Source organism: Amphibalanus amphitrite, unplaced genomic scaffold, assembly GCF_019059575.1.
Source record: "Amphibalanus amphitrite isolate SeventyFive unplaced genomic scaffold, NRLGWU_Aamphi_draft 000682F_arrow, whole genome shotgun sequence".
Taxonomy (NCBI): Eukaryota; Metazoa; Arthropoda; class Thecostraca; order Balanomorpha; family Balanidae; genus Amphibalanus; species Amphibalanus amphitrite.
The window spans coordinates 60,332-130,592 of NW_024882176.1; the positions used below are offsets into that span (position 1 = coordinate 60,332).

Genomic DNA, 70,261 nt, shown 5'->3' on the forward strand with positions numbered 1-70,261 from the left:
TCTATCGGCTGTCCCAATGTCACGTTTAAGTGTGTCGTAATGTGCATGGCAAGTATGATGATAGGCGCTGTCTTGGGGATAGGACATTTTAACAACTGCTTTAGCACAATTGTTAGGTAGAATAATTGGCGCCTTGAGACGCGAAAGTTAACTACACTCGCTCAGCCGCGCGATGGTCCGTGCTCCCACCCCACCTCATTCCCCAGCCCTCGCCAGCCGCCGCGCCGCGCCGACCCGAGCCATGCCTCCGGGCTCGGCCCTCACCGCTGCGCTGACGTCACAGGCGGCCCACATCGCCTTCCAGCCACCGACCCAGACCGGTGGCATACGGTGTGGGTAGGCTGTGCCGCTTGACAAGTAAGTGAAGCGGCACAGTCTACCGGTACCAGGCGGCTGCTGCCAATGCTGAGCCATAGGAACCCGGTGGATAAAGAGTTGTGGAACATCAATCTGCCCCCGAGTGTACACGGCAGTGTTCCGATGAAGATAAAATGACACTTGTCAATTTCTATTTAGCTCCTACTATATAATTGCCTGTTTTCTTACACTTCATAGACATAAAAAAACGTCAAATCGTCCCAGAATTTGCAATCCCATTCTTTCTCTCGCCCCGGCCCCCTATACTCTACTCAGCCCAAGCGGGTCCGCCCGCGCTCCACGTGGTCCGGCCCGGCGGCTGGTGCTGTCCTCCCCTCATCCGTGCCGCTGAGCTCTGAAGCGCGGGTGCCCTAAAACCATGAATCACACCCACCCGGCCCGAGCGCCGGCCCGAGTAGGCCCGCATGGTCCGGCCCGGGCGGGTCTGGCGGCTGTGGATGGCACCGGCCTCGTCCCTATCGCGTTGTTGAGGAGTGTACCTGACAAAGCACAGTGGAACGGGTAGCCTCATTGGTCAACCGCTAGCCAATCAAAACCGTCGCTTTTTTGAACCGCCTAAGGGCCTAATGGCGTCAGGCTCCCTGTAGCACTTAATCGCACTAACGAGCAGTCGCACTTCTGAATCTGTAGCACTCGTGTAGTATTTGCACTAATGAACTGTCGCATATTTGATATACACCCTTTTGGAGGAGGCTCTTGCGTAGACATATTTGGCGCACGTAATACAAATGTGAATTGTTTATAATTGAGATTTGAGGGAAGTGGAAATGATTTTAGTGATTGATGACGATTGGATATCTTTAAATAGTAATGTTTGATATTAATCTAAGGTTATTTTATTAGAAAGCGATTTATTATCACTTGATTTATGTTTGCGCGCCATAAATCGCCGACCGTTACAGCCCGCAAACAGCTGATTTCCTCGCGAAAATGTTCCCGTGGCTCCTCTGAAACGGCTCTCCTCCAAGCTCATCCAACCTCATCCGAGATTTTTTGGGAGGAGCGACGGGAACAGACCCATTATGTGGCCTTGGTCAAAACAGTCGGCATCTTGTCCTATGTCGATGTTTCTTACCTATTTCCCACTCCCAGTTTTATTGAGATCAAGGCCAATCTGAATCGAGATAAAGTATTTGCGTCGGTTAGTCGGTAGTTGTTTCAGGTAAAAGTAGGTACATTGAGTCCGAGTGACTGTTAAAAGATAAAGTTTTCATATTCTTACATTATTTGACATCCTGAATCCAAAAATGATAATTAAATGTTTTCGGGAAATAAAAGAAAAGACATAATCAAACCTGACCTTACCTTACCTATTTACCTACAACCTACCAACCTACAACCTACAAACCTACATCCTAACCTAACCTATGGGCGCAAAATGACCTTGTAGTCGGCGCGCCCTTAAGCCCCAATAAACAACAACAACAACCTAACCTAACCTAACCTACAAACCTACCAACCTAAAACCTACAAACCTACAACCTAACTTAACCTAAAACCTAAATTTTTTGCTGTTACATATATGTATCAACAGCGTCACAATTGTCCACTCGGACCTAATGTATACTAATACCGTTGTTTCACTTCCTACATTACATACCAATACTGATACTATACTAGCCTTGGATATAAATCAATGCTATTTGTTTGGGCCTTGTCTGGGTGCCAATTTTCCACTCTTATCCCCTTTTTGGTGAGTGATATCCCCTCAGACACCCAAGCCAAATCAAATTTTTGGGATGCTGCAGGGGGAGGGCTAATTCAGTCGGTGACACACCAGGGAAATAAGCTAAAATAAGAGCGCTCTATTTATTGCTCCCGCTACTTCACCGTCTCCCATAGGGTCCTGTGTTGAGCTGGTGTCGAGGCTCTAAAAATGACGCCGATTTTTGCACCCTTCTCACGAAAACCGCTCGGACCGCCTGGAAACTAATTGTTCCGCTCTAAAAATTTCATGATCGACGGGAAAATGAATGAGGAAAAGATTGGTCCTGAAATAATTCTGAACTCCCTGTAGAACATATCGAAATATGGCTGCAAACTAGGAGCATGTCAAAATCGACAAAACAATACAAATAAACTTACCGGGATTTTTTTATTTTCCATGCATCTGTGTATGAAATCAGTCGGTTTTTCGGAAAGATCATCTTCTGTTTAATAAATAATTCCACAATTGCAATCGAGAAAAAAAACATTTCCGCTGTGACAGCAGTTTTGGCATTGTGCCAGTAGTGTGGCGTGCGCGGCGCTGCGTGGTCGTCGGGACGGAGTTGTGAGTATTTTCGGTGTTTTAAATGGTTGATGGCCATTTGAACCAGCTTTATATTATTTCCTACAAATTTTTGCATCAAATTATTGCTTTGAAAGACCATTGAAACCCCTTATCTCTTCATGAAACACGATCATATTCATCGTCGACGAAAATGGCGCGGGACTCCATGTGCATTCCGATCGAAATAAATCGTAAATTAAATAATATTCGATGATAAGTATCATATTCTAGTGACACGTTTTCATAAAATAAGGCATAAACTTTGCAAGGAAGTCAACATAGGATAATTGGATTCTTATTTTGCTCACATATCCTTGTAGTAGTCAAATGGCTCAATTGTTAGATAAATGTAAGTATATGTTTTGGCTTGATGTTTGCTGTGAAACCACCCAGCCACTTGCTGGTTGAGTGGTTTTCTGATAATTACCTGATAATCATTTCTCCTTTTCCTGAAAAGAAACTAAAATTCCTTTCAAAGTAATCCCTTTTTAGGAAAGGCGGATTGCTCATTGACATTTCATGTTCTTGTTTTGTTATTGCTGGCAGTATTTTGATACAATAATGCAATATGATTTTTTTTGCAATAAGAAAACCTAAGACAAACTTAGTTAATGCGTCAATCAAACACCCAACAGAAAGATTGTGAGTCCTTGTGACGTGAAGTAGAATATTCCATGAATGTGTTATATAGAATATGCCAAATATTAAATTAATTATTATTTGATACTGATAGCTGAGCATGTGAATTATGCCACAATATAATTACATTTTCTGGTTTTGAAATAGCCAGCAGTATTTTACTTCAACAAATGTAATATACATGGAATACATGTTGTTATGTTATGTTAAAAGTTTAATAACAGCCAATTGAAGGGGCTGTTTCAGCAGATAATGTTTGTACCTTATGCATTACCTTTCTTTTCTGCAGGACCATGCTTCCGCTGGGTGGTCGACATTTGCCTCCTGAAGAAGTTGAGCAACATGAAGACCACCAGATGAGGTGTCTGCAGTTCATGTGGAACTCTGCAGACTACAAGTGTTATGCCAACCACAACCAAAGTGCTGTGATCATGGAGGCATGAACCTCATGACAACACTTCAGATTTGCAGTTGAATCAAAGTGTGATTCAAACCACCTGTGGCATCTCACTCAATGTGTGAACAGTGTGATTATTGTGCAGTGTTCAGCTGCAACTAAGACATTTATTAGTGACTCGTTTTGCAATTAGCCACCAAAAGCATTTTTTGGGCTAGCTGCTGTAATTTGTTGTGCACTGCGCAATAGTGGTAGTGTTTTGTCACTTGTCAAGTTGTCAGTTGTGCATGTTGCATGTTTCTCTTCCCTCGGCCCTCATTATCAGTTAAGTGGTGAATTGGCATCACTCAGTCTCCCCAGATCTCCATTGACTGTCTGTCAACCACCCAACTTGAGATGGTATTTGCTAATAGTGTCAGAAAAGAAGTGATTGTAGACATTTTTAGGGATATGAGCTCCGTTTCATGCGTGTTCCAGTTGTCATTTTGTCACATGTCCCATAGTGTAATAAATGGAAACTGTTGTTCCCTTTTGAAGGTACTCGCGGATGCAGAAAGCGTTGGGCCTAATTATTAAACGCACCCTCCTATCAGCGACGCACGAAATCGACAAATATCATCCTTTCTAGAACAGGAGGAAACGAAAACTTGTGAACATAGCTGTACCTACAACAGTGCATAAGGAATTGAAATTCTGGGAGTTTTTGAAATTCGGAGAAACTCATGTTGTCGACAGGTATGCCCCCTTGCACGTCAAAGACCGCCTAAAAAAACAAACGTCTACAAATGAAGGCAGTATTCGTATGTTCGTTGTAATTGCAGCAGCCTAGCAACATGCATTGCGGCCCGATGGCGAATTACACTCGTGCTCAAAAACTATGCCGGTAACTGCCAATGCACTTAGGTCATAGGTGAGGAGAGGAAGGGTTATGTCATATGTCAACATCATAGAAATGGCTTCATCTGAGCTGTGCCTATTGTACATAATTCAACCAATCTATGCATTTCGTTTCTTGCAATCTACTCATGCCTTCACTCCAGCTTCAGAGTAATCATCCCATATTGTACGTATTGATTTCTATGGCGGTTTGCAATTGCTAGCCGCGTCTCACCTCAGTTTGGTGGCCCCGCATCGGCCCACTCGGCCGCTCTAAAATTGACTTACGGAGGAGGATGGTGGCTTTTATTTTAGCTTCTCCGCTGACTGCGGGGAGCGCCGTCGCCGAGGTAGGAGCAATAATTAGCTTATGTTTGGGACTAATTTCCACGCTTAATTAACATTTTAATGTTATTTTTATTAATTCATGTTAATCTTTGATGCATTCTCTTTCTATTGATACCATCCACCGGTCTGAGAATTACTGCCTTGCTGCGTAAGGGCCGATAAAAGATCACGCTTTTAGGGGTATCTCTTCAACATGGGGCAGGAGCAATAAATAGAGCGCTCTAATTTTAGCTTATTTCCCTGGTATGTCACCAACTGAATTGGTGATGTCCTTCACCTTGGCAGAGGTCAAAGCTATGAGGGCCTTTAGAATACCCGTCTGTTACAATTTGACCACATCATGCATTTATCGTAGGCTCTTTATCTGAATTGGTTATGTACCTACAAAGAGTATATTAAATAAATCCACTGTGGGCTGTGGCCGTATTCACAATCACGGGTTCAGGGTAGGGGTAAGAGCAATGGGTAACGCATTATTTTTGTGGCCGTAATCACAATTGAAGTTTACCCCTGATGGTTTCCCGGCGCCACGCAGGCAGCACCACGCAGGCCAGGTGCCGTCTGCGTGGCGCCTGGCGACCGTCAGTGGTAAACTTATGTTGTGAATAGGGCCACAAACCCGTTACCCGTTACTTCTACCCCTACCCTTGACCCTTGATTGTGAATAAGGGCACTGGTTCAAACGGAACTATTTTGTTTCACATTTTTACAAGATAAATTGCTACTGAGAAGCTGATTCACTGCCAGGAATGTGTTGTCTGATGTAGGGTTGGGGTATGGATGAAAGGTTGGGGCATGGTTGGGGTATAGATCATGGATGATGGGAAGTTTGTATGTTTAGCTTGCATTACTGACAGCTGCCCAGTAAACTCACCATGTATCTCTTATTACCTACTTTTTCAGTACTTTAATAGCTATGATGATTTCATAGAGGATGACCACCTGCAAGTCAGTGTATTGAGAAGTGCACACCTATTATCATATTGCTGTTAAGACTATTGGTATGGACAGAGATGGAATGGCTAGTCAGGTAAGAATTTACACCTGCTCAACCAAATAGAATAATATGCATGGTACTGGTAGTTCATTGCTCATCACATATTGATCTTGAAATATTATTTGTCTTGCTATTGACTTCCATGCAGGGCTGCGGAGTCGATGGATTTTCGGCGACTCCGACTCCGACTCCGACTCCGGCTTTCAAAAACCAGCTCCGACTCCGATTCCGGGCAGAATTGTCGACTCCGACCGACTCCAACTCCCGACTCCTACTCCGCAGACCTAGCAGGGCTGCGGAGTCGATAGATTTTGGGTGACTCCGACTCTGACTCCGGCTCGGGTTTCTAAAATCGACTCTGACTCCGACTCCGACTCCGGTCACAACTGTCGACTCCGACCGACTCCGACTCCGATTCCGCAGCCCTGCTTCCATGCTGCATCAATTTGAATTTTAATCTGCATACTTCTGTTGATTAGTAAAGTAATCTTGCCTGTATTCGCCGTTAGTGATAAGTCATTACATATGGATCATCACATGAATCATCGTGCCATTACAGGGTGCGTCATAAGTTCTGGTACACTTTTTCTTTTATTAATAAAAAGAGTTACAACAGGTTTACAGAGTTGAGTATTTCAGTAGAGGATCTCTATGAAGTTAAGTCAAAACACGTGTAATATCATGAAAAAATATTTACTAGCTGAGCCTTAATGAAACAAATGGTAACTGACCGTCCGACAGCTAAGTGCACACCATGGCGCCTTTCTCCCCAACAAAGGAAGTTCGCGGGGCCATCGTCTGCATGAAGATGGCGGATGTCTCGGTAGCAAAGATATGTCGCGCGCTTCGCTGCACGCGGAATCTTGTGTATCGGACGTGGACCCGGTACCAGGAGACCCAGAGTACCGGAGACCGATTCCGTTCCGGCCGCCCCCGGTCCGGAGGAGCTTGAGAGCGCTTTCCTTCCGTATGTGGCGCTGTGCAGCGTTGAGGGAGTGAACGTGCTTCTTGCGGAGGCTTTTCACGCGGATATCCTTAGAAATGAGTCTGCGCATGGAACGCTCGGACACATTAAGGTCCCGGGCCATTTGGCGCATGGAACACTCGGGGTTGCGGACAATCCGGCTGCGAACCGCGGCTTTCAGCTGAGGCGTGTGGGCGAACCGGGGGCAGCCGGAACGGAATCGGTCTCCGGTACTCTGGGTCTCCTGGTACCGGGTCCACGTCCGATACACACGATTCCGCGTGCAGCGAAGCGTGCGACATATCTTTGCTACCGAGATATCCGCCATCATCATGCAGACGATGGCCCCGCGAACTTTCTTTGTTAGGGAGAAAGGCGGCATGGTGTGCACTTAGCTGTCGGGCGGTCAGTTACCATTTGTTTAATTAAGGCTCATCTAGTTAATATTTTTTCATGATATCACACGTGCTTTGACTTAACTTCATAAAGATCCTCTACTGAAATACTCAACTCTGTAAACCTGTTGTAACTCTTTTTATTACTAAAATAAAAAGTGTACCAGAACTTATGACGCACTGTAGGTATGACTGCTACACTATACCAGCGCCGGCAGCTGACGGCGGCTGATGGCGGACCTGGGCGTATGCCGCTGCGTGGACGGCGGCCGCACCTCGTTCGACTTTGCCTCTGCTTACCGGGCGGGGTGCGGCCGGCGGCTGCGCGGCGGTGGGTGCCCGGTTTGCCTATACGGACGGGCTGTGTGGGTGGCGGGAGGGGTGCTGGTCGGTGTCCGGAGGCGGTCGTTTTATCTTTGATTTATTTTCGGTATTCTGTTGGAGAGGTACCTTGAGTTAAGCAGTTTTGCTTTTGTGCCAATCCATCTGTATCATCATCTCACAATGCATGTCCATGATCGAAAATAAATAAACAAACAAACAAACAAACCAGTGCATAACATTGCTAGCTAAAAATTCATTTTACGACTATGATTACCAGAATGTTTTCCCTCACACCGGGCACCCACGCTCCACCGTCAGCCTCTGCTGGGGTCAGACGATGACGAGCCGCGGCCGGCGGCGCCCGGTCGCCACGCGGCGCTACAGCAGCAGCGTCTGATGGCCGGCCGCCAGCAGCAGCAGCTGGACCGCATCGGCAGCTCGGTCGGCACGCTGCGCAACATGTCCCGACAAATCGGCGACGAGGTCGATCAGCAGAACGTGTGAGTGTACCCGCTGCACTGACCCTGCAGGACATCGTGCATCGTACACAGGGGTCAGCAAAACAGTGCGGCTCAGTCTGAATCAAGGGCTTGAGGGCTTTGAAAGCTCCCTGTGGTGCGCTAGCCGAGCATTAGCACCTCTGAAAAACTAAGCACTTGTGGTTTGCTGTTCTTTTTATCTCGTGAAAAGAGATTTGATGATGTATTCATTAGCAAGTAACAGCCCACTGAAACGGACGCATCACAGGAGGATCAATTGTTCTATTCATTTGTTGATGATTTAATTTGTACGAGCTAAGTTCTTTACAAACTTGAAAAATGGACAGGATTGATCTTCAGCGAAATGACCTATTTATTTCGTATGCATCGACCTCTACGGGTGAATCCCTGATAGAGGGGAGGAGCTGGAGTCCCGGAGCTTTGGCGTATCCAAATATCCAGACTGCGGATCTTACCGGACCTACTCTTGACTGCGGCTGCTGTCAGGTACAGACCTGTCTGCCTGGAGGTTCGTGAATCGAGCGCCGGAGCAATTTGAACCGGGTATTACACCGGTCATTTAACTCTCCTCCAACTGAATTACGGGGTGAATGTTAGTGCATCGAATGGTATTGCTTTGCTTCGCAGACTAGTCGAGGACATAACTCACGACGTGGATTCTGCGCAAGGCAAAATGGATGCTACGATGCACAAAATGGCCAAAGTTCTAAGAATCACAAATGGTGAGCAGTAACAAATGCTCGGTTAAAGTGAGCTGGTGTAGAAATCATGTCAAACATTTCTGCCTTACTCTGATCCGTGATGTTAACATGCACCTCCAATAATATAAGCGAAGTATTTTCTTGCCTTGCCCGTTCAGCAGCGTACTTTGTAATTGGAATGTTAATTGTCAATACTTTTGCCGCTAAGTGACAACTGCAGTCTTCATACACTTGCCTCATATGTTTCGAATGACGATGTTGCTCTGTTTCAGATCGTCGTCAGTGGACAGCGATTGCCGTGTTATCACTTATACTCTTCATTATCATACTGTTGTTCTTCATTCTTTGACGGCACCAGTCATCCGACGAGCTTCGCTACTGTTGTTGCAGTCAGGCCGGCTTTTGCCATTGCACCTATCTGTGATAACCGAGATAGATGAACGGGCTAGCCACGCGAGCAGTTATAACCGAACCTTATCCAGAAATAGTAACCGATTCATTGTGGAATGAGCTGGGAGGGAGCAAAGTAGCATTAGTTTATAGTGGCGTCATCGTAATTTTTATTATCTTTGTCTACAAAGAACTGCAATTTGCCGCATTTCCTTTAGTTCATTGAGGTACGTTCGCTCTTCGCGTTGAGCCTCATTCACGAGAATGAAACGATGGTCACAGTATATTACACCGTGATAATGCAGGCATCGTGTATTCAGCAGCCCTTAATAGTCAATACCCAACCTTATCTGTAAGAATCTTGTTTGATACCACCGATTGACCTATAGCAGATCGTGATCCAGAAACATTTCCTCTGTGAGACGTAGTGCTCTTACGCTAAGGTCAGGTTTTGGAATCAGTGGTGAGCGGGAGCATCAACCTGGCACTGAGACTGATGGCTTGACTTTCTGGTTTGCCCTGTCCGATCCCGGTCTCGACCCCCTCTGTCATCGGTACGGGCGCCGTTCCGTTCACCGGCTCATTGCTGAGGTGGTCCAAACTGTCGCAGTGGTTTGTGCGTTGTATTTCGCCAAAGACGAGATCGCTAAATACTGACTGAGATGCAGATATTCGTGTCATCTTCTACTCAGAAAGTGTTAGGTACGAAGGTAGTGGCGTGCTACCGACCCGTACGTTGCTAACGTGCCATTTCAGATGGGTTGAAACTGTATGGATGTTAGACCACCACAAGGGCGTGCTTTGGAGATTGGCCGATGGCCATACCGCTGCGTTCACGGTTACCTATATTTAGGTATATACGGTATATACATCTTTACTTATGTTGTTGCATTACATATTTATGATATGGGCATTTACTCCATACCAGTCATTGCTTCGGTCTCGTGATGTTTTGAATCTCGTCCTGCCTTTCAGTTAGCTTTGAAAAGCAATGGTCGAGCCGTCGTGTCCGTTTGGCACTAGACTTTCGACGGCTGTCGTCAAGTGTTCACATCGCCTAGTGTAAAACTCGTCTGCGATTTGATGTACGGTAACTTTGAAATGTGTTTGGTTGTTTTCGTTGCAAAAGTTACAATAAAAATACATAATGAGCGATTTATTGTTGTTACCCAAGGCGCATATCGTGGCGCTAATGGAATGGTCCTTTACATCGTCTGTCGTTCTCAAGGTCTTTTTTCACGCTTCTTTCTCCGGATTCACCACATCCTACTCACCTCAAACACCAGTACCGAGTTGGTTGACCGGATGACCACTGCCATCGGATGTTTGTAGCGAGAGCAGGGTCTCTAACGATGGGGTGACCCGTGACCGTAGTTCTTCGTAGCGTGCCAGGTTTGAAAAATAAGTGTAGGAGAAAACCACGGGCAGTAGCGGCGGAACACCTTCAATTAAGGGGGGGGGGGGGGCACCGGCGACTTTGGTCCCATTCTTTCCATGCAACGCCCATAGGGCTAATGTTAAAATGCCAAAATCAAAGGGGGGCACGGTGCCCCGGTGCCCTCCCCGTTCCGCCACCTATGACCACGAGCAAACCACGTTTGCACAGTCCATTGCATATGCAGACTGCAGTCTGTCTATGCAGTACTGTGCAGTGTGCAGCGCGCGGTGACTGCACCCATATGCACGTACCTACAACACGCTGAGCTGAGTCATATTCTACACAGCTTCATTTTACCCCGCCTACTACAGAACTTCAATAGCCAGGCAGAACTCGTTCGCGGCTTTGCCGCTGGCTTTGCCATTTCCTTGGAGAGATCAAATATCATAATATACCCCCTTTATTCGTGCACCAAATAATTTATCAAATTAGTTATATCGCCATTTAAAATATGCTTCTGCATAGTCCAATGTTTCGACAGAGGGAACAGATTTCTCGAGGGAATCTTGCGCCGCCAACTGACGTCATAAAAGGCACCAGCTCAAGCAAGGCCGGCACCAGTTAAAAGCTGCATTTGTCCTAGCAAAAACGCCAACCTTGACAGGTAATTGGTGTGTTGTGTTGTTTTCGGTGTAAGAATCGTTTTCGGTTTTCGGATTGTTGTGTGTTTTATTGTTTTGGTCGTATGTTCCAAGGCCCTATGTTCGTTCTTATTGATAGGTTCTGTAACTGAGAATGATAGAAGCTGCACATTTATAACTTACTCACTATTGCTGCTTCAGTACCTACTACCTATCTAGATAGGGCTGCATTGTGATTGGTGGAAGTGTTTCAGGCTTTAATTCATTTAAATCTGAATCATTTGAAATAACAAAATTGATACCTATTGCTTTACTGGTAAATGTCAAGATTACGTCCTAAGCAGATTTCATGGATAATTTGGTATTAGTATATATTAGGTCCGAGTGGACAGTTGTGACGCTGTTGATACAAATATGTAACAGCAAAAAATCAGGTTTTAGGTTAGGTCAGGTTGTAGGTTTGTAGGTTTTAGGTTTTAGGTTGGTAGGTTTGTAGGTTAGGTTAGGTTAGGTTGTAGGTTTGTAGGCTGTAGGTTGGTAGGTTGTAGGTAAATAGGTAAGGTTAGGTCAGGTTTGATTGTTTTTCTTTTATTTCCAGGACATATAAGTATCATTTTTGGATTCAGGATGTCAAATTATGTAAGAATATGAAAACTTTATCTTTTAACAGGCACTCAGACGTAATGTATACTTTTACCGATATTTTTTTCATATTCTTCATAGGCGGTGGAACGGGGAGGGCACCAGGGCACTGCCACTGTGCCCCCCTTTGATTTTGGCATTTTAACATAAGCCCTATGGGCGTTGCATGGAAAGAATGGGACCAATAGTCGGCAGTGCCCCCTTAATTTAAGGTGTTCAGCCGCTACTGATATTCATACATTATTTGACATCCTGAATCCAAAAATGAAACTTATATGTCTCGCAAATAAAAGAAAAAACAATCAAACCTGACCTAACCTTACCTATTTACCTCTAACCTACCAACCTACTACCTAAACCTACAACCTAACAACTTAAAACCTATGAACCTACCTAACTACAACCTAAAACCTACAAACCAACCTACAACCTAACCTAACCTAAAACATAAAATTTTTGCTGTTACATATTTGTATCAACAGCGTCACAATTGTAGTTAAGACCTAAACTTGACATATACCACTATACTTTCTTGCCTGGGGATTGAAAAATTAGGCGACTTTTCGATAATAACAAGTGAAATTTGTGATTGCTTTGCCAATGGCTGCATGGGCTAGGCTCAGGCTGCAATGCATTGCAAAACGATTGATGAGCTGTCACAGAGCTCACAGCCTATCACCAGCATGTTCTTTAGTTTTGCATATTCTTTACTTCTTACCATTCTTTTTGTGTAAAGTGAAATTTATTTTAAAAAATCAACATTTTATAAGTTTCAAATGCTGTGGTTGTGGTGATTCAGAGACAATGCCTGATGCTAGGCTTTTATTAGCAACATCTGAAACACAAGGCACGGAGTGTAAGACACACATACGACATTCACCCCCTGTCAAAAAGAACATAACTTCTCCCTAGCAAATGCATAAAATGCAAATGAACCAAAGCGAAATGATCCTAAAGCAACGCAACGCGCAGCATCGTATACCTCACACATCACGCATCATAGTCGTCCATCCACCGTGGCTTCCTTTTAACTCGCGTCGACCTACGCAGATCAGTATTCTCAGTTTGAACACTGGTTGCCTCTTGCCTCATAGCCCCATTGCGATCACAGTGCGGGCTCGGGCCCACCACAGCCTGCTCAGCCTCAGCAGGGCCCATCTCTGTCTCGACGCAACCACTCCCGTCATCGGACGAACCCAGTCCAACTCCAACATCGACCTCAGATCCAGCCTCACACGTCGGTTCCGCACCATCAGAACGCGCAACTGGAGCCAGATGCCGAAGAGAGACAGTAGGCACTCTACCGCTAGGTAGTCGAACTTTAGCGTATGTTGGAGTCACATGTACAAGCTCAACCTCATCCACCAGCGGCTCGTACTTGCTGGCTCGATTGGTGTGATTCAGCAGAACACGATCAGCACCGAGTAGCCACGTAGGGAGCGCCTGGCACGATGCCGACCTGCGAGGGTGTGAGAAGAAGCGCTCGTGAGGAGTCTGATTCGTGGCGGTGCAGAGCAGCGAACGCACACTATGAAGCGCCAATGGAAGCACAGTCTCCCACTCTCGGAGGCTGATGCCTTTGTCATGACATGCCAGGGTTACAGCCTTCCAAATCGTACCATTGTATCGCTCAGTCTGCCCATTACCTGGAGCGTTGTACGCTGAACAGAAGCTTTGGGCAATCCGGTTCATCGCGAGAAACTCCTTGTACCGCACTGATGTGAAAGCGGCTCCACGATGGGAGTGCACGAACTCGGGAGTGCCGAACACTGTGAAAAGTGATGTCAGGCACTGAATGGCGGTCTCGGCAGACGTGTCCTTCACAGCAAACGCAAAGGGAAACGCGAGAACTCGTCCACCACCACGAACAAATAAGCTCTCTCAGTACAAGACGGTAGTGGTCCTTTAAAATCTACACTTAGACGTTCAAACACACGCGTGGCCTTGATCAGGGTACCCGACAACCGAACGAAAGAGGGTTTGCATATACTGCAAGTTCGACATTGCGATATAACAGTTCTGTTATCGTCCACTGAGAAAGGAATATTCTGACAGCGCAGGTAATGGCTCAAGCGAGTGACACCAGGATGGCACATCTGATCGTGTAGGTGACGAATAACCTCTCGGGACCCGCCCGAAACAGCTCCACATACCTGTCCGGCCCTGGACAGCATGTCTGGCACGGTGTTGTAGATTCCCGGTCGGTAGACGATGTCGAAACTCATGCAGGCCAGTTCTAGACGCCACCGAAGGATCTTGTCGTTTTTGACTCGACCTTTGCATGTTTTGTCAAACATGAACGAGACTGAACGCTGGTCAGTTAACAGCTTGAAGTGTTTTCCGATCAGCAGATGGCGCCACTTGCGGATCGCCTCGACGATTGCTGCAGCTTCTTTCTCGATGGATGGTTGCCTTTTTTCAGAGGGGTTCAAGGTTCTAGAAAAGAACGCCACTGGCTTATCGTTCTGAGTCAGTGTTGCGGCGATTGCGCTGTCTGAAGCGTCAGTTTCGACGACGAACGTGGCGTAGTCGTCGACGGCCGACATGGTGGCCGAACCGATGTCCCTCTTCAGCGTCTCGTACGCGTGGATGGCTCCCGGAGACAGCGGGAAGCTGCAGGTAGCAGAGAGCGGTTGCGACTTCTCCGAGAACCCCGGAACCCACTTCGAGTAGTGCGACAGCATACCCATTGCGCGCTTCAGAGACTTTGCATCTTGCGGTACAGGCAGCTCCATCATCCATCAGTGCCTGTAGCCTGTCTGGATCTGGTCGGATGGTCCTGTTCTCGATCACGTGCCCCAGTATCTTGACAGATGTGCTCCCGAAGGTGCACTTCGCCTGATTGATTGTGAGCGAGTACTTCGCAGCAGCATCCAGAAACCGCTTCAGATTGGCATCGTGCTGTTCTTTGTCGCGACCACAGATGGTGACGTCATCCACGTAGGCGAATGTGTCCTTCAGACCCTCTGATTGAATGATGTCATCGAGAATCTGCTGAAAACATGCCACGCCGTTCGTGACACCAAACGGGATACGGAGAAACTCGTACAGCTTGCCTCCAGCTTCAAATGCTGTGTATTTGCGATCCTCTGACGAAATCGGGATTTGGTGATAGGCGCTGGCCAGGTCGACAGTACTGAAGTGTGAGTACTGCGCGATCTTGTCAACTATCTCGTTGATTCTCGGTAGTGGGTACGCGTTCAACTCGGTAAATCTGTTCACGGTCTGTGAGTAGTCAACCACCATCCGGCGCTTGCCGCTGGTGGATGGCACAATCAGGACCTGAGCTCGCCAGGGGCTAGTACTGGGAGTGATGATGCCTTCTTTGAGCAGTCTAGCCGTCTCGTCCTCGATGAACTTCAACTCTGACGATGAGTAGCGCCGAGATTTGGCCTGGATGGGATGACAGTCAGGAGTCAGATTTGAAAACAGTGAGGGCGGCCTCACCACAGCCGGCACCAGACCGCACAGGGACAGGGATGGTCGGGAACCTCCAAAGGTGACCCAGGAGTATAGGAGCACAAAGTCCATCCATGACTGAGAGCTTGTAATCAGTATACCCTTCCTCTCCCACTCGTAGCTTCACCGTGCACTGCCCAACAACATCCACGTGGTGCTGAGTTGAGGCCATACATACTACTCCCTGTGCTGGAGTAATGTGTAGACCGATGCTCCTCGCAACTTCAGTGCTGATGAAACTCTGTGAGCTTCCAGTGTCAACGAGAGCTTCCAGGTCACGTCCATCAACAGACACAGACATCATAGCCGATTTCAAACTTGGAAGAGAGCAGTTCTGGATGGCTGATATGATTGGCATCGCAGCAGAGGTTTGAGCCCTGGCTGAAGCAGCCCCTCGCCCACGACCTGCCCCCGGCACACGTGGTGGCTGGCGGGGAACTTGAGGACGAGGTGCGTACAACGACGGTTCAACTGATTCGGACTGACACACTTTTGCGAAGTGTCCCTGCTTTCCACAGTTCGAACAGAAGACATTTCTGGCCCTGCACTTATTGCGTGGATGACCCGGTCCACCACAAAAGTAGCAGGGGCGAAGGAGAGCAGCAGATACCTCATCAGTGGCTTCAGATGACACCTGCTGAGTTGGAGTAGCCTGCTGCTCTTGATGCACATGCGCAGTGACAGAGCTGTAGTCACCATAACTGTTGTACGCTTCTGACTGTCTCTGAGCCATCTCCAGCGAACGAGCTTGAGATACTGTCTTTTCCAGGCTCAGTGTGAGGTTCTCAAGAAGACGCTGTCGTATCTGGTTCGAGGATAGACCACTGATGAAGGCGTCACGGATAGCGTCTTCCTTAGCCTGTTCAGCTGTTACAGCCTTAAACATACATTGGGAGGCCAATGACTCAAGTTCTTCCAGATATGAATCAAGTGACTCACCAGGTTGCTGTTTCCTGGATGCCAATCGATGTCTCGCATAGATCTCACTGCGCGGCTTCACAAACCTGGCTTTGAGCAGATCCACAGCTTCCACATACGTAGTGGCTGATTTGATGAGCTTGTAGCATGGACAAGACATGAACGCACGCAGGAGGGTCAGCTTGTCTGCATTGAGAGAGGAATCCAGGGAATCAAAGAAGTCGTTGAACTTGGCAATCCACATGTCCCATTCGTCTTCAGCTGATGGAGACTTTGGGTCGATATTGAGCTCCGGAGGCTTCAAGTACTTGTCCATGATGATCCGTCCGTAGTTACCACATTCGCCGCAAGGTGGCCGACCCGCGACCCGGTGCTGGGTCGCGGGCCGGGGCAGTCTGCGTTGGTGCTCCGCACGGTCCGGGTGCTTCCGACCGACCCGCCGGTATTCGAGGCGGTGTCTCTCCTCATGGAGACGGAAGTCAAGGAAGTCAAGGAAGTGGTCAGCAGCCTCTCGGCAAGGTTTGCTAAGCTGGAAGAGGCAGTGGCAGCTATTAGCCAGCAGCTATCATACGACAGCGCCGGTCGTCGGCTAGTCGTAGAAGACGGCCATTCACAGGCTCAAGACGCAACTCCCGGTGAGTTCGAACTGGGGTCTTCAAGGGACCTGCAAGCGGATTTTAAATCAATCCGAGATAAAGTGGCCAAAATCAAGCTGCCTGCCGACCTAGTCGTAGGAGATTCGAGAACTGGGGTAGGACGGAACGACTGGCCGAAGTTCCAAACTATTCAGCGTTGTGCCAGATTTCAGGAGACAACTTTAAAGATACTGTCTCAGTGTTCAAGCGCCAATTCAGAGTCGGTCATCGCTGACGTCACGACAATTGCGCTTGCGCAGCTCAGATTCTTGCAAGAAGAGTATACCAACCTTCTCGTGGCGAATCAGTTTGACGACGGAACGACGAAGTTGTTCCAGACGCTCCAGAACAACCCAGTGTCGTTCTCGCCTGGAGCGCTGGAAAATCTCCAACGGGCTGTCTCTATCTCCGGAGCGCGCCGCCAGGTCAGTGCCGCTGACAGATTCCGCGGCCGAGGTGGCTCGTGGCCGAGAGCTCCAATGTGGGGCCGTGGGAGCTGGCGCCAGAAGTTCCCGAGTCCGGCCGGCCGGTACGGTCCGGCTGGAGGTTTTAAGAAACTCTCGATATGTTGACTCTTGACTCTTGAAGTATGTTGCTAATAAAATTGTGGTCGTGTGTTGCGCTAGCGTGGAGTGCGGTAGCGGTTTGCGGTAATTATGTTGCTAATAAAATTGTGGTGATTCAGAGACAATGCCTGATGCTAGGCTTTTATTAGCAACATCTGAAACACAAGGCACGGAGTGTAAGACCTGAGCTCGCCAAGTCACACATACGACAGTGGTGATCATAGCCCATTAGTCAATGAGATAATGATTTCTAAGCACTTATCTTAGTGCTAACTTTTTCACTTATTTGTTATTCGGATAAATCTTTATTCATTTTTTCCTGGAAACTGAATGGGATTTCAAAACTGGTTGCTTAGGCTTGTATCAGTGTCTTACCATATGATCTCTTTTCAGACCATAATCTTACAATTATGTCCAGCAAGAAGGAAGAAGCATTGTCACACATTAAAGAGGCAGAGAAACAGTAAGTGGTGAACATTGAAAATCCATTGCAAGATATCACTGTTAATTTAAAGCCGCTGAAATTTCCTTCATTTGTTAGCTAGCAACAACAATAAAAAGTTACTGCACTTAATTTTTTTCAAATCAATGTTGTGTAGAAAGATGATGTGTTCCATCTTCAATGACAAATGAACCAAAATTTATTGTGATCTGATTTATATGCATTTAGGCACCTTATCACATCTTGCATAGATAAATGTGTGGTGTTAGTGTGTGGGATGTTGTGATATTTTTTTATAGGTAAATCTAGAATGTTGAGTGGATTGATTGACAGAGCCAGAGCCCATGATAAGCAGAGCTTGTTGTGTAGACCCTGACTCCTACCATCTGATTGCACAGTTTCGGTAACCTAACAGGATAATTTGGATGCCAAAGTTTAGCGTGCCCGCCCATTAAAGCAAGACATAGCCTGTCTCACTCAATAGACTTCAACTTGATATGGCTGCTTCCACCAACCGCGGAACATCCCTGTCTCAAATATCAAGTCCCCGAGCAACTCAAACCCGGGTAGTCACTACATGGAGTTCAGTGCTCTATCAACTGAGCTACAAGATGGGATGTTTCACATTTTTGGGAAGGTCCGATGGGAGATGTCTCCACTGCAGAGCTGGAAGCACAGTGCTGTCCAAGTGCTCACTCTGCGGAATCAATTGAGCCCTAAGGCGTCACGGAGGCACAGGAACGCCGCGATTGTGTCACTGCAGATTACGATGGAATCCTCCACGTCTGTGGATTTTCTGACTAGGTGTACGGCGGTCGATAGGAGAGCAAGCGTCTCCGCTCTCTAGCTCGAACAGAGGTGGTGATCGGGCCGGATAGCGGAGCTGTACCACCCGGCTGTCTAGCCACTTGTTGAGTCCGACAGTTTGTCGGCAATGCGCTCGAAGGTTGAGCCGTCTGTCCAGCAGTATGTGGCCGGGAACGTACCGGGATGAGGCTAGTTGGTGTGTCACGATAGAGAGCAGCACTTTGTGACAAGCTTGGGAGGTGAGGCCACTTTCACGATAGAGAGCAGCGCTATACTCTGTGACGAACTTGGGAGGCTAGACCACTTGGTGTGTAACGATATAGAGTTTCTGCTGGTCTGCTAGAGGCAGTGTTGTACAGGTGGGCAGTTGGAAGGTAACAGGTCCCGCTGATGTGGCTCCCGCGGAGAAGAGCGGCTCTGGGGAGCGGTGCCCCGGTCAGACCTCCCCCCCCCCCCCCCACCCGGCGCCAGCTGGAGGTGGGGAGCTGAATCGCTGAGATCGCCACCGTCTAAAGAAGTTCGTCCCTCGGCAGGGCGTCGGTCGTCGCCAGGAGTCGTGCCGTCAGGACTCTGCAGCGCTCCTCCACCAGCGCCAGACCGCCTTTCATCATTAGATGGCGGTCAGCCCGTGGTCGCTCGCGTCGCTGCACGCATTCCCCTCTCCATAAGTAGTCACGCATGACGCAAGAGCAAGCGGTAGCGTGGTTTATAGCTCTACGCACTTGCGGAGGAACGTTGGCTTTCGTGTGGAGCTCCCAGTCTGAGTCTTGCAAGCCCCTAGCTCACGGTGACGGACTCACGTCTGGGGAGCTGGGCAGTCTCTGGTGTAACCGCTGGCGTAGACGGTAGCAGTGAGGCGCGATGTAAACGAGCATAGCTATGCGCCTTGATCAGAGCTGTGGCCACAGTCAACTGGTGTATAGCGCCGCAAGTGTCAGACGCCAGACTCGTCACCGTCGCTCCCGACGGGAGGTAGGCATATGCGACATGGTGTTAAAATCGAATGATACAGTCTAATCGCCGTTAGTAGTTTGTTGATGTCAGATTGGGTGGACGGTGACCCTGGTGTTTTTCTGTCGACAGCTTGAAAACGTCATTTTTGAAATGGAAACCAGATCTCGACTCTGCTGCCGATGAATATAACAAGGCAGGTAAGGCACTATCATGGTATGGTATAGGTACTTTTTGTGCTCTGTTTACTTTTTCTGTTTGTTGTGAGCCCTTCAAGCGTGCAGGTCAAACTACGTAGTACATTCAAAATGAATGATGGGTAAGATGCTTTCAAGATGCAGGAATGGTGAAAGCGACTTTCAACGTTATCAGCTTGATTTTCTTCAACTTCCGTTTGCGTAGTTTGAAAAGAAAGAATGAGACGTGTGTTCAACAGACCTAGCTGCTATGACTTCAACCGTCTGATTGCGAACGTCCTTTTGGTCTAGCGAATGTAGAGGTCAAGTGTAGCCTGCTCATATGCCTATTGCCTACCAACTGCCTTCAACCACTTTTGCGTGCTTACACCGACCACCAACCGCCCGCAGACCGTCCCCATCAGGCATCAGGAGTCAGTTACATGGGGCTCCCGAACAGCTACAAGGTACTAGGAATCCGATGCTCTCCCAAACTAGCTACGAGTCGGGTGCACAGTCCCACGTGTACGTTATATGCATTTATTGCACCGTGTAATCTGTCGCACTGCACATTGTGTACAATGTCGGTGCATGATACAATGCTAACCGTTGTCGACCGGGCAGCGACGTGCTACAAGACGGTGCGGGCGTACGCCGAGTGTCGGGACGCCCTCTCCAAGGCGGCCAACTGTTACCAGCAGAACCGCTCCCTGTTCGCCGCTGCCAAGTGCTACGAACAGGGTATCCTGATGAGCAAGGAGCTCGGCGATCTGGCCACGGTGGTGACGCTCTGCGAGCGGGCAGCTCAGCTCTACCAGGTACGTGCTCCCAACAGCCGGAGATAGGTGACTCGCCCAAATGTAACGCCCGACCGGTCCAGGAATGTTCTGTCATGGTTCGGGCTGCACCTGATTATTTGATTCATGGTTACTTGGGACGGTGCTCCTGTGTTGAACGAGCTTCACATGCACTGCTGCAAAGTTCCATTTAGAGTTGGAGGGTCTTAGGGCCGAGTATTTAACGTTATGCTTAAGCCATCAAAATATAACTGTTACACATGCACAGTCTAGTAAATATAAGGGTCAGGTTTTGCTTCCGCTTGTGTTCACAAACATCTTCCCTCTCTGAAGCTTAATGAGTTGGAAACTTTGGACTCTCAACGTATAACGTGGGTGTTTGTTGTCGGTACTTGTATTTGTCGTTGGTCTTGGCTCTCAAGTCACCGCAAAACATTTATTTGACGTCTGTTTGTACTATTTATCAACGTGTGACGTTGTTTTTGGCCTGTTATTCAGCAACACGGCAGTCCCGAGTCTGCGGCCCAGTGTCTGGAGAAGGCGGCCAAGATTGTGGAGACGCCCCGGCCGGCGGACGCGGTGCCGCTCTACCAGCGTGCCGCCGATGTCGTGATGCTCGAGGACAGACAGCGGACAGCCGGTGAGACCGACTGACGCGCCGGCCTCCCCTCGCCCGGCGGGTGAAGTTATGGGATCTTGGACTGGTCTAACATAGGCGTATGACGACATTTTGGGACTATAGTTAATTTGGGACCGTAGACTGGCTGTTAATTAAATAGCTGTTTGCCTTTCGGTTTCCGATGAGTCAAGGCCCTTTACTCCCCACCCTGTCCTTACCTGTCCCTCTGTACTCTCTCAGCCCTCTGTCGTCTCCGGCTGACCGTCGGTGTCTGTGCCCGCTCCGGCAGCCAACTACGTGTCCAAGGTGTGTCGGCTGCTGGTGCGGCTGGGACGCTACGACGAGGCCGTGTCGGCGGCGCTGCGAGAGATGGGCTACCAGCAGGAGATGGAGGACGCGGCCCAGTGCGGACGGCTCACCGTCGTCCTCGTGCTGCTTCACCTGGCGCGCGACGACGTGGTGGCCGCGCGCAAGGCCTTCGACGAGTGGGGCACCTACTGCGAGCGGGAGGAGGTCAGTGACGCGCCGACCCGCAGGCCCCGTCAGCGCCGCGTGGACGGATAGATGATTGAAGGGTTGGGTGTCGTATTATTTTCAAAAAATTGTCAGCATGCGGAATGGCGTTGAGTTGCCCTCGTGACGTGTAAATTTGCCGCGTGCCTGCATCGTTTTAACGTTGCATAGTTTTTGGTTTTGTTAACTTTTTTGCGTTGGTTTTGTTTAATTATTACATCGTTTCAACGTTTGACCTCTCTATAATAGACATGTGGTTATTGAGTAGAAATTGAGTAATTTCGATGAATCATCGTACGTCGCTCTCCTTCTTTGTGGTATCATCTGCGGTGACCGCCGGCTCGCGTTACCCCTCAAGTGGCGACCGTTACCTTTCATCCGCGGTGACCGCCGGCCCTCGTACTCTATCCTCAGGTGGCGACCCTGACCACGCTACTGGAGGGCTACGAGGACGAGGACCCGGAGCTGGCCCGCCGAGCACTCAACTCGTCATTCATCAAACACATGGACATCGACTACGCCAAACTGGCCAAAAGTCTCAAGCTGCCTGAGCAAACGGTATGACTTAATTCACTCTGCTATTTAAGTACTTATCATAGTACAGATAGAAAACATAAAATGGTGGATGTTTTATCATTAGAATGGCAGTGGCTTCAAGTCTCCAGCAGTGGAAAAATAAACATATTTTAACAGTGTCTCACCGGAAGGGGATGACGCTTTGCTCGTGCGCACAGTCATGCACGTGCGCAGCTGGTTGCTGTTGTAACTGCTGTGCTAGCTACTGTGCTAGCCGCTGCGCTGTTTGTTGACGTTTCGCCACGTTCGATTGCAGGTGAACCCGGTGAAGGAGGCCCCGGCGGCGAGCGCGGAGCCGGCCGCCGCCGCTTTGCCCGCCCAGTTTGGCAGCGTCTCAGTGTCAGAGGTGAGTGGACAGTGTGCTCTTGGCCGTGTGGCAGTTAGATAAGTTAGTGGGCCGTGGGGATACCCTTACCAATTGGGCAGCGTCACCTTATAGGAGGTAGGTGAGCAGTATTTAGTGGGGATATCCACCTTGGTCGGAATTCCTACCCCAACCATGAGCAGCATTGGATGAGCGTTATATAAGCGGTCATATCGGATATGGCTTCGTGGCGTGAGTGCCGTTGAGTGCTATTTTTTCTCCAGAAGCAAAGTTGATAGGTATCTGTAACAACCTTCAACAAATGCATTTACATTGCTTTTAGAAGGTAATTTTTATCCCACCATTGCCTAGCTACTCGGTAACTACGGTTACACTCATTGCAGCGCTTAATTCATTTCCTAAGAGGTACATGACTATCGAATTATACCAATTGTTCGCGTATCGCTGTATGCTGGGACCCGGGTTGTGTATCCAGACATTGTTCCTGTTCCCACTCGCCTCGTTTTCGTGTGATCCGCAGCCCGCCGCCGCCGGGCAGGGCGACCCTGGCGACACGGATGCACCGGCGCCGGCGCCGGCCCCGGCCCCGGCGGAACCCGCGGAGCCGGCCGCGGCCCCGGCGGAGCCTGCGGGGCCGGCCGATGACGACGACGACGAGTATTCCGGCGGACTGTGCTAGGCGGCGAGTGGCAAACACCGCTGTTAACATCAAACACCACAGCAGACACCACCGCGAACTCCGCCGTCAGGCTGCCAGAGCGTGGTTCGGGTCTAATTGGATGGCACTCGGGGGAGTAAGTTATTGGGAGCTCCTCTGGTGGCGTGACCGTTCCACCCGCGTCAGGGTGACGCTGTTGAACTGCTGCTGCATATAGGGAGACGAGCTCCCCACCCGCCGCCGTCGTAGAGGACAAGTCCAGTAGTAGCACACGGATGGCACGTTAAATGTGCTTGCTTCCGAGTCCACTGTTCGAGCCGACGTTCAATATGTCGCCACTTTTTTGATGAACCACATCGCTAATTTTGGATATGCGTCACATTCCCAAAGAATAGGAGGTTAAGTCGCTGAATGTTAAAGTGACTATACTGTGCAACATACAGCTATAACTTCTTGTTATTTGCCCTTGGACTTCCGAAAAGTCTAGAAACCGACCCTGCTAGGCTAGGATGTACGTTAAAAACGACCCTGCATAGTTTATGCACTTAGTACATTCTAGGTCTAAGTGGCCGACAGATTGTATGGACGTAGGTGACGCATGGTCCCATTTATTTATGGTTGTCAGCGTTGTTATTGTGATATCAGTTCCTGCAATGGTGGACGTTAGTCGTTAATTTTCTCATTGCAAGTTCTGTCCTTGTACGGTACCTACTGTTGTTGATAGTGGGTCATTGGTTTCTGAGCGTTGGAGATATTTTGGGCTACACATGCCGATTTTGCAATTGAGCTGGGGCCGTATTCACGTCGATCATTTTCGTAAGAATTTTCTTAAGTTTGACCTACTTCTTGAGTAAATTTTTTTAATCACGTGAACTCCGTTGATAAAAACTTAAGAAGTGTCGACGTGAATACCAAATTATACTTACGAAAGAAAATCGACTTACGAAGTCGACGTGAATACGGCCCCTGGTCTTTATTTGAGGGGTTGAAGCGTCGATCGTGCGACATTTATTTCAGGTGTGCTAGCTTATCAATTCATATGACAGTGCAATGCATCAATACAGTGAAATAATCAGCGAACACATTTTATCGGGGATGATACGGAAGACTTATTCAAATACTTGTAGAATTCATCAATCATTTATTACATCTTCGAATTTCGGCCAAATAATTCCGATGAATCGTTGAAATATGCGGGGTGGTTATGCATTACATTCTGCTCTTCTTAGGTAGTAGGTCGTCTCCGCTTCCATGACTTCTGACATTGCATATGTAAAATATTTGTAGCTCGTTGTCGGAGAGACGTGGGGAGGGGTGCTTCGCGTCCAAATTTACTCGTAGTCGCAGTCGCCATGAGCGTTACGGACGTTTACTCGACGGCACGTGCGTTGGTGATCAGCGTCTGTGCATGCCACCCATTCGCTGTTTGTTCCACCAATATTCGTGTTTGCATTATGCATCGACGATGGTTACAGTGAAGTAAAGTTAGGATGGCGCTGCTGTTAGCATGTACTGCGAAATTTTCTTCGTGAGCTTTACGTCTCTTGATTATCCGTTCGTGTGAAAGCGGTGGCATGCTTTTGGTGTTGGGATACGTTCCTACATATTATATTGCATATATAATGTGTCGAGCTGTATGCTGTTTTAGGATTGTCAGATTGTGTCATACGGGCTTCAATTGGCGGTCGCCAACAACTTCTGAGCAGCAATATCAATGTTCCCTGTTCCATCAGAAAATATGGCGTTTTACTTGATCCGCCGCGGTCACGGACTGCTGCGTAGATACTCGTCACTCGTATGCCATGACTGATAACAGGCAGCGGTTGCTTGTAGGGATCGCGCTGAATGATAAGGATGGGCTGTGCACAGTCACCGTGGGCTGTGCTTTCTCATCGAATAACAACAATTTCTAGCCTGGCTGGGGCAACATTAATGCGCCTGTGCCTCGGTGATCTTAGACAGTGGTAATTGCCAATTGGTAGAACAATAGGTACTCATTTGAATATCATCAGCTTGCAGTCATTGCTCCCGAGTCCAGATGCTTACATCGAATCTGCTTAGAGGTTATTTTAATTTGTAATGGTCTTTGCTGACGCTGAGCACGGGTTTGGACAAATGCATTTTTGGGTGAGCAGTCAGCATCAGCGTTACCGCTGGCGTCTCGCTGGTTTCCCCAGATTCTCACGAAAATTTCCCTATTTTAAAAATCATTTCCCTAGATACGGTTATTTTCATGGGATTTGACGTACTTTCCTCATTCAAACCATTCGTGTTATAGTCGCTGCGTCCCAAAACAGCAATTTACTACATTCTATGACGTTAACGTAAGAGATTCTAATGAAATTGCTGGCATATAGCAAATTACTGTACTTGGTATAATATGACTGAGTGGTATATTGCAAATTGTGGTGTTGCGAGACGCGGGAAACTGCCGTATTGGTAGCGGTAGTGCTGGCGTAAGAGACACGAGTCGATGCATTATTTTGCACCGTCAATTTAACCGTAAGGAAGTGATATGCGCTAGACATTGTAAAAATCACGCCAAAACAAAAACTTTGATGTAAAAAATTAGCCGCACCCGAAATGGTACAAAGCAGAAGCAGTTCGTTTTGAAATAATAGCAAGAATTATTTATAACTACATGCATACATATGTAATTCCCTTTATATATTTAAAACGAGAGCATCAAACCTTAATTTTGTGAAAAAATGTTCTCATATTTATTTGATATAGCATGCGGAAGAATAATTGATGACAATAATGATTTCGATTGTTGAAAAAACAACAATTTTTCGGGTTTGTGGCATTTCCCTAGATTTCGTGTGAAATCCATATATCCCTAGATCTTCGCTGATTTCCATAGAAAAGGGAAATTTCCCTAGCAGCGGTAACCCTGGTCAGCATTGAAATGGGAAAGGGAGGAGTGATGATGACATCGTTCACGTTGTCGCTACTCGGGAAGGAATTTCAGACCAGTAGCGGCGGAACACCTTCAATTAAAGGGACCCTCCCACCTTCAAAAAAGTTAATGAATTGGCATGAAAGTGATGTCGCTCGGTTCAGGAAGAGCGAAAACGAATATCTACCAAATTTCATCGAAAAATATTCACCGGTTTTCAAGATATTAGACTTTTACTATTGTTTACTTTCTGGGATCTCCGCTGTTCCTAGCGACTTTATTTGAAAGTGCGGCATTTGTTGCGCGCAAAGCAGCATATACCACCGCGTGCTACCAAACGTTTTAGTAAAAGATTTAAAAATCGTTAGACCTCCGCTGACGTCACAAATTCTAAGGGGGCATACCAATGCATTAGCCCCTTAGAATCCGAAAACTGCAAGTTTGAAATTCCATATCTCCGAATTAAAGCATTTTTCGATGTTGTGAGTGCCCAAACCGGTATTTTCAGGCCATGGCCACCAATTTGGCTATCTCAACTCAAAACTAATGTTAAGGTGGGAGGGTCCCTTTAAGGGGGGGGGGGGGGCACTGCCGACTTTTGGTCCCATTATTTCCATGCAACGCCCATAGGGCTAATGTTAAAATGCCAAAATCAAAGGGGGGCACGGTGCCCCGGTGCCCTCCCCGTTCCGCCGCCTATGTTTCAGACGTTGAAGGCCGCGTCGTCGGGACTTCTGAGTTCGGCCTACTACATGGACTGTTTTATTACATTCACCAAGTTCATAACAACATATGATAATACCTTTTGGGCGTGAAGCTGAAGTGCAACTAAACTGGTCGAGAACTGCGTCAGTCGCAAGTTTTGCGGAACGCCCTTTTTATGAAATCAGCCGCAGGACGGGCAATAATGCCATGGGTTACAAATCGGTATCTTGGGTTACAGTTCGCCTGCATGTAAGTCTATGGACTGTGTTTGACTTCTGACTGCTGGCGTGAAAGTGAGCTCAGAATAGCATACATCAACCGGTAAGCTTCGTTACAGGATGCTTATGCAAGAATTTGATAACAATCTTTGGACAGGGGCGAGAGAAATGAGATCGTTCCAATGACGTCACTTCTCCCGACGCGAGTACTTTCAACCCCTACTTCGAATATGCGATCCTTGATCTAAGTTGTTGCATTTTTGGCGCAGCATTTGCATTTAGCTGTGGAGGAATCGCCGGGGTGTGTGCATGATGTGTCTATATTTTCCATTATTTTACTGTATCACATTCTGGTGACACTTGTAGAGATCGCTTGTAATTCTTTAAAAGGTCATGAAATTGTATGATCAAGTTGATCAACTTTTCAAGGTTTTCTAGTTCAGGTTCTGAGTGTGAATGCTGACTAGTAATTAGGTATAGCATCCGTTCCTGATCCAATTCAAACTTCCATTGACTTGTGCCTTTATCAAATAAGCTTTATTTACTTTCAAATACTAAGATGCATCTCATGAATAGTTTTTTTTGCTGCATTAACCCGCGCCCCGTAGGGCTATCGGGGGACCCTACCATCCGTGGGGTGTGTGTGTGTGTGTGTGTGTTTCGGCCCTCCCCAAAGATCTCGGGAAGTTTACCGGCCAATTTTCAAAATTTAAAATTAGGGACGCCGGTGAAAACAGGGCGCCGGAGGGCATATTTGTCACGTGACATTTGTGACTTCTCCCCCTTCGTGGGCCTTCTACATTCCAAACGTCATGTGTAAATTTCACGAACCTTGCTCAAATCGCCCCAGGCGCCCTTTTTTCACCGTCGTCCAAAATTAGCCTTATGTTAAGGAATTGTATTTCAATTTCTTGCTTATTTAACTATGCCTAGGTGGTTACTTGTAAGCATGCTGATATACCACCTTGTCAGAACTGACATTGTACATTATCAACAAACTGTTAGCATATGTGTATGCTTTTGGGAACAACTCTTGAAATGTCTGAACTCTGAATTCAATATGGGCTTAACTAATGTGGATGTGGATGTAATCATTATGGATATTTATCTTTTGAACACCAGCACTCAGCAGTCCACACTGCACAGTGAATTTTCTTTGCACTTTGGATCAGAATGCACTATAATATTTTGTCTATGCATCAAAATCTATTAGAACCATGGGTCAGAATCAGAGTCTACGGTGTCTACTAAATAACGAGAGTTATGCATGATAGGTTCTAATTGGTACCATAAGCAGTACCATAACTTGATGCACCATGGATTCTGCTGATTGTGTTGGGATGGATTGCCTACACTTTGTTATGAATGTACCTGCTAACTACTACAATGGGCGCTGAAGACATATGCAGTGGGGTCTACCTTGAACCCAATTTCAAATTAGGAACGTTAGCATTTAATACTGTATTGCTGTCTACTCTAAATGTTTATTACATGTTTTTTCATTTTTTCAGGTAAATGTGAAGAGCTCTTTCCAATTTGGAAAATGTGAATGCAATCATGAATCGCTTTGCCATAAGACATGCAGTGAAAAGTATTTTATGTATTTTGATCTATTTTTTCTTCTCAATATCATTGACATTCTATCAGAAACATCTCCTACAGGTATGGTGTTGATCTGTTTTAATCAGGATTCATTTGTTGAAGATTAAAACTCATTCTTATGAGCTGGTGCATGATTGCTGAGAGTGAATTTATAAAAAATATCAAATTGTCTTCTTTTGGGTTGCACTGTTTGCAAGTTGTGAAATAAAGATAACTAGTTGACCCCAGTTTTTTCAACTAGTCTGCTTGCATGATCAGAAAGGTTCTGCTATATTGAGCGGCCTGGAATTTGCCTTGCTCAATGCTCCATCTGAATTCTCGCCTTTGTCAGGTGTTTGTGTTGTGTCTGCCATCGTCATGTCATCGAGGTGCTGCTGCAGATCAGCCTCAATGCGCTGCTGACTGTCCACACTGTCGACAGGAGCTGCGCTTTCCACTCTCCATCGTGTTGGCGCACCTGACGGTGAAATTCCTGCTGGCGGCCGCGGTCCGAAACTACCTGGAATGCACGTACCACACGCAGCGGACCACGCTGTCATGGCGCGTCTTCTGGACCAAGATGGCTGCACCAGGCGTGTTCAGCGCGCTAGACATCGGTCTTTCACAGTGGAGCTTTGAGTTCATCAGCGTTACACTTTACACAATGACAAAAAGCACATCGGTCATATTTATTTACATATGTGCGCTATTTCTTCGCATCGAAAAATTGGTGAGTCTTTGAAAGGTGGCTACTGGCTATATTGTACTACAGGGTGATCGAAAAAAAGTGTCACCCCTAATTTAAAAGCCATATAACTCGCGATTGGTTGGTCGTACGACTTTGCGCCAGGCAGCATTGGAAAGAGCATACAATTTCCTTTCGAATGGATGTAAATATGCATGGTTTATGCCGCAAACGAAGATGTAGCTATTCAGAAAGTATGTTAAGGACGCAATTTGGCGTGTTCAAAAGCGTGGCCTCCAAAAAGTCCTGACCTAAACCCGATGGACTTTTTCGTATGGGGAGAACTGCAGAGGCTCGTTTACCGCGGCGTGAAGATCCGTGATCTAGACCACCTGAGAGAGCGGCTGCAGGTGTGTTGTGCTAAGATCTCCCAGCGTCAGGTGAGATAAAGGCAATCGAGGCCTTCCCAAAAGGCCTGGAAGCGTGCATCGCCTGCGGTGGCGGTCGGTTCGAGCACCGAGTCGACTTCGAGTGAAGACGAGTCTAAGGTCAGCCGAGAAACAGTCTGCAGTGAACAACCTACACTCCATGTGTAATGTGTAAGGTGTGTGTCATGTTGAGTTACGATACTCATTGTTCTCGTTCAGCGGTGTCCGATCCCGTTCGGTGAATTTCGTGTCGCGTGAAAGCCGCACATTGACTGGTTTTTGAGCCCATGGGGACATGATTTGGAACTGAAAACAATCATGAATACATTCAATTGAAAAGAAATTGCCTGCTCTTTCCGATGCTGCCTGGCGGTAGTCATCCGACCTACCAGTCGCGAGTTATGTAGATTTTAAGTTAGGGGTGACACTTTTTTCGATCACCCTGTATAACAAGAAAACCACCAGAATATTTTGCTTTTTAGTTACAACGGAATGACAGATGTCCGGATAATTTTGTTACACCCTGTAGGTTCACCCTCTGCTTTATTACTTCCTGATTCAAATACAGAACTTCGCAAGCACTACGTGTTACTTAACTTTTAACGATGTTTCATGTTTAACGATATCCGATCTGAGTTTCCATTTGATTTTATAAAAGTACTCTGAAGTAATCAGATATTACAGGCCAACACAATCTTGGCCTATTAGAAGCATATGTATGAGAACGTTTATAGTGCACTTTTTCCTAGCAGCTATCTCAATGCATGTATTATTCCGGGCTTCTGCGCTCTGTACCGTTTCGTGGTAAATGTGACTGACGCCTCTCCGGCCCCCGCCAGCAATGGTCGATGGCTGTAATAGTGATGCTCATCTCCGGAGGGCTGGTCACGTTCACCTACGAGTCGACCACGTTCCACCTGCTGGGCTTCCTGATGGCGCTGACGGCTTCCGTCACCAGGTGAGCGACACTGTTTGACACCCAGAAACGTAAGAATTGATTGTTACTATACGACTGATCGAGATGCCAATGTACTGTGCAAGTTAAAAGCGGAGAGCAATATCGTCTTAGATGCTGTTTTTGCGAACGGTTGATTAGCATTTTTCTTATTGGAACGGCTACACCTTTTTAGGCGCAAATTAATCTAACTGAAGACCAAATTAAAACAAGTGAAATCCAATTTAAGACAAGTGAAGCCCATATTAAAACAGTTGAGATCCAAATTAATATTTGTGAAATGCATTTTAAAACAATTGAAATGCAATTTAAAACAGTTGATGAGTTTAACATTATTGGATGTGTTGAACATTTACCTATGTGGCGATTGTTGAAGCTATGATACCTTAACCTATGCCTATGCAGGTGGGTGCACTGATGTGCCTAACGGAGGTTTACTAAAACAAGGTGCATGGTTTTGCAGTTAAATTGCACGTGAAAAAACTAATTTTACTGACATCTTTTTCTGAGCTAGGCCTGTTTCACTAAAAACTTGCGATTACAAGTGTTTGAACTTTACAATTCATAAGTATTTTTGCAAACTATGTAAAATCGGGTTTCACTAAACTTCATCACCAGCGGCACCTCCGATAAAAAGAGTTGGTAAATAAACTTGTAAACAATAAAATTGTTTTTAATCAAGAACTTTAACATGTTACAGATATTGCTTCTTTTTATCAAACTATGTCTAGTTTTCATGTCAGAAATTGCAGGAATAAATTAAAAATAATGATGCTGTTTCTGAGTGGTATAAATGATAGTTTACAATATCTTATTATCGAAAGAAAATAACACCTAAAACATTTGACAGCAGAAGACTGTTGAATGCAATTATGGCGCGCGAATGACAAAACATGACGATATTTATTTATTGCTCGTAGCTGGTTCGTAGGGAATGTGCTAAGTGAAAAAGAGCATATAATGACTCAGCATATCATATTTGTTTTAAATAATTGATTGCTTTGCATCATTGCACAAAAAGTATCAAAATTCCGAACGTCAGGACCACTGGAATTTCAGGTTTGTAATTACGATGTTTTCTTTCAAGTTTCTGGTCTTCGTGAAACAGAAAGTTTGCGATTCCCGTGTTTTCTAGCAAACTTTTTCTTGTAAAAAAGTTTGCAAATTTTAAACTCAAAATTCATGCCCGAAGGTTTCGTGAAATCCAAATTTCAAATGTTGGTAATTATTTCTTTTAAACTCAAGTTTTTTCTTTGTAATTACACACTTTATTTGTTTGTGAAACAGGCCTCTGAAGACGACGGCTCCTTTGAGTCCAGCTTATTTCACTCACTTGAAGTAGATTGGTGTGAAAAGTTGGTTTTATAGTCTATGTAATATTTATTTCTTCTGTAAATACCAATAACTTCTGTACCATACAATTGCATTGCATCATGGAGGGTGACTTTCAGGTCTTAGAAGACACGGATCAGGAAGTTGACCAACCAGCGCCGGCAAACACGCCGAATCGACGTGGAGTCAAACCAGGAACCCGGCGTGGGCACTACGTCCGAGTCCCACGTGATGCTCGGAAGCGGATTATAGACTGCTTCAAAGCTGGCGGCGACTGGAAGCAGGCCGCCACTGCCAATGGAGTTGCCGTGAAGACTGCCTACGGCTACATTCGGCGATGCGAGGGTGACGGTGACGGGCCACCAAGGAAGTGAGGTGGCGCAATGGTCTGCAAGGTGGACGCGGCAATGATTGACACTTTAGTGGGCTATGTGGAAGCTAGCCCTCAGCTCACTCTGAAGGAGATCGCGAACAAACTGCGCGAGGAGACTGGTGTGCAGCTGTCCACTAACACTGTTCACAAGCACCTGAGTGGTCGCATGTACACGGTTAAGAAGGTCCTGCCCGAGCCGGTAACAATGAACAGTGCGACAAATAAAGACAGAAGAGCCACCTTTGTGCGAAAGGTGATGGAAGCCACTGGTGCTGGTAAGACGATCCTGTACATGGACAAAACAAATGTAAATTTGTTTCTCCGACGTTCAGAGGGACGGTCCCGCCGCGGCCAACGGTGCTGCGTGAAGGTCGCCACAGGTAAGGGCGACAACATCCATGTCATCGGCGCCATAAGCCAAACGGGCATGGTGTACTGGGAGCGGCGGCGCGGATCGTTCCGCAAGGAGGACTGCTGCGAATGGCTCCGGCGAGCTCTTCGACACTGTCCAGAGCCGATGGAGAATGTCGTGGTGGTGTGCGACAACGCGCCAGCCCACACCGACCTGGAGGCCATCCAAGCGGAGCCAGAGTTTGAGGGCGTCCAAGTCCTCCGCACCGCCCCCTACAGCGCACCTCTTAACCCCATTGAGGAGTGCTGGTCGGCGATGAAGGCGGCGATGAAGAACAGCATGACAGCCAGCTTTCAGGAGATGATGACGCCAGAGACGGGGATCTCACAGACCGAGCACCGGCTTCGATATCTCGAGCGCAACATTGATGCCGCCATGCCTCGCATCACACCCATCATGTGCATGCACGCTTGCAATCACGTCCAAAGGCACTTCGCTGGGTGTCTGGCACTCATGGACTTGGCGATGGGCGTGTGAGCGCTACACTCGTAGTGCAATGGTTATCGGTTTGCATGGAACGAGAACTACCGGGTGCGGCCGGGGGAGGCGGTCACGGTGCCAGGTTTTCCGCGGCCGCTCCAATGTGCCGCACCGGGGGCCAGCATCGCCCATGAATTACCGTAAGAATGTAAACAGCGCACTTGTTGTCAATGAATTACACCGACATTTATTGGTATTGAGCATGATCATTGATGTTTGTACCGTACCAATATACGATGGCATTGGTTTCTCACAGCGATATTACCTCCTGCCCGGTCAGGGTTTTTGTCTTCGTCCTGGAAAGAATACAAATAAAGACTATGTCATTTGGTATTTGATTTTACATTTTCTTCTTGAAATCATAAGCAAATTGATCACTCATTGGCAATCATTTGCGACACTAATAGCTTTCTGCAGTTCGTATATTCTGCGGCCTTTCAAGCGTTTTAAACTGCATTTCAATTGTTTTAAAATGCATTTCACAAAGATTAATTTGGATCTCAACTGTTTTAATATGGGCTTCACTTGTCTTAAATTGGATTTCACTTGTTTTAATTTGGTCTTCAGTTAGATTAATTTGCGCCTAAAAAGGTGTAGATCGAAACGCGATTCAATGTCTATCTAAATGTGACTCAGTGGGGGCATAGGCCGCTTGTACAGGGTGCGCAAAAAGTTCTGGCCCATTTCTGTACTTCGATAAACGAATGCAATCGGAGTGAATATTATCAACGCTAACACCAAATATTGGTTTGCATTATCAAACCAGATACGTTCACTCACCTCATGCGCGATATAACCCCCTTATCGGCAATGACCTTCTCCACACGTAGGCGGAAAGACTTGCATGTCTTGATGATGTAGGTGGGGTCCTTCGTCTCCCACATCTTCACGATGTGTGCCTTCAGGGCCTCCAAATTGGGATGGGACACTCCCTGGACCTCATCCTGCAAAACGCTTTAGACGCTTTAGTCAAGGGGTTCAGGTCGGGTGACTGAGGGGGCAATATGTCATTAAGCCAACAATGGGCTTCTCCCCCGAGCTCCTCAGTCCTCCGTTTGCTTGTGCTGGATGGAACTTGCGTTGTTTGCGGATGTAGTATCCTGCTGGAAAACGAAATCGACTTTTGGATACGTCTTCAGGATCCATGGGATGACGTCACTGTCAAGCAGACGCTCATACATCGTCCCATTTATCTTCTAATTGGCGTTAATGAAGACGGTTAGGCACTTTTTGCCGCCCGAGCCGTGGGCTGTCCTGGATGGCCTGAGACACGGCAGTCACATTCTCAGAGTTTTGACTGGACGTGACCGGTCTGACCTGGGGGCATATTCCAGGATCTCCCCTATTGGTATTTGGCTTTGATACGCGTAATTGTTCGCAGGGGGCTCCAAATTTCATCGCAACCTGCTCAACAGTCATGCCCGTTTTTAGCCGCGCCGCGCGCGGGTATCCAACGAAAATGTAACGTTTAGCCTGCCTCCATGACTGGCCGTTAATGGTCTGCTAACTGCTTGTTCGACATCTGGCTGTGTAGCAGGATCATTGAAGATATTGCGTGCGGCTTTTGGCTTCCCGAAAAGCAACCGTAGTACGCGTAGGAGCGCTTACTGTAAGAGGGCCAGAACTTTTTGTGCACCCTGTATAGCTCTTGACCGTCTTACGAGGTGTTAACCGGTGTTTGAGTCTTGTTAAGTCTTGAGTTTGAGTTTGAGTCTTGTGTTTGAGACATATTGACTTGTTTGCTTGTTTCTGACATCTAATCGCCCACCTTTTCTTGGCAGTTCTTCGTCACTCGTATTGTGAACTGCTTCTGCACCTCATTTAATTCATTAATCCACGTATCCCTTGTCACATATGTTCGATTCACTGCTTTCGATTGCGTCTAAACAACCTGTTTTGTATCCAACTGCAGATACATCACGGTGCTCAGCTTTCATCTATGTCCCTATCTGTCCCATTAACTGCCGGACGGACGTGGTTTCAGCGGCCTTCGATGGACGCTCTCCCAAATCCTGATGCAGAAGGAGGAGCTCGGTCTGGCGAACCCAATAGACATGATCTACCACATCCAGCCCTGGATGATGGTCTCACTGCTGCCGTTCGCCGTGTTTTTCGAAGGTGGGTGAACGGAGAAAATGTTTGCCAATGCAGATCATCAAACATCAAACTCCGGCTGTAACAAAGTGAGCTTTGTTTGAGTCCATCGCTTTTGCGGTTTATCCGATCATGTTTTCCATATCGTCACGCTCCGTTGTGAACCTGTCGTTGTTGTGGTATGTCTGCGGTGGAGGGTTCGCCCGGACCGTGCCATTTGCGGCGGCTGAACTGCCGTGGCAGATCGATACCGTACACACCTGTCGGCAGTGTGCGGTGACAGGCCGCTGTTTACGGTGCCGGTGCCGCCTGTCCGCCACACAATAACCATATTCACCACTTGGCCGGTCGCCACCGCGCATAACGTGCTCAAGGCCATCTAATGAAATGCGGCTATTGAAGCATGTTCAGTTTGATTTGGGAGTTGATTCTATGCATGCACGTGAAAACTGAAAAGACCTAAGGTTTTAGGCGTGAAAAAATCGGTCGTTCAGTGTCCACCGTACCCTCGTCGTTAACCTGTCGTTCTGTCGCCGTCATGTAACCATTTGAGCTATAGTCACGACTTTGAGTTTGAGCAGTAGTCTTTGCAGCAATCAATCGGACTGGTGATGGTCCTGGACCCGGTGACGTGGCCACGAGAGTCCGAGGTCATAATGATTCTCCTTATTATGCAGCGGCTCGATGCAATTATTATTGTCATTATCACCGGCTTATTGCTCATGACCCATTTATGATCATAAATCAGGTCTCATTTACTACTGTGCTCCAGTTCACTGTGAAGAGGGACGCGTCTGTATGAAACATAACCCGATTGATGCTACAACCCTTCCTCGTTCTGCAAAATTTCCGGTGGCGCAATGGTACTGTATCAGACCGAGATCTGACCCTGGCTATCCGTCTGTCTCCAGGCGCCGCGGTGGCCACCTCGGTCGACCTGTTCCTCTACTCTGAGCCGCGCCAGATGGTCTCGTCGGCCGGTCACGTGCTGCTCGGCTGCCTGCTGGCCTTTCTGATGGACGCCGCCGAGTTCCTGGCGCTGCGAGTCACCTCCAGCGTCACACTCTGCGTGGCAGGCGTGTTCAAGGTGAGATCCTGGCGTCCCGAGTCGATCACACTTGGTGCTCAGAGTTGATTGCTCTCGGCGGTCGAGAAAGAAGACCCGTTATAAGGGTGGTCCGCAGTAGACGAGGAGCAGCCGCCGCTAATTGAAGCAAAGGTTTGCTTTTCGATTTTTATGGTCCGGTGGTCTTTATGCGTGGCGATTTTGGGTTACAAATGGAATATCACGTCAAACGGCCAAGTTGGACCTTGCCACTTGAGTGACTTTGTCGGTGCTGCCCAGATTTCTAGCTTCTGGTTGTGTGTCTGACACGGTGTGACGCTGTGGATCCCGTTCCCATCAATCCGGGTGCGAAGCTGAATCCCGCTATTGTTGTGTCCACTGTCCGCCCCGGTGTGACGTCCCTATCTTCAGGTGTGATACGGGATCCCACTGCTGTGTGCCTGCCGTGGTGTCAAGATGGCTCCCACCCCTCCAGTCCAGCTGTCTCCGTCCCGGTGTGACTCTATGGCTTCATCTGTCTTCAGGAAGTGTGACTCTGGGTCCTATGACTGTTGCTGTGTCTGCCCCGCTATGACGGCTGATGACCCCGTTCCTCTCTGTCTTCAGGAGGTGTGCACGCTGCTGCTGGCTATCCTGGTGGCCGGCGACGAGCTGGGCGCCCTGAAGGCCGTCGGCCTGGTCACCTGTGTGGCCGGCATCACGCTGCACGCGGCGCTGAAGGCGCGCCGACTCCTGACCGGAGAGGGCGGCCCCGGCTCCGGCGATCGGGGGGACGGACGGGTGACCGAGCTGCCGCTGCTGGCTCACTCGGACGACGACGAGGATGAGGACGTACTGTTCCACCAGTCGAGCCACTGACCGGCCGCGGGGGTCGCACACGCAGAGAGGATGAGATAGAGACACAACACACTACGCACAGAGGGGCGAGATACACACACACACACTACACTGAGAACATGGGACAGAGTCGAACGTAATCCATTACACTGACAACTTACACCGGGCAGAGCCGGGTAATTCGATACACTATTACACATGCGCAAACAGCAAACATCAGGACACAGTACATACTACACCAGTCACACACGTAACACAATTCGTACAGAGTGTAGACTATGGGAGTGCGTGGATAACTTAAATCGTATTGTGACAGGCTTGTTGATGTGTTTTTGTGTTTTGTTTGAGGGTATTGTACTTGAAGGGGCGACGTGTTGTCATTATTGCCCGTTTTATCGGGCGTATCGGCGTACAGTGTGGTGTGAAATGCGACATAATCCGGTGCTGGGACCACATTGGGTGTACGAATTTCACGAAACGCGAAACGATACACCCATCGAAGATGACCTACTGGTCTGGGGTGTATGGTCATAAGAGTTTTATCCCTGACATTTATTTTTGCTCACTGGTCGTGTCCGTCTTGATCGTTCGCCAAACGTCAAACTGACATCAGTCTCGTAACCGCTACATAGTGTGCGTGCCGTTCTGTCTAATTTCTGTTTCCAAAGTGTGATTTGGGAAACAGCCATAGAGTTTATCATGTATTCCGTGAGTCTCAATGTTGACGCTTTCAATCTGCTGTTTCGCTCCAACAACTTGGGAACTCTTGTGAGAACAAATTGACCAGAATGCCATCGATGCTAACTTATCGGGACCAATGCATTGCAAGAATGCTGCCACTAACTGCAATGGCTTGGTAGCGGTATCAAGCTTTATTCGGGTTGGATTTGGGGTCTCTGCCGGGCATACCTGCGATTGCGAACAATCATTCCATCATCGATAATACATTGTTATGCTATTAAGTTTTTTAGGTTGAATGTAGATCAATTATGCAAGTCCGTCAGAGAGCTGTATGAATTCTAGTCAGACAAGGAATATTTTCAGCCTCTTGATGTTACACCATTTTCATCGGTTATAGTATCCCATCTCATACCTACCTGGCAGAGAGTAACCAGCGGATTTTAAACCCATGCCGGGTATACCACTGGCGGGGTACCTGTAGAACAAAATCCGTTCTAGGCATCCGATCACGTGAACCTTTTGTTGTCTCGCTATCGACAAACTACAAAGTTAATCGGCCTGACGGCTGTTGAGCCTTTTATTACCACTCACAACCCCCTGAACACTAAGAGCGATAAGATGAGCGACACACTATATCACAGCTTCTTGATAACTTACGATAACAAACGCGTCATCATGGAATATGTCAGTTTTAACGATGGTCGTATTTTCGAAACATTTATAAAGTAGTGTTCCTTATTCCTGCAGCGATTCTCTGCCTGGAGGCGTACTCTGTCACCGAGTGTCCACACCTAGCGCGTCTCGGAGCACCTCTGGCAGCACCTGTTCGTGCAGATGTCGGACGCCGCCGTGTGACAGCGGCCCGCTCAGGTCCTGGTACTCCAGTCGCACCGTGCACGCTCGCCGTCCACTGTCCGGCTGTTCGTACTCGTCAATCAGTTCCAGCCGCACCAGCAGTTCACCCAGCGCTGCCCGCAGCGCGCGTCGCAGCCGGCACCACGAGAAGGGCGCGTCCGACGGGCCGCCGCCGCTCACCCAGAAGCTCATGTCGAGCGAGTAGCTCGGAGGATAGACACTGTGCAGGCGGAGCGCAGTGCCGTCGGCGGTGAAGTCGGAGCGCACCGCGTGTCGCCAGTCGTCCTCCTGCACCCAGCACGCGGTGATAGCGTCCACATCAAACGTCACCGTGGAGCTGTCCGTGTCGCCCGTCCGGACTCGAGCCACCGGTAGCCAGCCGGAGCCGCAGCCGGCGCGCAGCTCCAGCCCGTCCTCCTGGCGACTCTTCTTACAGACCAGGCCGAACGCGGCCAGCGCGTGTCGCGGCTCGGGCGCGGCGTCGGCCGGTCCACTGATGGTCAGTCGGGTCCGCAGCGGCGCGTCCGCCACCGTCGGGCCCACCTCCCCGTCCCGTACGGTGTATGTGACACGGACGTCCTGTCCGGCACCGGAACCCTCCTCCGGAGAGCCGCCGCCGTCCGACCGGCAGACGAGGTCCCCGCCGGCCGCCGCGTCACTCAGCTCCGCCGGCCCGGCGCCGTAACAGCGACCGTCGTGCTCCACCAGCACACGGGGACGGGGAGTCGCGCCCGCCGCCAGCCGGCGCACCACGTGAGCGGCCAGCGAGCTGTCGTCCGGCGGCAGTCGGCGCAGCCAGTACTGGGCCAGCGGCAGCGGCGTGCCGTCCAGCAGCAGGCGTGCCGGTCCGCCCGGCAGCCGCCGGCGCACGGTGTCCGGGCACAGCGGCCGGCCGGCCTCCAGCACGTGGATCAGACCGTCCCTGAAACACCGACCCGACGCAACATTGAGTAGACTCAGTGATACGATATCTTACACCGGATGACCTATGCTGTGATTATATAGCCAACCATAAAGACTGCTCTGCTCCGCACCAGACGGTCCAGCGCCGACAGGAAGCTCCATATTCCATATGCTTAGACACGCTGAATGAAGTCTTGTGGTTGGGACTCGCCGGGATAGGAGTTCCGGGAGTGGGACACGCGGGCTGACAGTAGGGAGGCGCTGCGGCACGCACCTGGTATGGAAGGTGCGGCTCTGACTGCCGCGGTTCCCGGTCGGCCGGTACCCGGGCACCTGTTGGGCCTGGAACGGCTCCAGTCGGCGCAGCACGAGGCCGGCGGCGGCCGCCTGAGCCGTCAGCTGCCAGCTGTCGGACCAGGCGCGGCGCACCGAGTCGCCGGCCGTGCCGCCCTGGCCGGCGCACAGCGTCACCCAGACCTGCCGGAAACACACAGAGTCAATCAGACCTGCCGGAAACACACAGCGTCACCCAGACCTGCAGGAAGCATGATTGCTGATCGGAAAATCAGAGGCCAATTTTTATGTTCCAAGACATCAAAACTTGATAAAAATGTCATAACCATTTTGTCCTACCGCGACTGACTCGCCATGCACATCATTTCCCAAGGGAAGGGAGATGGTTATGAAGTTTACCGTAAACGTTATCAGTCTCGCTTTATCGAGTGCATTGGCCGGTCACGCTCAGGGGTGCGAAAAGAACTTCATCACATTAAGCCCCGAATCGTCATCTTACCTGGCCAGAATCCGCTAGAAGTGGTGCTGCTGATGCCAAAAAGTCCCGCAACAGCGCTCTGCACAGGTGAATTTTCATCTTGTGACCCGTGTGAGGAAAATTGAATATGATGTAATCATAGCGATTACCACTGATTGCTTCATACGAAGCGAGCTTTGTGGCATCAACTCCGGTCAGCACCGTTATGCCTGTAAGAGATGAAGATCAAGGATGACATTTGAATGAATAAATCTAGTCGTAGGGTTCCTGGGTTACCGTAAGCCTGCGACAGCTAGACAACTGAACAAGGCTTAAATTGTCATGAACAAATATTTTTATAATTGTCTCCTACCTGTTGATTGTAGATAGGCCGAGTTGTCTGAGGCTTCATCAGTTAGGTCTTTACTGTAACAAGTAACGATGGCGCCTTTAGGGAGATGATCTTTCTCGCAGAGAGATCGAGTGAAAGAAAAGTCTCCTTCTCCCAAGTATAACTGCTTGCCAGTGCTAGGAAACCCCATTGTTTCTGAAACAAATCAAACAATTCATCAACCTGGATTAATGGTGATAGGTGGGCTATGAGCATGGCAAATAGGGAAAGGTGGGCATAGTTCAGACAATTTGTCCTTAGGCGTCATATGCTCAGTAGCGATTCAGGTCCGGTGAACGGCAAATAGTGCCTCTGTTGCATCCATATGTGCAGAGGCGTATACGGAGCGACCTTCAAGTTGGGGGAGGGGGGGAATGGTCAGGTCATCAAGTCTGACCCTACACGTCATCTGGACCACGTCTGGCAATGTGGCTCCTAAATTCTTCAGACAGTAAGGAATTTTCTGATCGCATGGTGGTCAGGATTTGGTGCATGAAAACATCATCTGTGATCAAAACTAGCATAAAATTCATGATCATGATGATGACCAGCACCCCGAAAACCCTCATTCAGAAACCGTCACACTACGTCCGACCATGGATAATCCATGCTACGACGTTCTAACAAGTCCCGACTTTCCCGACTTTTGGGTCTTTGACCTGACGTGAAAGGTCAACCGAAGACCTATGTAGGACCATAAAATAAGGTATCATCAGCTTCCTCTCATCACGGGCAACACGCTCGCTTTTTCCGTGAAGCTCTAGCCCGATCAGGGGCCAAACGACAAGGGGGTGGGGTGGGGGTTCAAAAGACCGCCTATATGTTCGCGGCTGGCAAAACGGACGAGGGTTAAACGTGTAGCTTACTATCTTACTGATCATTTACCCTCTTCACGTCATTTACTGTCAGATGTGTAGCTTACAGACGGTTCCAAGCATCCTCATTTCCAACTGCCCGAGGCATCCAATCATAGCCCAACAGCTTGTCAAAAGGCAATTTGTGAACAGACGTGAATTCTCAGTTCTCACGCTCAATACAGCTAGGTTAGATTCACAACATCCTAGTGACCAGACATGGCACGGATCCCAGCAGCTGAGCAGCAACCAATCACAAAAACTGAGGTGGCTGAGATTGACAGTCTTCAAGTCTGGAATTATGGTGGAAAACATGGCTGATAAAAACCTCTCAATGAAGTATGAACCATTATTTTGCATTCCTTCAGAGTTTACAGTTCTGAGAAAATCAGGCCTCAATAACAACTGGATAAAATCAGCTGGCTGGCCAGCTGGCGATGTACAATAGCTGTTATTTATTGATATAAACACGGTAGGAGATGGACATGAACACGCAAAATGGCACTCACTGTAAAATTAAGAAATGGATATTTAGTAGAACCTAATTTGTATCTGGCATTGATATATAACAAGCTCTGCTAGCGCCACCAGACGGTGCCAGCTGCCAATTGTCCAGAAAAAAGCACAGCCCAGAAAATCACTCAAGATTCATCCTGAATCAATGATCCGGGATCGAGGATCCAAGCAGGGCACATCAACATGTCCAAGCTGGATCCAGCCAGGGTTCAAGTCAGAACTAGCCAATGGAATGCAAAGCCTGAAAATCATATCAGTCCAATTTCTCAGATGTACCTACCTGAGAGGTATTTTACGGCACAGTCTATATCATGATATACCCCTTGCTACGAAATCAAAGTTCTAGCCAAGCTCTAGGACTGCATTCCAGTCTAGGTTGCATTTTGCAGCCACTTTGTCTTGAATATAATATAGTTCAAAAATCAAAATGTAGTTGAGCATCTTCTAACACCTTCTATAATAGAATACCATGCTTTTGGTACTAAGCGCCTGTACCCCACGGCCCTCTTTCTAAAAATTAATGTATGCTTCCCGCACACTGCAAGTTTGCAATCGGCTGCAATTTGAATTTGTCGATGGGGTCCACCGTCCGCCCACGTGCAAGCACGAACTCCGTGTATAATCATAAATGTAAAACCTGCGCCATTTCTGAAATAGTATAGAATGTGCTAGCATTACTATTTCTAAATGACGTCATCCTGAAATCTCAAATCTCAATGCATAATTCTGCTGGTATTTTCATGGAAACCGTGAGCGCTAGGTTTTGAAGTGCTGGTTTGTCGAACAGTGTAATGTTGCAGACGTCAATTGCCTAGTGGATGGAATTGATAAATAACAACAGAGCCTTTCTCATAAACATTTTTTACTATTACTGGTGTATAGTAGAATAGTGATTTCAAGTTTACTAATCACTGTTGCCCTCTGTCTCATAAACAATAGTGAAAAGTAATTAGTAAAAGAGTAAGATTTCGAAGCTCAGTAACGCTTGAAAACGAGTCATCAGTTGGTGACATACCAGGGAAATAAGCTAAAATTAGAGTGCTCTATTTATTGCTCCTGCCCCATGTTGAAGAGATACCCCTAAAAACGTGATCTTTTATCGGCCCTTACGCAGCAAGGCAGTAATTCTCAGACCGGTGGATGGTATCAATAGAAAGAGAATGCGTCAAAGATTACAATGAATTAATTAAAATAACATTAAAATGTTGATTAAGCGTGGAAATTAGTCCCAAACATAAGCTAATTATTGCTTCTACCTCGGCGACGGCGCTCCCCGCAGTCAGTGGAGAAGCTAAAATAAAAGCCACCATCCTCCTCCGTAAGTCAATTTTAGAGCGGCCGAGTGGGCCGATGCGGGGCCACCAAACTGAGGTAAGACGTGGCTAGCAATTGCAAACCGCCATAGAAATCAATATCTTAAGACGTACAATATGGGATGATTACTCTGAAGCTGGAGTGAAAGCATGAGTAGATTGCAAGAAACGAAATGCATAGATTGGTTGAATTATGTACAATAGGCACAGCTCAATAGATGAAGCCATTTCTATGATGTTGACATTTGACATAACCCTTCCTCTCCTCACCTATGACCTAAGTGCATTGGCAGTTACCGGCATAGTTTTTGAGCACGAGTTTAATTCGCCATCGGACCGCAATGCATGTTGCTAGGCTGCTGCAATTACAACGAACATACGAATACTGCCTTCATTTGTAGACGTTTGTTTTTTAAGCGGTCTTTGACGTACAAGGGGGCATACCTGTCGACAACTTGAGTTTCTCCGAATTTCAAAAACTCCCAGAATTTCAATTCCTTATGCACTGTTGTAGGTACAGCTACGTTCACAAGTTTTCGTTTCCTCCTGTTCTAAAAAGGATGATATTTGTCGATTTCGTGCGTCGCTGATAAGAGGGTGCGTTTAATAATTAGGCCCAACGCTTTCTGCATCCGCGAGTACCTACCTTCAAAAGGGAACAACAGTTTCCATTTATTACACTATGGGACATGTGACAAAATGACCACTGGAACACGCATGAAACGGAGCTCATATTCCTAAAAATGTCTACAATCACTTCCTTTCCGACACTATTAACAAATACCATCTCAAGTTAGGTGGTTGACAGACAGTCAATGGAGATCTGGGGAGACTGAGTGATGCCAATTCACCACTTAACTGATAATGAGGGCTGAGGGCAGAGAAACAGGCAACATGCACAACTGACAACTTGACAAGTGACAAAACACTACCAATATTGCGCAGTGCACAACATATTACAGCGGCCAGCCCAAAAAATGCTTTTGGTGGCTTATTGCAAAACAAGTCACTAATAAAATATGTCTTAGTTGCAGCTGAACACTGCACAATGATCACACTGTTCACGCTTTGAGTGAGATGCCACAGGTGGTTTGAATCACACTTTGATACAACTGCAAATCTGAAGTGTTATTATGAGATTCATGCCTCCATGATCACAGCACTTTGGTTGAGGTTGGCAAAACACTTGTAGTCTGCAGAGTTCCACATGAACTGCAGACACCTCATCTGGTGGTCTTCATGTTGCTCAACTTCTTCAGGAGGCAAATGTCGACCACCCAGCGGAAGCATGGTCCTGCAGAAAAGAAAGGTAATGCATAAGGTACAAACATTATCTGCTGAAACAGCCCCTTCTGTTGGCTGTTATTAAACTTTTAACATAACATAACAACATGTATTCCATGTATATTACATTTGTTGAAGTAAAATACTGCCGGCTATTTCAATACCAGAAAATGAAATTATATTGTGGCATAATTCACATGCTCAGCTATCAGTATCAAATAATAAAATAATTTAAAATTTGGCATATCCTATAAAACACATTCATAGAATATTCTACTTCACGTCACAAGGACTCACAATCTTTCTGTTGGGTGTTTGATTGACGCATTAGCTAAGTTTGTCTTAGGTCTTATTATTACACAAAAAAATTCATATTGCATTATTGTATCAAAATACTGCCAGCAATAACAAAACAAGAACATGAAATGTCAATGAGCAGGCCGCCTTTCCAAAAATGGGTTACTTTGAAAAGAATTTGTTTCTTTTAAGGAAAAGGAGAAATGATTATCAGGTAATTATCAGAAAACCACTCAACCAGCAAGTGGCTGGGTGGTTTAACAGCAAACATCAAGCCAAACCATATATTTACATTTATCTAACAATTGAGCCATTTGACTACCACAAGGATATGTGAGCAAAATAAGAATCCAATTATCCAATGTTGACTTCCTTGCAAAGTTTATGCCTTATTTTATGAAAACGTGTCACTAGAATATGATACTTATCATCGAATATTATTTAATTTACGATTTATTTCGATCGAAACGCACATGGAGTCACGCGCCATTTTCGTCGACGATTAATATGATCGTGTTTCATGAAGAGATAAGGGGCTTCAATGGTCTTTCAAAGCAATAATTTGATGCAAAAATTGGTAGGAAATAATATAAAGCTGGTTCAAATGGCCATCAACCATTTAAAACACCGAAAATACTCACGACTCCGTCCCGACGACCACGCAGCACCGCGCACGCCACACTACTGGCACAATGCCAAAACTGCTGTCACAGCAGAAATGTTTTTTTTTCTCGATTGCAATTATGGAATTATTTATTAAACAGAAGACGATCTTTCCGAAAAACCGACTGATTTCATACACAGATGCATGGAAAATAAAAAAATCCCGGGAAATTTATTTGTATTGTTTTGTCGATTTTGACATGCTCCTAGTTTGCAGCCATGTTTCGATATGTTCTACAGGGAGTTCAGAATTATTTCAGGACCAACCTTTTCCTCGTTCATTTTCCCGTCGATCATGAAATTTTTAGAGCGGAACAATTAGTTTCCAGGCGGTCCGAGCGGTTTTCGTGAGAAGGGTGCAAAAATCGGCGTCATTTTTAGAGCCTCGACACCAGCTCAACACAGGACCCTATGGGAGACGGTGAAGTAGCGGGAGCAATAAATAGAGCGCTCTAATTTTAGCTTATTTCCCTGTAGTGTCACCGACTGTCATGGGACCTCCGTGTGGAAGATATCTTTTTAATTTTATTTTGACCGTCGAAATGCGGTAGACACCGTTGCAGTTCTGGCTATATATCTTGGTAGCTAGACCAATGATCGGCACGGGACCAGCATCCACGTATCGATAATTGAACGAGCTATCAAATAACATAGGTTTATGCCATGAAGGAACCGGCGAATGTTTGATGAATCATGCGATTTAGAGATAGCTGACGCAACTAGATATTGTTTTCGATGGAAGGGGGTCAGAGTTTTTAAAGCAGGCCCCCACGGCACACCCACTTTTAAAATATTTCAGCATTCCGTGCGCTTCTTGCCATTAAGTTAAGGATCCCTGCAATCAAGTTGGCTTTGAATTTTGACCTAAATTGGCTCGAGCTCAATTTTTAATGTGGAGATTTATTTTGTTGCGACCTTTCGTCTGGTCACTAAAATTTCATTTTTGGTAGCTGCTTCATTTACAGAGCAATGCAAAGGAAAGGGAAACACCCCCAGACCCGGGCACTGGATTGGACTAGACTTTCCCTGGGTTGGATTTCCCTGCCTCGGCTAGCCTAGTCCGTACCAAATCTGTACGTGGCTTTTTAAAAAATGCCTATCACATTTCAGTTGCATGTATTTTGTTGTAGCTACATATTCACATGGTTATATCAAAGATTACAAACGCACAAGCCACAACCGCACAGACACTTACGTATCTACAACACATGGGCGAGAAAACAGATCTCCCACGTGCCGCCAGTACGGCCCAATATGAGCTCGTACGGGCGCTCCCGCGCCGCGGTCAAAGTTGCTATTTGCTCGTCGGCCTTCTCCTTCACACTGTGCAGTGTGCACGGTTAGTTATTTGAGCACATGACTTCGATAGCCGGCAGATCCCGCTCGTAGCTGACCGTCACTTACCTACAACGCTGCTTGTAGGTGGGCATACGAGAACGTCGCACACAATAGCCCCAGTGGATGGCATCACTGATGTAATGCATGACTCCGTCCGACCAACCGGTAAAGTCATTAGAAGATCCAGAAGTTATTTGATATGCTGGGGGAGGCATGCTCCCCAATAATGTGCTTCATTTTTGCTTTTTCAAAAATTATTGTGATATATTATGCCTATTTGTGCTGTTTAAATCAAACTTCTTATAAAAGTTGTTGATTTCCCTCTCAATGCGAGGAAAAATGCGTAAGTTCGTACCTTTGGGCGCTGCAGAGGGGGACAAATACTCCAACGTGCCCCTCGAACCATCAATGGTCACGGCGGTGAGCGCTATTTTGCTTCAAGCTGCATCTAAGTGTTCAGCACCCACAAAGTATTCAGCGTCATTTTGTACTCACAAGACCAATTACGTTTCTTTCACTTCAGGTTCAGGTTCAAGTAGTAGGATAATGTTGGACTTGCGTTTATTCCAAGGCTCTATAGGTTTATTCTATGCCGACATCGAAAATGCTTCGGTTACTGGGTCTTCCTTTATTATGTTTCAGTGATTGCCCGTTGTCCGTGTGTCTTGTCCTTTTTCAATTAATGTCTCTCCTTCAATGAAAATCCATCGCAGTTCACATTTTGAACGTTTTGAACATATCTCCACTTCACATTAGCTTGCTAAAAATACGCTTGACCTCGTTCAGTTTGCCAGGATGGAGAGCCAACTTTTCATATGATTTATCGTGAGGTTTTAGCAACAATAGATGTTTTTAAAGAAAAAATGAAGTTTGTTATTTGTCAATAAAAGGCTTATGCCGAAAACTCAGGGCATGCATTAAGACATAAAGTACAATTAAAGCTAAAAGCATAACTCCTAAGCTGTTTTACTGCAAGGTAGAGCAAGGGTGAAATTGACAGCACGAAAGCAAACGTCATTCGACTTTTTTACTAGGGCACGTGCTTTTATGAAACACAACCCAGGATCTTCCTACTGGTCACCAGTAAAACTGCGCTATAGTAACCTAGTAAATTTGCAACTCCAGGTAAAAGTAATTTTTGCTTTATAAAACAAAATTTTACTGGTCAACAGTAAAATCGTGCTTTTTACTATTACTTTTTACTAGACAAAGCTTTATGAGAAAGGCTACAGTAGGCAGGGTCAAGGCAGGGTATAGTAGTGAAGGTGCCCGTCGACGTGTTTGGACGCGGGGACCGAAAGCATATATATATCAATATGTAATTTTCACCGGAGAGAGTATTTGATTCAATAATATTGATATGATCAACATCCTACCCTGCAGAGTGCAGACTGCGTTATTTTCCTTGGCACTTGCTTTCTTGTTGTTTGCTTGTATGATCGTTATACATAGGTACCTAGGCAAAGAAATAGCCAAGGAAATTAAAAAGAACGTTGGTCTCAGTCCAAACAATCTGAATCATTCAATTCAACTTGAACTGTATGCAATGTTTTTGAGCTGATGCAGGGAGAAAATTGTGTTTGCATGTGTCAAGGCATGACGCTGCACTCGTGCAGTGTGCTGTGCTGCTGCATTGGTGCGGCGATAGACAAATTTGACTTGATGCTCCAGCACTGCAAGCATCCGGGTTTGTTGATGTTTCCATGTTAACCCAATACAGCTCTGTGCGCAGTGCACTACTGCAGGCAACTGCAGGGCAGTGCGCTGCAGCGCAGCACCATGAAACACCACCCTGACCAACGCATTTAGTCTGCTACCACCAGGGCTGCGGAGTCGATGGATTTTCGGCGACTCCGACTCCGACTCCGGCTCCGGCTTTCAAAAACCAGCTCCGACTCAGACTCCGACTCCGGGCAGAATTGTCGACTCCGACCGACTCCAACTCCCGACTCCGACTCCGCAGACCCGGCAGAGCTGCGGAGTCGACAGATTTTCGGTGACTCCGACTCCGACTCTGGCTCGGGTTTCTAAAATTGACTCCGACTCCAACTCCGACTCCGGTCACAACTGTCGACTCCGACCGACTCCGACTCCGCAGCCCTGGCTACCACTTTCAATTTTATTGCTTAGCACAAACCACAAACTATGAAGTAGTTGCGCGGTAAAACTTCAGTTTTTTACGCTACTGCTAGTGCCAATGCTCACTGATATCAAGAGAAATTAGGATGTCAATGTGCTCTTTCATTTTGGTCTTGGGCTGGTCTCACTGTGAGTCTGAGTGAAATGCACAGTTGGTACTAAAAATGTATGACTGTGGGAAATTTCAATGTTAAGATTAGATTTCAGCAGATGCTCTTTCGGATGATAAATGTTACCACGATTGTGAACCGTGTGCCTGTGCAAGAACATTGTGGTATGCTTTACCTACCAGTTATCACTGTTTGTGCCTTGTGGTACCAATTAACCTGATGGCTGACATTTGTGGGTAGTTTAACTGATTTATGGTGATTTATGGCAGTTTAACTGATTATCAACTTTTTTCATTAACTCATTGTTGAGTAACTGCCAAATGGTGCTGGCATGCTATTTCAAAGTACATTTTCTTGAGTGCTATAATATAAACTATCTTACATTTTACAGCTCTGAGGTGATGGACGCAATCTGACTAATTGCCTTTACGAAATGTCATCTTTAACTGAAGAACAAAAGCTGAGGATTGAGGAAAACCGGCGAAAAGCATTATTGAGACGTGCTGAGAGAAGTCAGACACAGCCTTCCCATGCCTCTACTGGGAATGCCGAACTTACCAAAGTAGCAAACCATAAACCAACAATCGTTCCGCTGAAACGGAAATATGACGGGACATTTAATTCCAAACAAGGGAGCTCCTCGCCTCACTTCCAGAGCACAAATCGCGCATCGGGTTCGAGAACCAACACGGTGCCGATCAACAAGGAGTCCTTTTACGGGACGAAAAAACAGGTGGTGGCTGGCAGCTGCCATTTGATTTCTGCTGATCGTTTCATGGTGGAAGTGGGCTACAACCAAGACATGATAGCCATGTTCCAGAAAGTGCCGGACCGGCGCTATCATCCAGACGAGCGTCATTGGTCCTTCCCTGTCTCTCGCCACGATCAGCTGATGGCTGCTCTGAAGCCGCTCCACCCAGGTGTTGCAGTGGCACCGCTGCCTGCTCACGTGCTGCGCTGTCTCCGTCAGCCCGCTCCAGACGCAGGCAAGGTCGACCTCTCCACCCTGGACGCGACATTGCTCGAGGCACTGATGCCCTTCCAGCGGGAAGGAATCAAAATGGGGGTGGCTCGAGACGGACGGGTGCTCCTCGCTGACGACATGGGTCTCGGCAAGACAATACAGGCTATCGGCATCGCTAGTCATTTCCACGACTGGCCCCTGCTCGTTGTTTGTCCGTCATCCATGCGGTACCAGTGGCGCAATGAGTTTCTGCGTTTCCTTCCGTCACAGCATCCCTCGACCATCATGGTAATGGACTCTTCGAAGGACTTCACCGCTGAAGCGCGCGTGCTCATCGTCTCGTACGATTTGCTGTCTCGCTGTTCCAAACAGCTGCGTGATGTGGGATTCCGCTCAGTCATCATGGACGAGTCCCATAACCTGAAGAACCCGAAGGCGGCGCGCACCCGGGCGGCGCTGCCGCTGCTGCGCGCCGCTCGCCGCGCGCTCCTCCTCAGCGGCACGCCGGCGCTCTCCCGGCCGGTGGAGCTTTACACGCAAATTAGTGCCATCGACAGGAAATTCATGCCGGTGTTCAACGACTTTGGGCTCCGCTACTGCGACGGGAAGCGCAACGCCTGGGGATGGGACTTCTCGGGCTCGTCGCGCATGACCGAGCTGCAGATCCTGCTGGAGCGGCGCATCATGATCCGCCGCCTGAAGCGAGATGTGATAACCCAGCTGCCGTCGAAGCAGCGCCACCTGGTGCTGCTGGACCCTGGCCAGGTGCACTGCCGCACCAAGAAGATGAACGCCATGGAGACTCGCATGGCCAAAGCGTCACTGAAGGCTGCGGAGCGACGTGGCGCTCTGCTAGAGTACTTCCGAGAAACTGCCACTGCCAAGCTACCGGCGGTCTGTTCGTACTTGGAGGATCTGCTCGACTCGGGCGCCAAGTTCATCTGCTTCGCACACCACCGGGTCGTCATGGACGCCGTGTGCGAGCTCCTGGAGCGACGCAAGGACCAGCACATCCGGATCGACGGCTCCACGCAGGCCGCCCAGCGGAAACGCGAGTGTGACCGATTCCAGAGCAGCTCGTCCGTTCGTGTGGCCGTGCTGTCCATCACGGCGGCCAACACTGGCCTGACGCTCACCGCCGCGAGCCTGGTGGTGTTCGCCGAGCTGTTCTGGAACCCAGGCGTGCTCACCCAGGCGGAGGATCGGGCCCACCGCATCGGACAGCAGGACAGTGTCCAGGTGAGGGGCCGCAATATGTTTTTTTCTCTCTCTCTCTCTCTGAGCGTTCTAACTTGCATGCGGAAACTGGAAAGCATGTTATGCGCCGAGACACAGATAACAGTAGTACATAAATGCGAATAAATGCGAATAAATGTCAATGGACGGCGATGTCCAGACTTTGCAGAGACATTTTCATTCGATCTTTGTACAAAATTTTAGAGATAGATTTCGCCCAAACTCTTATATCTTGTAGAGAAAAGAGCATAGTACATGCTGGTATGCTTCGTTAAGCTGGCAGAAATCGTTTTTTCTAATAAAGTTCGTTTGAAAATGAAAATTTTTAACATGGAAAGTCAATGGGAGCGTCTTTGTTGCTTAATAACTTTTTACGTTGCAGATATACCAAAGTGAAAAGTTAATAAAATATACAACTTTCGATGCTCTTTCCAACAATGTATAGCACGTCACTGCACGATGTGCCGTTTTTAAGAAAAGCTGTAAAAAATCAGGGCTCGACTGTGACTTGAACCCAACCACATCAGAGTATACGAACAGGTGACGGGGATACCTCCCGTGTGCGGATGTGACACTGATTATTGCTAAATATTAGCAGTCGGTCGCCGTGGGGGCGCCTTTGCAAAGCTTATATCTCTGCAACCACTGGACTGATTCACTCGCGGTCTTTTGTGTGGGATAGCCTCTTCCCTTCTTACACGTAGTGTGCTGTTCTCGATGCGTATGGGTGACCCCTAATGCACGTGCCACGTGCAAAACGAAGAGGTGTCAGTACTACTGTTATCTGTGGCCGAGAAATTTCAATTTTTCGCGATATTACCAGGGAGTGATTAAAGCATCTCACTGCAAGTTTCGTGCGTGCAGTTAGGTAAGGTTAGCAGTAGATAATCTCTGCAACCACTGGACTGATTCACTCGCGGTCTTTTGTGTGGGATAGCCTCTTCCCTTCTTACACGTAGTGTGCTGTTCTCGATGCGTATGGGTGACCCCTAATGCACGTGCCACGTGCAAAACGAAGAGGTGTCAGTACTACTGTTATCTGTGGCCGAGAAATTTCAATTTTTCGCGATATTACCAGGGAGTGATTAAAGCATCTCACTGCAAGTTTCGTGCGTGCAGTTAGGTAAGGTTAGTAGTAGATAATCGCGCTCGTGACATTCGTATCTGGATAATGATGTAAGTAAATAATAAAACAATTCTACAAATCAAATATATTCAAAATCAACATTCGTATCTGTCAACATTTTGAATCAACATTCGTATCTGTTTCGTTATTTACTTCGGTCGGCTAATGTATTATATCAATGACCGTGGTTTTGTCGGCGTTCGTCAGATCCGGTACCTGGTGGCCCGCGGCACGGCCGACGACCACATCTGGCCGCTGGTGCAGCGCAAGCTGGACGTGCTGAACCGGGCCGGACTGAGCAAGGACGACTTCACCGAGGCGGACGAGGACCGGCAGCGCACCTCCGACGGACAGCCGCTCATCACCGATCTGTTCCAACAGCTGGCGAGTGAGGACGGCGAGCGGCCAGACGCCGACGGCGAATCGACAGAGTCGGGCAAGGAGCGCGCTCCAAGCGTGAGTGAGACGGGGCTGTCACACTCACAGCGGAGTGACGGAAGCGCGACGGACGACGCGGTCGCGGCGGCTGTTTCCGAACAGTGGGTAACTGAGCTGTGCGATGCTGACTGGGATGAGTGGATGGGGGACGATAGCGGGGATGTTCCCGACGCAGAAGGACCAACCAGCAAAGAAAGCCAGTGAACGTAACGCCCACGAGTAACTCGTAATGATCTCTCTGACGCGTCATTGAATCGGCTTTGATGCCAGCGTGATATTCATGTGATAAAAGACACGAGTATGTGATATGAACAGTCGAGGAACACTAGGTTCTGTTGTTTGTGGCTTGCCGCGAGCTTTTTGAACGGTGAGGCTATCGCTCACAAGTATAGTGAACACGCTTGAGCTCATTTTTAGTGATTTGCGAATAAATGTAACGTGTTCTTCATGCTACGGATCCTTGGAGATTGCCCCTGAATAGGCGACGATTCGTGATGCATGTGTGTTTGTTTCACGGCCTCAAGCACTGAGAGTTAGGATGGATGTAAGCTGTCGCAAAATTACGTGCCAAAAGACCGCATGGGAGTGGGACACAAGGTGTGTTGTTATTGGACTGGAGGATGGAAATTACGTAGTAGGGGGCAGGCTCTTGTTTCGTCATGTGTAGCTTGAATACATATGTTGCACAATAAATGTGCATTTTGTGAACACTGAACTGGCAATAGTCAAATAAGTGCATTAGCAGTTAGCACGTGTATTGCTGCTTTCCCAAGCGCATATTTGAGGTACCTACCTACTGGAAAAAGCAGTGGCGGCGGAAGGTATTCTAGGATAGGGGTGCAAACTATATTGAAGCGCCCCTTCCCGCTGGGCGCCCCTTACCATAAACACCGTTGTAGTAACACAAATAGTGAAGAGACGTTTGACAATGTGTTGTACCTCGGTTAACACGTTCAGAATTACAGTTTTTATGTAACGAGAAATAGTTAGGTACATTCCATAGCGTAAATGTAACCTTCATAATGTTCGTTTAGAAACAACTTCATCGCCATATCATAAGATTCTCCGAATAAGGCATATAGAAAAGAGTTCCACGGTTCCAATACCTTCGTGTGGACTAGTGAATAAGGCGCCGAATCCATAACACTAACTCGGTGACAGAGAATTGCAGGCCGGTAAGCAGTATGCCGCCTGGGCTGCACTGCACTATTGCATTCAGTGGTGTCATTAGTATCACGTCAGCCCTTCGGAACGGACATCCTGGCTCAATGTCATTCAAGCATTAAAAAAAAAAAATCCATTCCAACCAAACACTTCTGTATTTTGACAATGTACAGGACACACCCGAGACTCTATGCCGAGGCTAAGAGACTTCTAGTTACTGCTAACGTGAAGTGAATAGGCTGAGGTTTATGGTGGGAGTAGCAGGTTTGTGACGCCCCAGTGAAATAAATGCCGCCTTTCAACACCGATAGGAGCCCGAAATGAATGAATACAGGCAATCAACGCTGGTAGGTGTCCCAGCGAAATGAATGCATCTATTACCACCCAGAGGTGCCCCCATTTCAAACTAATACGACGGCGACGCCTCCACACCGATAGGGGCCCATCCCAGGGGAACGGAATAAATGCCGCCCTCTCATTGCCGGGCGCCCCAGGAGAATGAATGTTACACATCAACACCAATATGCCTCCCAGTAAAATGAATTATAAATGTCGCCTTTCGACGCCGGTAGGCGCCCCAGACACCAGTGGATTTACTGCCGCCTTAAAACACCGATAGGCACCTCAGTGAAGCGAATGCCGGCCTATACCACCCATAAGCGCCCCGGATGAATAAATACCACCCGTCAACGCCGATAGGCGCCTCAGTGAAATTAATGCCGCCCCAATCTCCGATAGGCGCCCCAGGTGATACATGTCGCCCATCAACACCAACGGGCGCCCCATTGAAATGAATACCGCCCTTCAACACTGGCAGACGCCCCAGTGGAATGAATGCCGCCCCACAATGCCGATGGCCGTCCCTGCACTGGAAAATCAGTTTCGCCCCTATGCAGGCGCCCATAGAAGTTTGCAGAGTGCTATTCCTGGTCATAATCATTTCCCCAGTAAAAAAAAAAAAAAACGCAAAATACGCCCTAGCACTAGATGTCTGTCAAGACAGCCCATATTCAGCCCAGATTCAGCCCGGATTCAGCCCAGATTCGGGACACCTCCGATCAAGCTGAAACTCGCACACAATGTAGGCCATGACAAGCCCAATCCACAGTCTAAGTCATTCGGTGGCACTCCCAGCCGTTTGACCTACAGAGGTCAGCAAAGGTCACGTAGCCCAAATTTGCACAGCAGATTGTGGCCCACCCAGTAGAGCTAGAGCGCTAAAAATGGCACCAATCGACTCGCCAGCATCTAATCTTACTTTCCCAACACTCATTTGACCTCTCAAGGTCATGCGATGACCTAAGGTCATTTGTGGGCTATGTCGCAAATACACTTGCACAGCAGTTTTCGAGTAGATGGATTGACCGAATTCCAAATCAAAGCACATCATCGGGTAGCCCATAGGCCGTAGTAACTTTCCTTAAAAACCGCTTTTCGATATGTGACCCCGTTTGACCTCGGCAGGTCAAAATGTGCAAATAAACGACAATCAATACGTCGCAGCCCGGATTCAGCCCAGATTCGGGACACCTCCGATCAAGCTGAAACTCGCACACAATGTAGGCCATGACATGCCCAATCCACAGTCCAAGTCATTCGGTGGCACTCCCAGCCGTTTGACCTACAGAGGTCAACAAAGGTCACGTGGCCCAAATTTGCACAGCAGATTGTGGCCCACCCAGTAGAACTAGAGCGCTAAAAATGGCACCAATCGACTCGCCAGCATCTAATCTTACTTTCCCAACACTCATTTGACCTCTCAAGGTCATGCGATGACCTAAGGTCATTTGTGGGCTATGTCGCAAATACACTTGCACAGCAGTTTTCGAGTAGATGGATTGACCGAATTCCAAATCAAAGCACATGATCGGGTAGCCCATAGGCCGTAGTAACTTTCCTTAAAAACCGCTTTTCGATATGTGACCCCGTTTGATCTCGGCAGGTCAAAATGTGCAAATAAACGACACTCAATACGACGCCGCCCGGATTCAGCCCAGATTCGGGACACCTCCGATCAAGCTGAAACTCGCACACAATGTAGGCCATGACAAGCCCAATCCACAGTCTAAGTCATTCGGTGGCACTCCCAGCCGTTTGACCTACAGAGGTCAGCAAAGGTCACGTGGCCCAAATTTGCACAGCAGATTGTGGCCCACCCAGTAGAGCTAGAGCGCTAAAAATGGCACCAATCGACTCGCCAGCATCTAATCTTACTTTCCCAACACTCATTTGACCTCTCAAGGTCATTCGATGACCTAAGGTCATTTGTGGGCTATATCGCAAATACACTTGCACAGCAGTTTTCGAGTAGATGGATTGACCGAATTCCAAATCAAAGCACATGATCGGGTAGCCCATAGGCCGTAGTAACTTTCCTTAAAAACCGCTTTTCGATATGTGACCCCGTTTGACCTCGGCAGGTCAAAATGTGCAAATAAACGACACTCAATACGACGCCGCCCGGATTCAGCCCAGATTCGGGACACCTCCGATCAATCTGAAACTCGCACACCGTGTAGGCCATGACATGCCCAATCCACAGTCCCAGTCATTCGGTGGCACTCCCAGGCGTTTGACCTACAGAGGTCAACAAAGGTCACGTGGCCCAAATTTGCACAGCAGATTGTGGCCCACCCAGTAGAACTAGAGCGCTAAAAATGGCACCAATCGACTCCCCAGCATCTAATCTTACTTTCTCAACACTCATTTGACCTCTCAAGGTCATGCGATGACCTAAGGCCATTTGTGGGCTATGTCGAAAATACACTTGCACAGCAGTTTTCGAGTAGATGGATTGACCGAATTCCAAATCAAAGCACATGATCGGGTAGCCCATAGGCCGTAGTAACTTTCCTTAAAAACCGCTTTTCGATATGTGACCCCGTTTGACCTCGGCAGGTCAAAATGTGCAAATAAACGACACTCAATACGACGCCGCCCGGATTCAGCCCAGATTCGGGACACCTCCGAACAAGCTGAAACTCGCACACAATGTAGGCCATGACAAGCCCAATCCACAGTCTAAGTCATTCGGTGGCACTCCCAGCCGTTTGACCTACAGAGGTCAGCAAAGGTCACGTGGCCCAAATTTGCACAGCAGATTGTGGCCCACCCAGTAGAGCTAGAGCGCTAAAAATGGCACCAATCGACTCGCCAGCATCTAATCTTACTTTCCCATTACTCATTTGACCTCTCAAGGTCATTCGATGACCTAAGGTCATTTGTGGGCTATATCGCAAATACACTTGCACAGCAGTTTTCGAGTAGATGGATTGACCGAATTCCAAATCAAAGCACATCATCGGGTAGCCCATAGGCCGTAGTAACTTTCCTTAAAACCGCTTTTCGATATGTGACCCCGTTTGACCTCGGCAGGTCAAAATGTGCAAATAAACGACACTCAATACGTCGCAGCCCGGATTCAGCCCAGATTCGGGACACCTCCGATCAAGCTGAAACTCGCACACCGTGTAGGCCATGACATGCCCAATCCACAGTCTAAGTCATTCGGTGGCACTCCCAGCCGTTTGACCTACAGAGGTCAGCAAAGGTCACGTGGCCCAAATTTGCACAGCAGATTGTGGCCCACCCAGTAGAGCTAGAGCGCTAAAAATGGCACCAATCGACTCGCCAGCATCTAATCTTACTTTCCCAACACTCATTTGACCTCTCAAGGTCATTCGATGACCTAAGGTCATTTGTGGGCTATATCGCAAATACACTTGCACAGCAGTTTTCGAGTAGATGGATTGACCGAATTCCAAATCAAAGCACATGATCGGGTAGCCCATAGGCCGTAGTAACTTTCCTTAAAAACTGCTTTTCGATATGTGACCCCGTTTGACCTCGGCAGGTCAAAATGTGCAAATAAACGACACTCAATACGACGCCGCCCGGATTCAGCCCAGATTCGGGACACCTCCGATCAATCTGAAACTCGCACACCGTGTAGGCCATGACAAGCCCAATCCACAGTCCCAGTCATTCGGTGGCACTCCCAGCCGTTTGACCTACAGAGGTCAACAAAGGTCACGTGGCCCAAATTTGCACAGCAGATTGTGGCCCACCCAGTAGAACTAGAGCGCTAAAAATGGCACCAATCGACTCGCCAGCATCTAATCTTACTTTCCCAACACTCATTTGACCTCTCAAGGTCATGCGATGACCTAAGGTCATTTGTGGGCTATGTCGCAAATACACTTGCACAGCAGTTTTCGAGTAGATGGATTGACCGAATTCCAAATCAAAGCACATGATCGGGTAGCCCATAGGCCGTAGTAACTTTCCTTAAAAACCGCTTTTCGATATGTGACCCCGTTTGATCTCGGCAGGTCAAAATGTGCAAATAAACGACACTCAATACGACGCCGCCCGGATTCAGCCCAGATTCGGGACACCTCCGATCAAGCTGAAACTCGCACACAATGTAGGCCATGACAAGCCCAATCCACAGTCTAAGTCATTCGGTGGCACTCCCAGCCGTTTGACCTACAGAGGTCAGCAAAGGTCACGTGGCCCAAATTTGCACAGCAGATTGTGGCCCACCCAGTAGAGCTAGAGCGCTAAAAATGGCACCAATCGACTCGCCAGCATCTAATCTTACTTTCCCAACACTCATTTGACCTCTCAAGGTCATTCGATGACCTAAGGTCATTTGTGGGCTATATCGCAAATACACTTGCACAGCAGTTTTCGAGTAGATGGATTGACCGAATTCCAAATCAAAGCACATGATCGGGTAGCCCATAGGCCGTAGTAACTTTCCTTAAAAACCGCTTTTCGATATGTGACCCCGTTTGACCTCGGCAGGTCAAAATGTGCAAATAAACGACACTCAATACGACGCCGCCCGGATTCAGCCCAGATTCGGGACACCTCCGATCAATCTGAAACTCGCACACCGTGTAGGCCATGACATGCCCAATCCACAGTCCCAGTCATTCGGTGGCACTCCCAGGCGTTTGACCTACAGAGGTCAACAAAGGTCACGTGGCCCAAATTTGCACAGCAGATTGTGGCCCACCCAATAGAACTAGAGCGCTAAAAATGGCACCAATCGACTCCCCAGCATCTAATCTTACTTTCTCAACACTCATTTGACCTCTCAAGGTCATGCGATGACCTAAGGCCATTTGTGGGCTATGTCGAAAATACACTTGCACAGCAGTTTTCGAGTAGATGGATTGACCGAATTCCAAATCAAAGCACATGATCGGGTAGCCCATAGGCCGTAGTAACTTTCCTTAAAAACCGCTTTTCGATATGTGACCCCGTTTGACCTCGGCAGGTCAAAATGTGCAAATAAACGACACTCAATACGACGCCGCCCGGATTCAGCCCAGATTCGGGACACCTCCGAACAAGCTGAAACTCGCACACAATGTAGGCCATGACAAGCCCAATCCACAGTCTAAGTCATTCGGTGGCACTCCCAGCCGTTTGACCTACAGAGGTCAGCAAAGGTCACGTGGCCCAAATTTGCACAGCAGATTGTGGCCCACCCAGTAGAGCTAGAGCGCTAAAAATGGCACCAATCGACTCGCCAGCATCTAATCTTACTTTCCCAATACTCATTTGACCTCTCAAGGTCATTCGATGACCTAAGGTCATTTGTGGGCTATATCGCAAATACACTTGCACAGCAGTTTTCGAGTAGATGGATTGACCGAATTCCAAATCAAAGCACATCATCGGGTAGCCCATAGGCCGTAGTAACTTTCCTTAAAACCGCTTTTCGATATGTGACCCCGTTTGACCTCGGCAGGTCAAAATGTGCAAATAAACGACACTCAATACGTCGCAGCCCGGATTCAGCCCAGATTCGGGACACCTCCGATCAAGCTGAAACTCGCACACCGTGTAGGCCATGACATGCCCAATCCACAGTCTAAGTCATTCGGTGGCACTCCCAGCCGTTTGACCTACAGAGGTCAGCAAAGGTCACGTGGCCCAAATTTGCACAGCAGATTGTGGCCCACCCAGTAGAGCTAGAGCGCTAAAAATGGCACCAATCGACTCGCCAGCATCTAATCTTACTTTCCCAACACTCATTTGACCTCTCAAGGTCATTCGATGACCTAAGGTCATTTGTGGGCTATATCGCAAATACACTTGCACAGCAGTTTTCGAGTAGATGGATTGACCGAATTCCAAATCAAAGCACATGATCGGGTAGCCCATAGGCCGTAGTAACTTTCCTTAAAAACCGCTTTTCGATATGTGACCCCGTTTGACCTCGGCAGGTCAAAATGTGCAAATAAACGACACTCAATACGACGCCGCCCGGATTCAGCCCAGATTCGGGACACCTCCGATCAATCTGAAACTCGCACACCGTGTAGGCCATGACATGCTTAATCCACAGTCCCAGTCATTCGGTGGCACTCCCAGGCGTTTGACCTACAGAGGTCAACAAAGGTCACGTGGCCCAAATTTGCACAGCAGATTGTGGCCCACCCAGTAGAACTAGAGCGCTAAAAATGGCACCAATCGACTCGCCAGCATCTAATCTTACTTGCTCAACACTCATTTGACCTCTCAAGGTCATGCGATGACCTAAGGTCATTTGTGGGCTATGTCGCAAATACACTTGCACAGCAGTTTTCGAGTAGATGGATTGACCGAATTCCAAATCAAAGCACATCATCGGGTAGCCCATAGGTCGTAGTAACTTTCCTTAAAAACCGCTTTTTGATATGTGACCCCGTTTGACCTCGGCAGGTCAAAATGTGCAAATAAACGACACTCAATACGTCGCAGCACGGATTCAGCCCAGATTCGGGACACCTCCGATCAAGCTGAAACTCGCACACCGTGTAGGCCATGACATGCCCAATCCACAGTCCCAGTCATTCGGTGGCACTCCCAGGCGTTTGACCTACAGAGGTCAACAAAGGTCACATGGCCCAAATTTGCACAGCAGATTGTGGCCCACCCAGTAGAGCTAGAGCGCTAAAAATGGCACCAATCGACTCGCCAGCATCTAATCGTACTTTCCCAACACTCATTTGACCTCTCAAGGTCATGCGATGACCTAAGGTCATTTGTGGGCTATATCGAAAATACAGTTGCACAGCAGTTTTCGAGTAGATAGATTGACCGAATTCCAAATCAAAGCACATCATCGGGTAGCCCATAGGCCGTAGTAACTTTCTTTAAAAACGGCTTCTCGATATGTGACCCCGTTTGACCTCGGCAGGTCAAAATGTGCAAATAAACGATACTCAATAATTCGGTCAAGCCCGGATTCAGCCCAGATTCGGGACACCTCCGATCAAGCTGAAAATCGCACACAATGTAGGCCATGACATGCCCAATCCACAGTCCAAGTCATTCGGTGGTAATCCCAGCCGTTTGACCTACAGAGGTCAGCAAAGGTCACGTGGCCCAAATTTGCACAGCAGATTGTGGCCCACCCAGTAGAGCTAGAGCGCTAAAAATGGCACCAATCGACTCGCCAGCATCTAATCTTACTTTCCCAACACTCATTTGACCTCTCAAGGTCATTCGATGACCTAAGGTCATTTGTGGGCTATATCGCAAATACACTTGCACAGCAGTTTTCGAGTAGATGGATTGACCGAATTCCAAATCAAAGCACATGATCGGGTAGCCCATAGGCCGTAGTAACTTTCCTTAAAAACCGCTTTTCGATATGTGACCCCGTTTGACCTCGGCAGGTCAAAATGTGCAAATAAACGACACTCAATACGACGCCGCCCGGATTCAGCCCAGATTCGGGACACCTCCGATCAATCTGAAACTCGCACACCGTGTAGGCCATGACATGCCCAATCCACAGTCCCAGTCATTCGGTGGCACTCCCAGGCGTTTGACCTACAGAGGTCAACAAAGGTCACGTGGCCCAAATTTGCACAGCAGATTGTGGCCCACCCAGTAGAACTAGAGCGCTAAAAATGGCACCAATCGACTCCCCAGCATCTAATTTTACTTTCTCAACACTCATTTGACCTCTCAAGGTCATGCGATGACCTAAGGCCATTTGTGGGCTATGTCGAAAATACACTTGCACAGCAGTTTTCGAGTAGATGGATTGACCGAATTCCAAATCAAAGCACATGATCGGGTAGCCCATAGGCCGTAGTAACTTTCCTTAAAAACCGCTTTTCGATATGTGACCCCGTTTGACCTCGGCAGGTCAAAATGTGCAAATAAACGACACTCAATACGACGCCGCCCGGATTCAGCCCAGATTCGGGACACCTCCGAACAAGCTGAAACTCGCACACAATGTAGGCCATGACAAGCCCAATCCACAGTCAAGTCATTCGGTGGCACTCCCAGCCGTTTGACCTACAGAGGTCAGCAAAGGTCACGTGGCCCAAATTTGCACAGCAGATTGTGGCCCACCCAGTAGAGCTAGAGCGCTAAAAATGGCACCAATCGACTCGCCAGCATCTAATCTTACTTTCCCAACACTCATTTGACCTCTCAAGGTCATTCGATGACCTAAGGTCATTTGTGGGCTATATCGCAAATACACTTGCACAGCAGTTTTCGAGTAGATGGATTGACCGAATTCCAAATCAAAGCACATGATCGGGTAGCCCATAGGCCGTAGTAACTTTCCTTAAAAACTGCTTTTCGATATGTGACCCCGTTTGACCTCGGCAGGTCAAAATGTGCAAATAAACGACACTCAATACGACGCCGCCCGGATTCAGCCCAGATTCGGGACACCTCCGATCAATCTGAAACTCGCACACCGTGTAGGCCATGACATGCCCAATCCACAGTCCCAGTCATTCGGTGGCACTCCCAGGCGTTTGACCTACAGAGGTCAACAAAGGTCACGTGGCCCAAATTTGCACAGCAGATTGTGGCCCACCCAGTAGAACTAGAGCGCTAAAAATGGCACCAATCGACTCCCCAGCATCTAATCTTACTTTCTCAACACTCATTTGACCTCTCAAGGTCATGCGATGACCTAAGGCCATTTGTGGGCTATGTCGAAAATACACTTGCACAGCAGTTTTCGAGTAGATGGATTGACCGAATTCCAAATCAAAGCACATGATCGGGTAGCCCATAGGCCGTAGTAACTTTCCTTAAAAACCGCTTTTCGATATGTGACCCCGTTTGACCTCAGCAGGTCAAAATGTGCAAATAAACGACACTCAATACGACGCCGCCCGGATTCAGCCCAGATTCGGGACACCTCCTAACAAGCTGAAACTCGCACACAATGTAGGCCATGACAAGCCCAATCCACAGTCTAAGTCATTCGGTGGCACTCCCAGCCGTTTGACCTACAGAGGTCAGCAAAGGTCACGTGGCCCAAATTCGCACAGCAGGGCCCGTATTCACGTCGGAATTTTTCGTAAGATTTATCTTACGATCGCTCTTTGTCGTACGATAATTTGGTATTCACGTTGGCATCGCAAACAGTTAAGATTTATCTTACGATCAAAATTTTGGTCGTAGACATTTGTCGTACGATCGATCGTAAGTGCGATTCACGTCGGGACATCTTAACTCGAATCTTAAGATGATCGTAAGACCTTAATGATGAAGGTATTGGGAAGATACGACTACTCACTGAGCTGTCGTAAGACGTCACCTATGCTTATGAATTGTATATTTAGGTATTGAAATTGTTGTTTATGATTTTTTTCTTGCGAGCGAGCACGAAAAAGAGCTTTCAATGTAACGGGAAAATATCAGTATGAGTGGTAGGTACAGCTCGGACCGGCCCGCCCTATTACGCTTTTGAGAAGCTTTTATCTCGGCCACCGTTGGGCCGATTGAACCACGGTCTTTTTTGTTTGGTAGCCCCATCCCTCCTACCTCGTAATTGACTACTCTTGATGCACCTGGGTGATCGCCGTGTCATGTGGCTCTTGCGAAGCCAAGGGAGTCACCTCAGAACCCAAAGTCGTTCTGCTGAATTTACGTTTTTGAGAGGATTATGTCTGAGTAAGCACAGGATCGATTTACTAGGAAATATCTTTGTAGGGTATATTCATCCATTCTGCCAAGGACACGACTTTTCTCGATGCATGTGGGTGACCATGGCTGCACGTGCCACGTGCATAATAAAGAAATGTCATGTTTGTAGCAATTACAATAACTATGTAATTATCGTGCCCATTGCGCTGAAACTTGGCATGCTGGTAGGCACTCATCGGGCAATGCATTTCCATGTGTCACGTTAGGGGTACTACTGCACGTGCGCACGTGCAGTGGTCGCTCCTAGATCTCGGGAACGGCTGGACCAATTGCGCTCAAAATTGGCACACCGGTAGGGACCGCTTAGTAGCGTGCCGGGCAAAAGTCGTTTGGGACCCCGTTTGCACGTGCGCACGTGCAGGAGGCCGCTTCCATATATAGAGAACGGCGAGGCCGATTGCGCCCAAATTTGGTACACCTTTAGGAACCACTTAAGAGGGTGCCGAGCAAATGTCATTTGTGACTCCGGTTGCACGTGCGCGCGCGCAGCAGGCCGCTTCCGGATCTCGAGGACGGCTAGGCCGATTGCGATTAAATTTGGTGCGCCTTTAGGAATCGCTCAGGAGGTTGTCGAGCAAAAGTCAATTGTGACCCTGTTCGCACTTCGCACGTGTGCACGCGCAATAGGCCGCATCCGGATCTCGAGAACGGCTGCACTGTAAACTTTTTTACTCCCGGCTGGGGGGTAAACCCGCTGTTACGGAGTAGCGTACTCCGCAGACGTTTTTTACACCCCACCGTGGAGTAACTCTTCTAGGATACCCTCGCACAGGGAGTGAACCCTTTCGATTTTACCCCCGATCCAGGGGTAAACCCTTTTAATTACACTCGCACAGAGGGTAGACCCTTTTCATTTACCCTCTGACAGGGAGTTACCCCCGGCGTTAACCCTCTGACAAGGAGTTACCCCCGTTCTTTACCCTTTATAATGGGGTAAAAATTACCCAACGACAGGGGGTAAATGGAAAGGGTAACCCTTTGTCGTGGAGAAAAACGTCTGCGTAGGGGATCGAGAACGAGAAAGACAAAGGCAAAGAACTACCGAAAGAAGAAGAGATAGAGGACAGAGGGAGAGAGAGAGAGAGAGAGAGAGAGAGAGAGAGAGAGAGAGAGAGAGAGAGGGAGAGAGAGTTTCAATTGGATACAATACACATTAAAAATCTCACCTCTCGTCCTTCCAACGGCCCCTCAGCATCTTCCATCTTCTTGGCAAGCTTTTGTATTTTGAAATGATGGGATGAATTTGTCGTGCTTATTGATCGATCAGCCTTCATTTTTCCTTTGCTTAGATGCTATTGAATCACTGCTGCACCGCTTTTTGTCGCACCAACACGCTGAGCACTGCTGCACAACCAACGCCTCTCGAGACACAATATGGCGTGGCGACGCAGTTCCTCCCGCGCATGCGCGGCAAAATTACTCCCGAAACGAGGGTCGGGTACCCGCTCGACCTGAACCCGTGACCCTCGAATCGAGAGTAAAAACGACAGATCCGCTTTTTGAGGGTTATATACCCCAGATCAGGGAGTACGTGACCCTCGAATCGAGAGTAGTTAAAGGGAGGTGAGCAAGTTGGAGAGTAATTGGAAGGGTAAATTGCAGAACTCTGACTGGTAACTCCCGTTTCAAGGGTGACCCCTAAAGATATACCCCCGTTTCGAGGGTTTACCCCCCAGCCGGGAGTAAAAAAGTTTTCAGTGTGGGCCGATTGCGCTTAAATTTGGTACACCTTTAGGAATCGCTTAGGAGGGTGCCGAGCAAAAGTCAATTGTGACGCAATTGGCACGTGCGCACGCGCAAAATTGCACACGCGCTCAAATTTGGTGCACCGTTGGGGACCGACTAGTAGGGTGGTTCGTGCTTAAAAGGACCCTCCCTGCTCCACCTTCAAAAAAGTTAATGAATTGGCATACAAGTAGTGTTGCATGGTACCTAGAGAGTGAGCAAAAATGAATATCAACCAAATTTCATTGAAAAATATTAAAGGAAATAGTTCACTTTTAACATGGGGTTTTGAACTGGAATAGCAGTTTCGTAGCTTGAGCTGAGACTAGCACAAATCAGGAGCTTTTACGGCTCAACGATCACCCTAGACGAAGATCTTCCATTTCTCGTTCCGAGGAATGCGTGCCTTGCACAGGAATGCAGCCACGTCATCGTCAGCCAATCAGCATGCTGCTTACAGCCAATGCATACAGCCAATGTCGGGTCAAGGTCAGGTCAAACACCTGAAATCGGGCTTTCAGTAGCATGGACTTCAGGACTTCGCAATGGGCGCCTCTCGTCTTAAACTGTCAAAACGGTACACAATCCTTCATATAAGGCCTGGAGTACTTTGGATGAGGTCACCAAAGGTCAATGACCTTCAGGTGACCTTGACACCCACCCTAATGCATGGGAGCAACATCAAATCACATGTTTGAACGTTTGAAACCACGAAAAGCTTGCAAACGCGCGGCTAATGCGAGCCGACATACGCCGAATCGCGATTCCGGCCAAACATGGTCTCGGAAAAGAAGTCACAGGTCAAAGGTCATTTGGGTCAGGGTCATAAAATTTTCAGGGTAGGTGTAAAATTGATCAATGCGAGGGTACTGAAAGTTTCGTCGCGATCGGCCGCTTTTTACGCGAGTTATTCGCGAAAAACTTTAGGGGGGTTGCATCAACCCCCCCCCCCCCCCCTGTGCCGGCGAGGGTTAAAATGCATATTTTATCGATTTATTCTTCATATGATCATTTGTAATATAATAATATAGTTTCCATAATACCTAATGGTAAAATAATTTCCATAATAACTTTGAAGCATACTAAATCTGTGGTACCTTTATAATGTTAAGAATAGCTCACTAATAACTGTTTGAATATATTTCGTTTGCTGTATCATTTGACGGAGGATCCATTTTCTATGTCGTCCCGGAATATGCTGCTAAAAATCAAATCTTCGGAACTGCTACGACATCTTAAAGTTGGGTCGTAGGATGAATCCTAGGACTTTTGACATGAATACCAAATTATCTTAAGATTGTCAACGTGAATTAGAAGTATCCTAAATATCCAGACTGATCGTACGATAAAAAGTTAAGATGGTCAACATGAATACCAAATCGATCGTACGATGAAAACTGATCGTAAGATGTCGACGTGAATACGGGCCCAGATTGTGGCCCACCCAGTAAAGCTAGAGCGCTAAAAATGGCACCAATCGACTCGCCAGCATCTAATCTTACTTTCCCAATACTCATTTGACCTCTCAAGGTCATTCGATGACCTAAGGTCATTTGTGGGCTATATCGCAAATACACTTGCACAGCAGTTTTCGAGTAGATGGATTGACCGAATTCCAAATCAAAGCACATCATCGGGTAGCCCATAGGCCGTAGTAACTTTCCTTAAAACCGCTTTTCGATATGTGACCCCGTTTGACCTCGGCAGGTCAAAATGTGCAAATAAACGACACTCAATACGTCGCAGCCCGGATTCAGCCCAGATTCGGGACACCTCCTAACAAGCTGAAACTCGCACACAATGTAGGCCATGACAAGCCCAATCCACAGTCTAAGTCATTCGGTGGCACTCCCAGCCGTTTGACCTACAGAGGTCAGCAAAGGTCACGTGGCCCAAATTTGCACAGCAGATTGTGGCCCACCCAGTAGAGCTAGAGCGCTAAAAATGGCACCAATCGACTCGCCAGCATCTAATCTTACTTTCCCAATACTCATTTGACCTCTCAAGGTCATTCGATGACCTAAGGTCATTTGTGGGCTATATCGCAAATACACTTGCACAGCAGTTTTCGAGTAGATGGATTGACCGAATTCCAAATCAAAGCACATCATCGGGTAGCCCATAGGCCGTAGTAACTTTCCTTAAAACCGCTTTTCGATATGTGACCCCGTTTGACCTCGGCAGGTCAAAATGTGCAAATAAACGACACTCAATACGTCGCAGCCCGGATTCAGCCCAGATTCGGGACACCTCCGATCAAGCTGAAACTCGCACACCGTGTAGGCCATGACATGCCCAATCTACAGTCCTAGTCATTCGGTGGCACTCCCAGGCGTTTGACCTACAGAGGTCAACAAAGGTCACATGGCCCAAATTTGCACAGCAGATTGTGGCCCACCCAGTAGAGCTAGAGCGCTAAAAATGGCACCAATCGACTCGCCAGCATCTAATCTTACTTTTCCAACACTCATTTGACCTCTCAAGGTCATGGGATAACCTAAGGTCATTTGTGGGCTATGTCGAAAATACACTTGCACAGCAGTTTTCGAGTAGATGGATTGACCGAATTCCAAATCAAAGCACATGATCGGGTAGCCCATAGGCCGTAGTAACTATCCTTAAAAACCGCTTTTCGATATGTGACCCCGTTTGACCTCGGCAGGTCAAAATGTGCAAATAAACGACACTCAATACGACGCCGCCCGGATTCAGCCCAGATTCGGGACACCTCCCATCAATCTGAAACTCGCACACCGTGTAGGCCATGACATGCCCAATCCACAGTCCAAGTCATTCGGTGGCACTCCCAGCCGTTTGACCTACAGAGGTCAGCAAATGTCACGTGGCCCAAATTTGCACAGCAGATTGTGGCCCACCCAGTAGAGCTAGAGCGCTAAAAATGGCACCAATCGACTCGCCAGCATCTAATCTTACTTTCTCAACACTCATTTGACCTCTCAAGGTCATGCGATGACCTAAGGTCATTTGTGGGCTATGTCGCAAATACACTTGCACAGCAGTTTTCGAGTAAATGGATTGACCGAATTCCAAATCAAAGCACATCATCGGGTAGCCCATAGGTCGTAGTAACTTTCCTTAAAAACCGCTTTTTGATATGTGACCCCGTTTGACCTCGGCAGGTCAAAATGTGCAAATAAACGACACTCAATACGTCGCAGCACGGATTCAGCCCAGATTCCGGACACCTCCGATCAAGCTGAAACTCGCACACCGTGTAGGCCATGACATGCCCAATCCACAGTCCCAGTCATTCGGTGGCACTCCCAGGCGTTTGACCTACAGAGGTCAACAAAGGTCACATGGCCCAAATTTGCACAGCAGATTGTGGCCCACCCAGTAGAGCTAGAGCGCTAAAAATGGCACCAATCGACTCGCCAGCATCTAATCTTACTTTCCCAACACTCATTTGACCTCTCAAGGTCATGCGATGACCTAAGGTCATTTGTGGGCTATATCGAAAATACAGTTGCACAGCAGTTTTCGAGTAGATAGATTGACCGAATTCCAAATCAAAGCACATCATCGGGTAGCCCATAGGCCGTAGTAACTTTCTTTAAAAACGGCTTCTCGATATGTGACCCCGTTTGACCTCGGCAGGTCAAAATGTGCAAATAAACGATACTCAATAATTCGGTCAAGCCCGGATTCAGCCCAGATTCGGGACACCTCCGATCAAGCTGAAAATCGCACACAATGTAGGCCATGACATGCCCAATCCACAGTCCAAGTCATTCGGTGGTAATCCCAGCCGTTTGACCTACAGAGGTCAGCGAAGGTCACGTGGCCCAAATTTGCACAGCAGATTGCGGCCCACCCAGTAGAGCTAGAGCGCTAAAAATGGCACCAATCGACTCGCCAGCATCTAATCTTACTTTCCCAACACTCATTTGACCTCTCAAGGTCATGCAATGACCTAAGGTCATTTGTGGGCCACAATCTGCTGTGCAAATTTGGGCAACGTGACCTTTGCTGACCTCTGTAAGTCAAACGGCTGGGAGTGCCACCGAATGACTTGGGCTGTGGATTGGGCATGTCATGGCCTACATTGTGTGCGATTTTCATTTTGATCGGAGGTGTCCCGAATCTGGGCTGAATCCGGGCTGCGACGTATTGAGTGTCGTTTATTTGCACATTTTGACCTGCCGAGGTCAAACGGGGTCACATATCAAAAAGC

General features: G+C 47.8%; 4 protein-coding genes across 33 annotated transcripts; 3 read left to right on the top strand and 1 right to left on the bottom strand.

Moving 5' to 3' along the window:
- The first annotated feature begins 8,025 nt into the window (after window positions 1-8,025).
- Window positions 8,026-23,618, top strand: LOC122364545 (gamma-soluble NSF attachment protein-like). 3 transcript variants are annotated; one of them, XM_043335008.1, is made up of 9 exons: window positions 8,026-8,090; window positions 17,814-17,883; window positions 19,753-19,820; window positions 20,421-20,614; window positions 21,092-21,233; window positions 21,502-21,725; window positions 22,140-22,283; window positions 22,558-22,647; window positions 23,147-23,618. In XM_043335008.1, exons 2-9 carry the CDS (start codon window positions 17,831-17,833, stop codon window positions 23,303-23,305), a joined length of 1,074 nt encoding a protein of 357 aa, XP_043190943.1. In that variant the 5' UTR covers window positions 8,026-8,090; window positions 17,814-17,830; the 3' UTR covers window positions 23,306-23,618. The 3 variants fall into 3 exon arrangements, with proteins under 3 accessions (XP_043190943.1, XP_043190944.1, XP_043190942.1); XM_043335009.1 differs by lacking the exon at window positions 8,026-8,090 and adding an exon at window positions 11,212-11,223; XM_043335007.1 differs by lacking the exon at window positions 8,026-8,090 and adding an exon at window positions 11,258-11,281.
- Window positions 23,619-25,823: 2,205 nt separating this feature from the next.
- LOC122364549 (solute carrier family 35 member C2-like) lies at window positions 25,824-38,307 on the top strand. Of its 6 annotated transcripts, XM_043335042.1 has the most exons (8): window positions 27,384-27,407; window positions 28,618-28,768; window positions 29,130-29,417; window positions 30,640-30,758; window positions 35,337-35,470; window positions 36,358-36,533; window positions 37,119-37,416; window positions 37,451-38,307. In XM_043335042.1, the coding sequence occupies exons 2-7, from the start codon at window positions 28,664-28,666 to the stop codon at window positions 37,368-37,370; spliced, it is 1,074 nt and encodes a 357-aa protein (XP_043190977.1). In that variant the 5' UTR covers window positions 27,384-27,407; window positions 28,618-28,663; the 3' UTR covers window positions 37,371-37,416; window positions 37,451-38,307. The 6 variants fall into 6 exon arrangements, with proteins under 6 accessions (XP_043190975.1, XP_043190972.1, XP_043190976.1 ...); XM_043335040.1 differs by lacking the exon at window positions 27,384-27,407 and adding an exon at window positions 25,824-25,844 and having other exon boundaries at window positions 37,119-38,307; XM_043335037.1 differs by having other exon boundaries at window positions 27,358-27,407; window positions 37,119-38,307.
- Window positions 38,308-38,579: 272 nt separating this feature from the next.
- Window positions 38,580-48,147, bottom strand: LOC122364548. 4 transcript variants are annotated; one of them, XM_043335032.1, is made up of 5 exons: window positions 48,129-48,147; window positions 40,913-41,086; window positions 40,582-40,769; window positions 40,063-40,265; window positions 38,580-39,807 (listed from the first exon to the last, which is right to left on the bottom strand). In XM_043335032.1, exons 2-5 carry the CDS (start codon window positions 41,079-41,081, stop codon window positions 38,805-38,807), a joined length of 1,563 nt encoding a protein of 520 aa, XP_043190967.1. In that variant the 5' UTR covers window positions 41,082-41,086; window positions 48,129-48,147; the 3' UTR covers window positions 38,580-38,804. The 4 variants fall into 4 exon arrangements, with proteins under 4 accessions (XP_043190967.1, XP_043190970.1, XP_043190969.1 ...); XM_043335035.1 differs by lacking the exon at window positions 48,129-48,147 and adding an exon at window positions 42,838-42,895; XM_043335034.1 differs by lacking the exon at window positions 48,129-48,147 and adding an exon at window positions 42,581-42,874.
- LOC122364546 (SWI/SNF-related matrix-associated actin-dependent regulator of chromatin subfamily A-like protein 1) lies at window positions 43,014-53,901 on the top strand. Of its 20 annotated transcripts, none has more exons than XM_043335018.1 (3): window positions 43,014-43,049; window positions 49,836-51,647; window positions 52,978-53,901. In XM_043335018.1, exons 2-3 carry the CDS (start codon window positions 49,878-49,880, stop codon window positions 53,410-53,412), a joined length of 2,205 nt encoding a protein of 734 aa, XP_043190953.1. In that variant the 5' UTR covers window positions 43,014-43,049; window positions 49,836-49,877; the 3' UTR covers window positions 53,413-53,901. The 20 variants fall into 20 exon arrangements, with proteins under 20 accessions (XP_043190953.1, XP_043190963.1, XP_043190962.1 ...); XM_043335028.1 differs by having other exon boundaries at window positions 43,032-43,074; XM_043335027.1 differs by having other exon boundaries at window positions 43,041-43,068.
- Window positions 53,902-70,261: the final 16,360 nt, after the last annotated feature.

Excerpts from the sequence above, each read along its gene's own strand:
- LOC122364545 (XM_043335008.1), top strand. The coding sequence starts at position 17,831 with ATGTCCAGCAAGAAGGAAGAAGCATTGTCACACATTAAAGAGGCAGAG. Across the intron at positions 22,284-22,557 it reads TCAAGCTGCCTGAGCAAACG|GTGAACCCGGTGAAGGAGGC; the intron begins GTATGACTTAAT and ends GTTCGATTGCAG. Across the intron at positions 22,648-23,146 it reads GCAGCGTCTCAGTGTCAGAG|CCCGCCGCCGCCGGGCAGGG; the intron begins GTGAGTGGACAG and ends TGTGATCCGCAG.
- LOC122364549 (XM_043335040.1), top strand. The coding sequence starts at position 28,664 with ATGAATCGCTTTGCCATAAGACATGCAGTGAAAAGTATTTTATGTATT. Across the intron at positions 29,418-30,639 it reads TTCTTCGCATCGAAAAATTG|CAATGGTCGATGGCTGTAAT; the intron begins GTGAGTCTTTGA and ends GGCCCCCGCCAG. Across the intron at positions 36,534-37,118 it reads GCGTGGCAGGCGTGTTCAAG|GAGGTGTGCACGCTGCTGCT; the intron begins GTGAGATCCTGG and ends CTCTGTCTTCAG.
- LOC122364548 (XM_043335032.1), bottom strand. The coding sequence starts at position 41,081 with ATGGGGTTTCCTAGCACTGGCAAGCAGTTATACTTGGGAGAAGGAGAC. Across the intron at positions 40,266-40,581 it reads TTCTAGCGGATTCTGGCCAG|GTCTGGGTGACGCTGTGCGC; the intron begins GTAAGATGACGA and ends TGTTTCCGGCAG. Across the intron at positions 39,808-40,062 it reads AGCCGCACCTTCCATACCAG|GGACGGTCTGATCCACGTGC; the intron begins GTGCGTGCCGCA and ends TCGGTGTTTCAG.
- LOC122364546 (XM_043335018.1), top strand. The coding sequence starts at position 49,878 with ATGTCATCTTTAACTGAAGAACAAAAGCTGAGGATTGAGGAAAACCGG. Across the intron at positions 51,648-52,977 it reads GACAGCAGGACAGTGTCCAG|ATCCGGTACCTGGTGGCCCG; the intron begins GTGAGGGGCCGC and ends GGCGTTCGTCAG.